The sequence below is a fragment of the Lepisosteus platostomus genome, chromosome 6, assembly GCF_059453375.1.
Source record: "Lepisosteus platostomus isolate fLepPlt1 chromosome 6, fLepPlt1.hap1, whole genome shotgun sequence".
Taxonomy (NCBI): domain Eukaryota; kingdom Metazoa; phylum Chordata; class Actinopteri; order Semionotiformes; family Lepisosteidae; genus Lepisosteus; species Lepisosteus platostomus.
In genome coordinates, this window is record NC_142616.1 from 6,036,247 (window position 1) to 6,105,172 (window position 68,926).

General features: G+C 44.9%; 5 protein-coding genes across 8 annotated transcripts in view; 4 read left to right on the forward strand and 1 right to left on the reverse strand.

Moving 5' to 3' along the window:
- Positions 1-5,080: 5,080 nt before the first annotated feature.
- Positions 5,081-11,409, forward strand: LOC148659764 (zona pellucida sperm-binding protein 4-like). 2 transcript variants are annotated; one of them, XM_088633922.1, is made up of 15 exons: positions 5,081-5,485; positions 5,903-6,022; positions 6,646-6,764; positions 6,880-7,081; positions 7,383-7,501; positions 9,217-9,316; positions 9,389-9,511; positions 9,594-9,766; positions 9,897-9,994; positions 10,075-10,202; positions 10,369-10,549; positions 10,635-10,776; positions 10,871-10,946; positions 11,057-11,145; positions 11,217-11,409. In XM_088633922.1, the coding sequence occupies exons 1-14, from the start codon at positions 5,122-5,124 to the stop codon at positions 11,140-11,142; spliced, it is 2,031 nt and encodes a 676-aa protein (XP_088490048.1). In that variant the 5' UTR covers positions 5,081-5,121; the 3' UTR covers positions 11,143-11,145; positions 11,217-11,409. The 2 variants fall into 2 exon arrangements, with proteins under 2 accessions (XP_088490048.1, XP_088490046.1); XM_088633920.1 differs by having other exon boundaries at positions 11,321-11,409.
- Positions 11,410-15,629: 4,220 nt separating this feature from the next.
- On the forward strand, positions 15,630-21,440 carry LOC148659765 (zona pellucida sperm-binding protein 4-like). The gene is made up of 15 exons (XM_088633923.1): positions 15,630-16,039; positions 16,425-16,544; positions 17,381-17,499; positions 17,615-17,816; positions 18,118-18,236; positions 19,239-19,338; positions 19,411-19,533; positions 19,615-19,787; positions 19,918-20,015; positions 20,111-20,238; positions 20,414-20,594; positions 20,676-20,817; positions 20,912-20,987; positions 21,098-21,186; positions 21,349-21,440. Exons 1-14 carry the CDS (start codon positions 15,676-15,678, stop codon positions 21,181-21,183), a joined length of 2,031 nt encoding a protein of 676 aa, XP_088490049.1. The 5' UTR covers positions 15,630-15,675; the 3' UTR covers positions 21,184-21,186; positions 21,349-21,440.
- Positions 21,441-25,729: 4,289 nt separating this feature from the next.
- LOC148659766 (zona pellucida sperm-binding protein 4-like) lies at positions 25,730-30,988 on the forward strand. Its single transcript, XM_088633924.1, has 15 exons — positions 25,730-26,105; positions 26,526-26,645; positions 27,384-27,502; positions 27,618-27,819; positions 28,121-28,239; positions 28,812-28,911; positions 28,984-29,106; positions 29,189-29,361; positions 29,492-29,589; positions 29,673-29,800; positions 29,970-30,150; positions 30,238-30,379; positions 30,459-30,534; positions 30,645-30,733; positions 30,898-30,988. Exons 1-14 carry the CDS (start codon positions 25,745-25,747, stop codon positions 30,728-30,730), a joined length of 2,028 nt encoding a protein of 675 aa, XP_088490050.1. The 5' UTR covers positions 25,730-25,744; the 3' UTR covers positions 30,731-30,733; positions 30,898-30,988.
- Positions 30,989-53,957: 22,969 nt separating this feature from the next.
- Positions 53,958-59,015, forward strand: LOC148659767 (zona pellucida sperm-binding protein 4-like). Of its 3 annotated transcripts, none has more exons than XM_088633926.1 (15): positions 53,958-54,367; positions 54,830-54,949; positions 55,468-55,586; positions 55,806-56,007; positions 56,144-56,262; positions 56,508-56,607; positions 56,681-56,803; positions 56,880-57,052; positions 57,228-57,325; positions 57,504-57,631; positions 57,791-57,971; positions 58,059-58,200; positions 58,330-58,383; positions 58,531-58,621; positions 58,899-59,015. In XM_088633926.1, exons 1-15 carry the CDS (start codon positions 53,998-54,000, stop codon positions 58,994-58,996), a joined length of 2,118 nt encoding a protein of 705 aa, XP_088490052.1. In that variant the 5' UTR covers positions 53,958-53,997; the 3' UTR covers positions 58,997-59,015. The 3 variants fall into 3 exon arrangements, with proteins under 3 accessions (XP_088490052.1, XP_088490054.1, XP_088490053.1); XM_088633928.1 differs by having other exon boundaries at positions 58,308-58,383; positions 58,899-58,980; XM_088633927.1 differs by lacking the exon at positions 58,330-58,383.
- A 5,720-nt stretch (positions 59,016-64,735) lies between these two features.
- Positions 64,736-68,926, reverse strand: part of LOC148659768 (zona pellucida sperm-binding protein 4-like) — a 4,657-nt gene continuing 466 nt past the window's right edge. Inside the window, exons 2-14 of the mRNA XM_088633936.1 lie at positions 68,682-68,784; positions 68,406-68,524; positions 67,994-68,195; positions 67,680-67,798; positions 66,893-66,992; positions 66,697-66,819; positions 66,452-66,624; positions 66,247-66,344; positions 65,984-66,111; positions 65,669-65,849; positions 65,442-65,583; positions 65,278-65,353; positions 64,736-65,093 (exon numbers count right to left, since the gene is read on the reverse strand). Coding sequence (XP_088490062.1) covers positions 65,008-65,093; positions 65,278-65,353; positions 65,442-65,583; positions 65,669-65,849; positions 65,984-66,111; positions 66,247-66,344; positions 66,452-66,624; positions 66,697-66,819; positions 66,893-66,992; positions 67,680-67,798; positions 67,994-68,195; positions 68,406-68,524; positions 68,682-68,784 — 1,650 coding nt within the window. The 3' untranslated portion in view covers positions 64,736-65,007. The remainder of the gene's footprint in view (positions 65,094-65,277; positions 65,354-65,441; positions 65,584-65,668; positions 65,850-65,983; positions 66,112-66,246; positions 66,345-66,451; positions 66,625-66,696; positions 66,820-66,892; positions 66,993-67,679; positions 67,799-67,993; positions 68,196-68,405; positions 68,525-68,681; positions 68,785-68,926) is intronic.

Below are 68,926 nucleotides of genomic sequence, written 5' to 3' on the forward strand. Positions count from 1 at the left end.
ACCAAGGTCAGCTCTCGGTATCCACGCTAGATGAACAGGCACTCTGTTCATATAGAGGACATCCTATGTACAGTAGCTGTAATGTAGGAGAGCATTTTATTATACTGAGAATGCATAATGAAACATACGAGACTATTAAGACTTTTTAGGTTCTATTTCATTACAAATAACACTGGGGCACCTTTTACGACATTTATATATTGTGGTCTGGAAATCTTGGCAGTTGATCTGTCCTCAACCTCAATCACAATGCAAGCTCTCGCGTGTTTAGGTCTTGTGGTCTCGAGTCCCTAGGGCAAGAAAAGTTGCCCTTGTCTTACATTATCCATTTCATTCTTGTGTGTCTTCCCCTTGTGATGGAGATAATTGCAGTGTTTTCACTGACGGTTAATACACTGCGGCGTTTCCCTGCAGATCTGCACTGTGTCCAGTTAACTCAGTCGGCATCGGAAATCGGAAAGCCAGGACAGTCCCTACGGTTGTCCTGCCAGGTGTCTGGATACTCCCTGATTTATAAAACATACACAAGTATGTATCTGGCCAGTGTACGAAGTAAATTACGGCACTCTGCACAGTGTACGAAGTAAATTATTTTCGCAGTAATTAATTTACACGTGTATAATAATTATAGTAAATATAATAAATTAATTACTGCGAAAATAATTTACTTCGTACACTGTGCAGAGTGCCGTATACTCCTAGTTGCAGCTCACACGATACATACAGTAAAAAGCCTCAGGCACTGTGTTAGATGTGTTTTCGACGTTATATATGCGTTTATTAATGTCGTCGATTTTACGGTTGCAATTCGACGTTGATTATACGTATATTCGACGAATCAATGCCCACAGCTTGGCATACAAGGGTTTTGCGGAGGGGGTCTTGCCACCTGCCTGAAAAAAAACAGTAAAATGTTTGAGTGCCTATAGAGTTTCTATTTTTATTTTCTTGAGAAAAGTTGATACCATTTCCTGGACACCCCGCCCCCCATCAGTGCGCGGTGCCCGGGGAAAAATCTGTAGGGGGGCGTCTGAAAAAATTCTGAGGGGGGGGGGTGATATTTCGGTTGAAACGGAGCTGTACGGTGCAGCTACCCAAATGAAATCTCGCAGCTATGCCATTGATTAGTGCTTCATGATAGAAGATAACGACTAGCAATCTGGTATTTGCGATGAAGTTCAGTTTCACATTTTTCGTCACTCTCACAGTTTGTATTGCCTGGAGTGAAAAGTACCATAAGCGTTAATTTTTGCAGCTACAGTACATGGAGGTTCTGAATCGTTAAGAAAAAAATGTTGTAAAACCAACAGAAAGCACAGACTGCTATACCTAGTCCTAGTTATATAACGATTTTAAGTATAATGATAAACTACTGCAAGGAATCGGTCCACCTGAGCAAACAGGATCGTAATGTTGACACTCAATAACGACACTGATATGTGCAGTTCCTGGGCGGATAGCCCTCCTGCCCATCAAACAGTCTGAGTGACTGTTAGTGTCATTTAGTGTTGTCTGACCATAAACAAAGTACAACTATTTTTTAGGGCGCAAATTAAGTTAGGTACATTTTTTTTGCCCAAAACTGAAGGGGCGGCAATCCCTCCCACCGTGATGCCAGGCCTGTCCCCATCCTATCCCATAATGTCATTATATATAATACCATACAACAGTGGCCGATCCTTACTAACTGCATGCGTTAAAATTGCACATCAGCACATAGCAGGGGGGCACATAGCCGCGATGTATTATCAATGTTAAATTTCAACCATAATACTGACAACATTAATAAACCCATACGTTGAGAAAATATCGAACCAAGCATATTTTCTGGTTATATACCACAATGCATTGCTAGTATTCGTTGGTCACCATTTTGGACACGTTTTTCAAACGTAGAAGTATTTATCCGCAAATATCTCAGCAATCCTCTTTTGACGAGTATGAATAATAATAATACTATCTGAATACATACAGATCTTTCTTAATATTATTTTTATTAAAATAGTACGCGAATAAGCAAAACACATAAAAATAGTGTGAATGGGGAAGGTGACACAAAATCGTTTTGCCGTTTCTCTATTCTTATTCTATGTTGTACTTTCAAACTTTGGGTACTCTTTATGACAGACTTTATTGCTCAACTGCTATGATGCAAGCCAAATTTTATACATTTATTTCAGCTTTGAGCTTAGTAAACCGTTCATTTTTTAGATTATACTAAAGAAGATATTAATCATAATTTATTTGGGAAGTAATATTATATAATTTTCTCCTAGCTGCGGTGCTGAAGTCCCACCCTACATCAACAGAAAAATAAATAAAGGAGCACGCAATGTGTTACTTGAAGAATGCATATGCAAGGCAGGGGGCCAGCAGATCTGGACACTGAAAATAATAGGTTTTTGGTTCTAACTGTTAGGACAATTAGACAGGGTTTGCAAATAGTGGACAAAAATCGTCTTAACTTCCATTGTAATATTTTTTTTCTTGGAAATATAGAAGTTGTACATTTTAAAATGTATATTTGAATCAAAATGTGGTTTTGAGTTAGTGTGTTAATGTAATTAGTTTGTGTTTGTCATTACTATACTGTATATTGCCATGTTACCAGAATTTGTAGCTGAAGTTTAAAACTAGTTGTGTTTTTTATGATTATTGCCCATATGTTGATTGTTGATTGATTGTATACAAGGTATAATTTGAAATACATATTTTTCAGGTGTGAATGTGTATTTTGAGAATACATTTCTAAACCAAATCATTGGGTTGATTTACTAGTTTCTTTGATCTATCTTTGATGTATAATAGACCTCTAATGTTATCCGTATAATAGACCTCTAACCATATACGTATAATAGACGTCTAAAGTTATACGTATAATAGACCTCTAAAGTTATCCGTATAATAGACCTCTACCCATATACGTATAATAATCCTCTAAAGTTATCCGGAACTCCTACCATATATGTATAATAGTCTTCTAAATTTATCCGTATAAAAGAACTCCAACCATTTACGTATAATGAACATCTAATCATAGACGTATAATTGACGTATAACAATAGACGTGTATTAGAATTTCGTTCTAGACGAATTGCGGACCACATTTAGACGTCTAAGGTATGCGTTTAATAGACGTATATAATACGGCTTTTGCCCACTGGGATAGCAAGCGACTGCATGTTCTTACAAATTGGCTTTAACTAGCCCGTCTTCGTAGCTGTGTCCTTTTTTTAAAAAAATGAAGAAGTGATCGGTTTCTCATTGTGTCCTTTTTAAATGAGTATGCAAATCAAGGGCCGTTTAAAGATTCGTCTTTCAGCTACGTGTTTTTAAAAAAGTTAGGATTAGTAACTTCCTGTATCACAAGACCATTGTTTTCATACATTTCATAGAATCGGCATACTGCACTACTTGGACATAATGTATTGCATACACCCTGGACACATCGCAGCTCTATTTATATTGAGCTCTGTCTGAGTTTATTTTATTCCATTTCTATTGCACTATTATCTATTATTATATAACCTTATTTTGTCACTTTAATTTTGTGATTTCGAGCTCGCAGAAAAAAACAACATTTAATTGCCCGCAGCTACTGCTGCACGGTGTATTGTTGTGGATTTGATTAATAAACTCTGTTTGATTACGCAAATAGAAAAAATCTTAAATGTGAAAAAGAATCAGGACTTTTTAAAGGGGGCACTATGCACCAAGTTAAGCCAGGGAGTTCAGATTTTGACTGCAAAACAATCTGGAATCTGGAAAGTATTTTTATTTTCAGATAAAAATACCGAACACAGACTGTATCTAAATGATGTTTAAAGGTACCAACACACTAGGTACTTTTAATTACTCGATGTGATTAAATCAACGGGTTTGCTTTTCGTGCAATTTGAGTTCGGTGGGGTGGATGTTTTGCATTTGAAAAGAGCGCCTCCTTTTTCGAAGTATGACGCAAATACAGAAAGATCACGACCATCGGATCTTTTAATTGTGATCTTTGATAAGTTGAGCCCAGTGGCAGAGAGCTGAAATGATTTCTAATAGATTGTCTGCATCTCCACGAAGACCTGTCTGAAAGCTTCATTTGTCGAGAACGTTATAGTGATCGTTACACACGCTAGTGAAACTTGAACAATATGGTTACAGTTGTGACTATAGATTACAATTGCAATTCGCGAGAAGAAGCTTTCACCGAAACAGATTGCACCCGTTGGTTTCATCACATCAAGTAGTTAAAAGTAGCGAGTGTGTTGGTACCATTAAACTGGCTTGTACGCAGTCACGTGATTACCCGAAACCACTAGGCGCTACAGTGTATCTCGGAAACAACAGCAGAAAAACGCTACTTTCAACGACACAAACGTAGCACTAACGAATGAGATATATTTCATCGTTGGTGCTGTCTGTAGGGGGGGTCAATCTCAAGGAGATGCGTTTTTAAAATGTTATGCCGACTCACACTCTGTCCGTATTAGCAATACAACTGGACGGATATTTTCTGGTTAAATGTTCCCGTTATGAACACACTTCTCACCTTGAACAAGACTCTCCTGTAATAAACTTGTTGTCACCTGCCTTCGCTTTCAACCTTCATGTCTAATATCGGCTCGTGAGAATGTATTGTCATACGGAGGTGTTTGATGGCGTTTCAATTTGCTCAGGTCATCAACACAGCGGGATCTTCGAACACAGTGAAAGTTACCGCGATCTGCATCACAGCTATAATATTAATATTATGAAGAATCATTGTGAAATTCAAACACATCACATTGCCGTTGGATCAACGGCATTTCATCGCGATTTTATAAGTTTAATTACAAGACGTAGTAATGAAATTTACTGTTCCGCATTGCTCTAAAGCTTTATCTTTGTCAAGGTTATAATTTTATTGTTTAAGTTTAGACTGATGACGCCAGAAGACGGGCAGTCAAGCTGTGTCACGTGATTTCACTCTCAACACCGCGTCCGAAACCTTAGCGCGTGAGAATGTTCTGGACTTCCTTACCTGCTCCTGATTGGCCCACAGCACAGCGCGCGCCTCACCGTGCGTGTGTATAAACCCCAGCGGCAGGAGAGGTAGTTATTCCTGCTCTTGAATTGTTTTTGTATGAAAAAATGTGGAGAGGAGTGGGTGTGATGGATTTGCTTTTGCCTGGGTTGTTAGCATGGCTCTGTGTTACAGTGGCCCAAGCCCAGCTTGAGGATCATGATGCTGTTTTTGATGAAGAGGAAGGTTATGATGGTTTTGAGCCAAATGTGGGTAGTCCTGTATTCCGGGAGACCCCACCAGATGGATATGATGGTTATTCTGCTGGAGAGGTGAGAGGGGTACTAAATGGGGAAGAGCAGGACTTGATGGAAATGGGCTCTGATGCTGAGGGGGAAGAGCTGGATAAGGACTCGAGTGCTGATGTGCAGAGAGATGTGGCAGCAGTGACAACTGGTCCCTCTGAAGCAGATCCTCCTTCATCTGACCCTGGTAGGGAGTTTCTTCAAATCTGTGGACTGAATACAACTGCGTGGTAGTCAACTAGTTCTGCTGTATTTTCTCTCAAAGGAAGGCTGGATGCATCGTTATGACCAGTGGAATATCTACATGACTGCTTTGCTCCTATTTCCTTTTGAGTAGGTTACAGCAGAAATTCCTTGTGAAGGGATTTTAGTAATCTAGAGTGACATGTGTTCTTGTAGCTCTTCACAGAATCAAGTAAAGGCTTATTCCATGCTGAGAATAGAGAACACTGTTTTGGCTGTGGAGCCTTCACCTGAAGAAGGCTCCAAAGCTGGAACTGTTTTTCTTCTCTTTTCAGCATGGAATAAACCTTTGCTGATGCAGCTACCAACTTGAAGGTCTTGTACCCAGTAACACTTCTTGCTGTCCTCTCTTCCCTCCCAGAGTCTCAGGGTGACCCCGAGCAGCAGCAATCCCACAGCCGCCCCCTGCTGTCCTGTGGCAAGAGCAGCATGATGCTCAAGTTCTCTGTGAGGAGGTTCAGCCGAGTCTACCTGCTGAAGGGTGAGGTTCTACCCTGCCTGTACTTGCAATACGCCTCCAGAACATTCTGCTGGTCTTTGAACATCACCAGCAGAGGACTTAATACTTCTGTGACTATCCCTCCTAATTCTATGAGGTCTACAGTGCCTCCAAATGTGCTTTTTGCTCTATGGGTTGTATGTCATGCAGTGGGTTACTTGCTCCATAGGGGGAGGGTGTGAAATACAAATGGAGAATAACCTCAACTTCATGATGGTTTGAGCTGTACCCTCACTAAATGGGTACATCTGTGCATGAGGTGCTTGAAACCAGACCACGTACCAGGGAGATGAGCTCTGCTAGGTTAGACCAATACTAATGCTTATGTTTCTTTTTTTTTGTGAGGACATGAGGAGTATACCTTTGACAATTCTCCAGTTTATGATCTTTGAAATGTAACCATGCGAAAACCTGTGTGCATTCCAGATCAGTTAGATTAAGAGAAGAGCAGGCAAGTGTGGAGGACCAGAATTGGGGGCATGATGCAGTAGATGTCCCTTGCAAAAGGAAGATCTGTGCTTTCTTGATTTCTGGTGCTGTACAGCGCTGCTGTGAAAGAGCACTTGCCTGTAAGCCTCTAACACCTCACCCTTGCCTTCCTCCAGGCAAAATGGCTCCTCTCTCGGTCAACAGCCTCCCAAAGCACTGTGGGCACAAGGTGTGGACCACCAGGAGCTGGCTGGTGCTGGTGGCTTCCTACAAAGGGTGTTACATCAGGACCTGGGTAAGGGCAGGCTTTGGGCTTGGACTGGCTGGGAACTTGTGAGCAGTAGTGCCTTCATCAGTCCAAACAGCTCTACATCAGTGCTCTTAACCTGCAACCCTGTTCCCCACCACAGAGGAAGAACCAGCAGCAACACTACTCCCTGACCGTGAGATACTATGACAAACAGCAGAGGAAATGGGTGACTGGCACTGTGTCCTGCCATGTTCCAGTTGTCCCTCCACCCCCACCTCCCAGAGGCCTGACCATCTCCTGCAGTGAGGTGTGCATGACTGTGACCCTGCCTGCTGGTCCCCTGGAGGAGATCAAGGTTCAGAGTGAGTGACTGGGGAAGGGCTTTTACTGCTGGTCCCTGGTAATGCAGGAGGCTTTTACCTAGCCACTAATGGAACAGGGAGCTTGATGTGGTGTTTTGAGCAGTTCCAGGGTTCTCTAAATGTGCCTTGACACTGTGGATTATAGCATTACCCTGTCCTGATAGCTATTTGGAGATGCACCTTGAAATGATATGGCTGCCTCTATCCAGTGTGCTGTAATCTATTGCTGATTTTGCTTTTTGCACCTGCAATATATAAAATCCTGCCAAAGGAAAATTGGACTCCTGTGTACCCTGTGCAGGTTCTTCTGGCGGCTTGGTGTCTGTGCTGGACACTCCATCCTGTGGATACTCTGTGACTGCAGGGCGGCACCTGAACACCCTGACCATCCTGTACACTGGCTGCCATGTTCGGCTTGTGGTGAGGCTGAGCTTGGGCTTTGTTTCTTGAGTATTAGACATGCCTTCCATTTCCAATTCTAAAACATTCCTGAAAGTAAAACCTTGTCTAAACAAATGAGTATTGGTAGGATTGTAAGCCTGTGGTCTACAAGAAGTTGGTTCAGATCAGTGTTAATCTGGCCTGTCAAGTCCCCAAGAGTCAGACTAAATTAGAGGGCAACTAGAAAGTGACTGTTAAGCTAAATATGCACTGATCTTCTTACATGACTAAACAGTAAGGCAAGTTTTAGTCATACTAGTGAAGTAGCTGAGCTTTTATAGCTGTTAAGCACAAACCTCTGTGTAATCCCCAGCAAGGGCAAATCAATTGCAAGATGAACCCTTTGCTGCATGGATCTTCCTACTCTCTTTTGGTACACATGTATGGAATTTTGTCAAGTTACCTTATTATAAATTTGAGGCTCCTATCAATACAGAGTTTGCTAATAACTGTAGAATGACTGCTTGAGTTGCTTAAACCTATTAAAACTGGGCAGGTAACATCTGCATTCTTCACCTCAGTGGTCCAATAGTTTTTCTGACCAATAACGATCCCTTTTGACACTCCCATAGCTGAAGTGTTAATGACTTTGTGCTCTTAACAGTGACAGGCCTGAGCTTCAGGCGTCACAGCTCTTTAAGCTCATGTTATTAAGAAATGGGGGGAATGCCAGCATGTGCTGAAAAATGTTGGTGCCATGATCCTATTTCTCGCATAGCTTCACACCCAGCCACAAGTATGTTGCCCTCTTTTCTAATGGTTATTTCATGCTGTGTGCACTCTACTTCTCCGAGCACTTTGTCCTGGTTCTTCATTTTGAGAAGATGAACAAAAACTGCGTCTTGATGGTGCCGTTGGAAAGCTGAAATGTTTAACATGCCACATGTTCTGCCAGTATTCTTTAAGCATAGCTTCTTGACTGCAGATCAGTGCAAGACGCTTGTTTATTCTTGCTTAGTCTTCTGGTTAACTTGAACACAAGCAACAGTGCATGAAATGAATGTTTTAATACAAGTCTCTGCATGCCGTGACTCAACAAGCACTTCAGTATCTTACAGGAGCCTTTCCTGCTTGGCTTGTCCTATATAAAGTACTGCCAGACTCCAGATTGCTTTCTTCCTGCTGAAAGCATGGAGCACCACGAGCATGGCTTCCTTCCGTGCTTCTTAATTTTGGGGAAAATACGAAGGTGTTCTAGTTCTTAATTACTAGTGTAGATGCCGAGCTAGGTACCCATCAATTAAGCAACCATAAGAACTCATGGCGTGAGGTGTGGAACAGACTGGCTGGAATTGTTTCTTGCAGCCAGCCTGCTATCTGTCAGACAAGAAGTAAATGTATTGTCGCACGAAGTTCACCATTCACACATTTCAGTAGGAGTTCTAGATGGAATGACCTGTTAGATGAGTCTGGGATCACTCCGAGATGCAATTTATTCTTGTTCATGCCCATTGAGGACTATTTTTGGGAGTATTTAGTCTTTAAAATAGGATGGGTGGAGGGTGAATCAAGACTGCAGATCATTCACCTTCAGGATGTTGGTTGAAATCTTGGCTGTAAACATGCCTTCTACTGTTCTACAGAACAGCTCTCCTGAAGGTTCCTGGATACATTCAGATCTGCCGCTTGCCAACCCCACTTCCAGAGATTGCCATCGCAACTTCATCTGTCTGATCCTTTTATTTTTTTTGCAGGACCAGCACTACACTGTGAAGGTGGTGTACCATCCCAATGATAGCCCAAGAGGGGAGACTGTGGTGTCCTGTCCCTATCGCCCCTACAAACCAAGGGAGGGTGAGTGCATAGGTTTGAGAGCTGGTAACTGGCTCCACAACTGTGCTGATGGATCCAATTTGGTCTCCCCAGGATGTCAACTACCCAGGAGCCATCGGGTGGCCTGCGGTCCAGGGAGGATTTCTCCAGCCCACTGCGTGGCCAAGGGATGCTGTGTGGACCCAAAAACATCCTCTTGCTACTATCCACTGGAGGGTAGGGCTCTCCTTACTGATCCAGTCCCAGGCACCTTCCTGACTAGAATAATGAAGATCCTGACATGTTCCTCTCTCCCCAGAGTGCACTGCTGACAAGCACTTTGTCTTTGCTGTCCCTCGGACCATCTCTGTACCCCCTGTGGATCCTGCCAGCCTGGTGATTGCTGGCAACGCATCCTGCACCCCTGTCATCTGTACCCCAGAATTTGCCATCTTCAAATTCCCTGTCACTGGCTGTGGGACCCATGCTTTTGTGAGTACACTGATCCCTTTAAAATCAGTTCTCCTAATCCTCTATAGAGGAGTGTCTAATTCCTTTATTAGAAGTAGGAGCAACCTGCTCAAGAGGCAGTTGATGGTTACTGACCTTGCTCTCTGCTCAGGTGGTAGGAGAGACAACCATCTACTTGGCTGAGGTGGAGACACGGGCGAGACGCAATATGCAGAACTATGGAGTCATTACCAGGGATAGCCCCTTCAGGTGAGCAGGGTTTTGATCATGGAGATATGTGCTGGCCAGCTTACCACATGGAGGAATATGGCTTGCCTCCTGCTCTCCAGGCTGCTGGTGGAGTGCCGCTATGCTGAAGGGAACCTGGCCAGCACAGGCTACCTGGTGAAGAGCCCTTACCTGCCTTCTGCTGTCCTGTCCCAGGGAGTGTTTGGGGTGCAGCTCCGGATTGCTACAGGTGAGAGCAGTTCATAATCAAATGGCTCCTCTCAAGAGGAGTGTGCAATGCAACATGGCTTGAGGGGTAAGAGAAATGACTGGCTATGCTAGCCTCCACAATGCCATGGCTTTATGATCTGGCCACAGCATACAGCTCCACCCATCCCTTCTCCATCTTCCTCTAGACGAGAGCTACTCCAGGTTCTTCCCTCAGTACCACCGGCCCCTCCGGCTCCTGCTGGGGAACCCAGTCTACCTGGAGGTGCGACTGCTGAATGCTCCAGACCCCAACCTGGTGCTGCTGGTACACTACTGCGTTGCCTACCCCCGCTCTGGCCAGGCTGTCTGGGTGCTGCTCTATGATGGGTGAGGGGCTCCTGCTTGTGCAGCTCTAACCCTGGGCTGGTCAGTGGGTGGCAGGCAGGGTTCTGATCTTGGTGCCTCTCTCCAGCTGCCCCAACCCTCTGGACTACGGCCACACGTCCACCCTGCACATCCACTCCAAGCTGCCTCTGCCCAAGCACCACCGCCGCTTCCACATCCAGACCTTCCAGTTCCTGGACAGCACCTCCTACTCCTACATCAATGAGGAGGTGAGGCTTTTTGTGGTTGCAGACTCTGTAGTTCCATGTGAAATATCTATGGCAACTTGATCTGCAAGCCCTAATTTTAAAATCCCTCTTCCAGATCTACTTCATGTGCTCCACAGAGCTGTGCCTACCGTCTGAGCGGCAGTGTGTGGAGGGCTGCTTTGATGGCCGCAGTGAGTCTCTATTTAAGCTCTACTCCGTGTGTTCCTTCTGTCCATGCGCATCTGATGCTTTGCGATAGTTTTTGTACCTCAGGAGCCCACTATCTGATCTTCTCTTGCAGAAATCCCAGTGCTGGAGAACCCTGATGCTGACAGGCGCTGTGTCAGGACCCCCTGCCCAGGAAAGGATGAGGGCCCTAAGGACTGAGGGGTAGGTGTGGGGTACCAGTGTTGCTAAATTCCTATGGGACCCCTTTGCATGGAGGCTTTTTTTTTTTTCAGGACATCCAAGGCCTGATTCCTTTCTGTCATTTTTCTCCCATTGTATGTATCTCCAGAAAATCCTGTTTTTCCTGCCCATAATGGGGTTTCAACCACTTTTTCAGGTTCTTGCCTGCTGCTTCAGGGACCAGCAACCTGTGTCTGAAGAGATGGTTCTGTTGGAAGTTGGTCCTAATAAAGGTGTTGAAAGTGATTCTGTGTCCTGTGTGCTTTAACTGGAGTGTGGGGTGGTGGGGCTCTTGGGCAAGTAACATGGTTGCAGTTATCCATGGTCATGTTACCAACCTGTAAGGGTCTAATGGTGTCCTTTGCCACTGAATTGTAGTTCCTGCTGGACTGGGTCTCGCTGTTGGGCAACAGATTACTGCCACCTCTGGCAGTCTGCTTCCATCATGAATTGTCAACCTGACTTGGATGTTGTGGAGGAGGTTATAATTCACTTGAGTAATAGGTTTTGCTTTTTTTTTTTGTATTTACTGTATGCAGTGTTACTTTCTCAAGCTTCACATCAGCTGAGGTTTGAGACCAATTGCATTAGAGAATGTTTGTGAAGCTCTACTCCATTGAGTGGGTTGCAGGCAGTGCAACCATTTCAAACAGTGATGCCTCTCTCCATCCAGATCTCATACCTGCACCTAAATGTGATGGTTTGGCCAGAAGTATTCAAGGGTCCTGGAGCTGTTCTTGTACCTAGGGCATTTAAAATATGCTGCTGTAGAGATGGGTGCAGTTGTGCTATTAGTAGGCATGAAAAGCTTCCATGTTCAGAAGTTTCATTGCCATTTGGAATTGGTCTAGTTAAAGACACTCTTGGGTGAGTGAGATATTCAAAGCCCTACTGTCTAAGAATGTTAATGGGCTTTGCTACCACAGAATAGTGACAGCAGCAGTCTTGTCATTGGCATTTGTGGAAACCCTCTAGTGGGTGGGTTGTAGGACTTTCTGGAAGTTAGATTAGCACAAATGGTACTCCTCTTGATGGCAGTTTCAAATAAGTGCAGGACAATATGTTCCAATGAACTTCAGATGGATCCTTTTTAAAAGTGGCTTCTCTTGTCACTTCACTATAGTAAAAACCAAGCAAAGGAGGCAACAGAATGCCAGAAATGGTGGGGGAAGAAAAGGGGTTTGCAATAGAGTAGGAGAATAAAATGGCAGACGCAGAACCAGGTTCATAAAAACCCCTCTAAAGAATGTTTGGATCACTTCCACAAGCATTCTGCACATACAGTTTTGTTCCCTGTGAATGTAGGCACCCTGGTGAGCCAAGAGTTGTAGTAATCAATTTCAAAGAGGATGAAAATGGTGACTAACCTGTAGCTACTGTTAGGGGTAAACATAGGGGATAGTCTGATATTTGAGGAGGAAGGAGGATGATTTTACAATATTTGCACATCTAGGTGCCTGGATCTAATATGAGTGGCAGGTGCAGTGTCCTCCACAGACAGGGATACTGCACTGGCTTCACAGAGTTAATGGGAGGAGCCCAGAAGCAAGACTTCAGCCCTGTTGCGGTTAAAAGGACATTTTTGTCCTTAACACTTGCTTTCATATAGAAAAGTGTCTATGTATTGTCAGCTCTCTGGTGCTATTATTCTACAAATGTCTAGATTATTCTATCATACAATGCTAAAATACCCACAGACACCAGTGAAACAGTCAATAAATCAATATTTACACATGGACATGTGCCATTTTCTAATCTCAATCCTTGCTCAGCTATGTTTATTTTCCCACACCTGCTGTATGCAATACCAATGAACCCGATCTCCACTGAAAACACCAAAGTCATCGGTTTCTCCTTGGGTTCTTTTTAAATTAGTATGCAAATCAAGGGCCATTTAAAGATTCGTGTTTCAAGCAACGTATTTTTAAAAAGTTAGGATTAGTAACTTCCTGTATCACAAGACCATTGTTTTCATACATTTAATTGTATTCGGCATATGTATTTAGCCATACCAAGGGGTGAACTGATAAGGTCCCATGACACCTAGCTCGGCACTCACACACCCCTCAAACAGCACAAGCTTCCTCCTGGAAAGATACTGGGCAAACCCGATTCTGACAGGGACAGTAGAAACCCCCCTGAAAGGGATAGGCTAAGGAGGGGGATAAAAAGACCTGAGACAGAACAGAGGGGGCTCCCGATTCCTACTGGACCCTGGAGACGACACAGGCAGCACAAGGGAAGCTGCAGAGTGCGAGACCACGGAGGTGCTGTGCAGAGACGTCTAATACCTGGAGGCAAGGAACTACTGGTTCAGTAACTGGCAACCACGGGAGACATTGGCATTGGAGCAGAGGTACTGGACAGAGACTTAACACCTGAAGACAAGGAACAAGGAAACTAGCACAGCTAGCCGATTCAAACTGAGGGGAATGTAATACAGCCCGCAGAGGATTTCTACTGTTACCTGAACGGAGACGGGGCAATACCCCTCTCCTTCAAGTGGGCCATCAGAGACTACAGATACTAAGTAGAAACGTTTGAGTAGCTCTCTTCAGTATATTACAGGGAAGACTGCTGCCCCTCTGTATTCGTTATGACCCTGGGAAGGAATTGTTGCTTCTGCGAATGCTGTTTTCATTGTGTTTTTGGGTGATAGTGAATGTGAATGTATTGTAGTTAGACAATAAAAAGGGCACTTATACAATACTAATGCTTGTCGCTGGTCTGTGTGTGCATTGGTGATTCTGGGAGATAAACAGAACCTGTGGTAATGTAGAGGGGCCCTAGCACCCCGTTTGTATTGCTAGGTGGCGTAGTCGTACACGAGGCAGGAATATTCCTCGCCCAAAGGGTTCACCTTACTTATCTATTATTATGTAACCTTATTTTGTCACTTGAATCTTGTGATTTTCAGCCCCGGTGAGCTGGCAGAAAAGACATTTCATTGCCAGCAACTAATGGTGCACGGTGTATTGTGGATTTGATAAATAAACTTTCATTGATTGATTAAACAAAAAGAAAAAATCGTACATGTGAAAAAGAATCAGGATTTTTTAAAGGGGGCACTGTGCACCAAGTTAACCCAGGTAGTTCGTAATTTGACTGCAAAACAACATTGGAAACTCTACCGTCTCACATGCAGACCAGGGGAATCTTGGACAGTCTTTTTATTTTCAGATAAAGCAACCGAACATAGACTGTATCTACATGGAAGTTTAAAGGTACCAACACACTCGGTACCTTTAATTACTCGATGTGTTGAAATCAATTGCATTTTGTGCAACTTGAGTTCGGTGGGTGGACGTTTTGCATTTGAAAATAGCGCCTCCCTTTTCGAAGTATGATGCAAATACAGAAAGATCACGACCATCAGATCTTTCAATTGTGATCTTTGATAAGTTGACCCCAGTGGCAGGGAGTTGAAATGATTCCTGACATTTTCTGCATCTCCACGAAGACCTCTTTGAAAGCTTAATTTGTCGAGAACGTTATAATGATCGTTACACACGCTAGTGAAACTTGAACAATATGGTTACAGTTGTGACTATAGATTACAATTGCAATTCGCGAGAAGAATCTTTCACCGAAACAGATTGCATCCGTTGGTTTCATCACATCAAGTAGTTAAAAGTACCGAGTGTGTTGGTACCTTTAAACTGGCTTGTACTCAGTCACGTGATTGCACGACCAAACAAGGCGCTACAGTGTATCTCGGAATCGACAGCAGCAAAACGCTACTTTCAACAGCACCAACCGGCACAAACGTAGCACTAACGAATGAGATGGGTTTCTTCGTTTGTGCTGTCTGTAGTGGGAGTCAACCTCAAGGAGATGCGTTTTTAAAAAGTTATGCCGACTCTGTCCGTATTAGCAATACAACTGGACGGAAATGAACTGGTTAAATGTTCCCGTTATGAACACACTTCTCACCTTGAACAAGACTCTCGTAGTAAACTTGTTGTCACCTGCCTTCGCTTTCAACCTTCATGTCTAATATCGGCTCGTGAGAATGTATTGTCATACGGAGGTGTTTGCTGGCGTTTCAATTTGCTCAGGTCATCAACACAGCGGGATCTTCGAACACAGTGAAAGTTACCGCGATCTGCATCACAGCTATAATATTAATATTGTGAAGAATCATTGTGAAATTCAAACACATCACAGTGCCATTGGATCAACGGCATTTCATCGCGATTTTATAAGTTTGTTTACAAGATGTATTAATGAGATTTACTGTTCCTCATTGCTGTAAATCTTTAAATTTCTCAAGGTTATATTTTTATTGTTTAAGTTTAGACTGATGACGCCAGAAGACGGGCAGTCAAGCTGTGTCACGTGATTTCACTCTCAACACCGCGTCCGAAACCTCAGCGCGTGAGAATGTTCTGGACTTCCTTACCTGCTCCTGATTGGCCCACAGGACAGCGCGCGCCTCACCGTGCGTGTGTATAAACCCCAGCGGCAGGAGAGGTAGTTATTCCTGCTCTTGAAGTGTTTTTGTATGAAAAAATGTGGAGAGGAGTGGGTGTGATGGATTTCCTTTTGCCTGGGTTGTTAGCATGGCTCTGTGTTACAGTGGCCCAAGCCCAGCTTGAGGGTCATGATGCTGTTTTTGATGAAGAGGAAGGTTATGATGGTTTTGAGCCAAATGTGGGTAGTCCTGTATTCCGGGAGACCCCACCAGATGGATATGATGGTTCCTCTGCTGGAGAGGTGAGAGGGGTACTAAATGGGGATGAGCAGGACTTGATGGAAATGGGCTCTGATGCTGAGGGGGAAGAGCTGGATAAGGACTCGAGTGCTGATGTGCAGAGAGATGTGGCAGCAGTGACAACTGGTCCCTCTGAAGCAGATCCTCCTTCATCTGACCCTGGTAGGGAGTTTCTTCAAATCTGTGGGCTGAATACAAGTGCATGGTAGTAAAGTAGCTCTGCTGTATTTCCTCTAAAGAAGTCTGGAATGCATAGGAATGGTCATGACCAGTGGAATATCTCCATGAGTGCTTTGCATATGGCTGCTCCCACTTTCCTTTAAGTGGGTTACAGTAGGAATTCCTTCAGAGTGAAGTGTGTTCTTGTAGCTCTTCACAGGAACAAGTAACTGCTTATTCAAGGCTGAAAAGAGCCTTCACCCGAAGATAGTTCCAGCTGTGGAACTGTTTTTCTTCTCTTCAGCATGGAATAAACCTTTGCTGCTGCAGCTACCAACTTGAAGGTCTTGTACCCAGTAACACTTCTTGCTGTCCTCTTCCCTCCCAGAGTCTCAGGGTGACCCCGAGCAGCAGCAATCCCACAGCCGCCCCCTGCTGTCCTGTGGCAAGAGCAGCATGATGCTCAAGTTCTCTGTGAGGAGGTTCAGCCAAGTCTACCTGCTGAAGGGTGAGGTTCTGCCCTGCCTGTACTTGCACTAGCCCTATACATGGACAGGTTGTGCCATCCTCTGTTCAGGAGGTCAAAACCTGTTCATGCGCCATTTGAGCTGTAAAACAAAGGATTTTGCTGCAGTGGTATCCCCAAAAGTAGCAGGACAGCCTCTCTAAACAATTGTCCCTGTACCTCAGTGGGTAGATACACCTCCAGAATATTTTGCTGATCTTTGAAGATCACCCTCCCATTGGGATGGGTAGGGAAATACAAGCTGGGGGCTAAATACTTCTGTGACTATCCCTCCTAATTCTGAGGTCTACAGTGCCTCCAAATGTGCTTTTTGCTCCATGGATTATGTCATGCAGTGGGTTACTTGCTCCTTGCTCCATAGTTCTAATTATGCATGTTAGATCTTAAACATGGGGTTGGGTGTAGAATACAAGTTGGGAGAATAACCTCAACCTCATGGTAGTTTGAGCTGTAGCCTCACTAAATGGGTACACCTGTGCTTGAAACCAGACCCTTTACCAGGGAGATGTTCTGCTAGGTTAGAACAATACGAATGCTTGTGTATCAGATTTTTTTTTTTTAATGAAGATATGAGGAGTGTACCTTTGTGACAATTCTCCAGTTTATAATGTTTCAAATGTAACCAAAGAGAACCTGCATGCATTCCAGATCAGTACCTTTTTGATCAATTCCATTGAGAGAAGACCAGGTAAATGTGGAGGAATTAGGGGCATGATGCTGTGGATGTCCCTTGCAAAGGGAAGATCTTTGTGGTGCTCTACAGAGCTGCTGTGAAAGAGCACTTACCTGTAAGCCTCTAACACTCCACCTTCTCCCAGGCAAAATGGCTCCTCTCTCGGTCACCCGTCTCCCAAAGCACTGTGGGCACAAGGTGTGGACCACCAGGAGCTGGCTGGTGCTGGTGGCTTCCTACAAAGGGTGTTACATCAGGACCTGGGTAAGGGCAGGCTTTGGGCTTGGACTGGCTGGGAAATTGTGAGCAGTAGTGCCTTAGTCAGTCCAAACAGCTCTACATCAGTGCTTTTAACCTGCAACCCTGTTCCCCACCACAGAGGAAGAACCAGCGGCAACACTACTCCCTGACCGTGAGATACTATGACAAACAGCAGAGGAAATGGGTGACTGGCACGGTGTCCTGCCATGTTCCAGTTGTCCCTCCACCCCCACCTCCCAGAGGCCTGACCATCTCCTGCAGTGAGGTGTGCATGACTGTGACCCTGCCTGCTGGCCCCCTGGAGGAGATCAAGGTTCAGAGTGAGTGACTGGGGAAGGGCTTTTACTGCTGGTCCCTGGTAATGCAGGAGGCTTTTACCTAGCCACTAATGGAACAGGGAGCTTGATGTGGCGTTATGAGCAGTTCCAGGGTTCTCTAACTGTGCCTTGACATTGTGGATTATAGCATTACCCTGTCCTGATAGCTATTTGGAGATGCACCTTGAAATGATATGGCTGCCTCTATCCAGTGTGCTGTAATCTATTGCTGGTTTTGCTTTTTGCACCTGCAATATATAAAATCCTGCCAAAGGGAAATTGGACTCCTGTGTACCCTGTGCAGGTTCATCTGGCAGCCTGGTGTCTGTGCTGGACACTCCATCCTGTGGATACTCTGTGACTGCAGGGCGGCACCTGAACACCCTGACCATCCTGTACACTGGCTGCCATGTCCGGCTTGTGGTGAGGCTGAGCTTGGGCTTTGTTTCCTGAGTATTAGACATGCCTTCCATTTCCAATTCTACAACATGGCTGAAAGGAAGACCTTGTCTAAACAAATGAGTATTGGTAGGATTGTAAGCCAGTGGTCTACAAGAAGTTGGTTCAGATCAGTGTTAATCTGGCCTGTCAAGTCCCCAAGAGTCAGACTAAATTAGAGGGCAACTAGAAAGTGACTGTTAAGATAAATATGCACTCATCTTCTTAGATGACGCTTGTTAATTCTTGCTTAGTCTTCTGGTTAACTTGAACACAAGCAACAGTGCATAAAATGGATGTTGTAATACAAGTCTCTGCATGCTGTGACTCAACAAGCACTTCAGTATCTTACAGGAGCCTTTCCTGCTTGGCTTGTCCTATATAAAGTACTGCCAGACTCCAGATTGCTTTCTTCCTGCTGAAAGCATGGAGCACCACGAGCATGGCTTCCTTCCGTGCCTCTTCATTTTGTAAATGCGAAGGTGTTCTAGTTCTTAACTACTAGTGTAGATGCCGAGCTAGGTACCCATCAATTAAGCAACCATAAGAACTCATGGCGTGAGGTGTGGAACAGACTGGCTGGAATTGTTTAGCTTGCAGCCAGCCTGCTATCTGTCAGACAAGAAGTAAATGTATTGTCGCATGAAGTTCACCATTCACACATTTCAGTAGGAGTTCTAGATGGAATGACCTGTTGGATGAGTCTGGGTTCACTCAAAGATGCAATTTACTCTTGGTCATGCCCATTGTGGGCTATTTTTGGGAGTATTTAGTCTTTAAAATAGGATGGGTGGAGGGTGAATCAAGACTGCAGATCATTCACCTTCAGGATGTTGGTTGAAATCTTGGCTGTAAACATGCCTTCTACTGTTCTACAGAACAGCTCTCCTGAAGGTTCCTGGATACATTCAGATCTGCCGCTTGCCAACCCCACTTCCAGAGATTGCCATCGCATCTTCATCTGTCTGATCCTTTATTTTTTTGCAGGACCAGCACTACACTGTGAAGGTGGTGTACCATCCCAGTGATGGCCCAAGAGGGGAGATTGTGGTGTCCTGTCCCTATCGCCCCTACAAACCAAGGGAGGGTGAGTGTATAGGTTGGAGAGCTGGTAACTGGCTCCACAACTGTGTTGATGGATCAAATCTGGTCTCCCCAGGATGTCAACTACCCAGGAGCCATCGGGTGGCCTGCGGTCCAGGGAGGATTTCTCCAGCCCACTGCGTGGCCAAGGGATGCTGTGTGGACCCAGAAACATCCTCTTGCTACTATCCACTGGAGGGTAAGGCTCTCCTTACTGATCAGTCCCAGGCACCTTCCTGACCAGAATAATGAAGATCCTGACATGCTCTTCTCTCCCCAGAGTGCACTGCTGACAAGCACTTTGTCTTTGCTGTCCCTCGGACCATCTCTGTACCCCCTGTGGATCCTGCCAGCCTGGTGATTGCTGGCAACGCATCCTGCACCCCTGTCATCTGTACCCCAGAATTTGCCATCTTCAAATTCCCTGTCACTGGCTGTGGGACCCATACTTTTGTGAGTACACTGATCCCTTTAAAATCAGTTCTCCTAATCCTCTATATAGGGGCATAGAACTCCTTTATTAGAAGTAGGAGCGACCCGCTCAAGAGGCAGTTGATGGTTACTGACCTTGCTCTCTGCTCAGGTGGTAGGAGAGACAACCATCTACTTGGCTGAGGTGGAGACACGGGCGAGACGCAATATGCAGAGCTATGGAGTCATTACCAGGGACAGCCCCTTCAGGTGAGCAGGATTTTGATCTAGATCTATTGTGCTGGCCAGCTTACCACATGGAGGAATATGGCTTTCCTACTGTTTCCCCTCCTCCTGCTCTCCAGGCTGCTGGTGGAGTGCCGCTATGCTGAAGGGAACCTGGCCAGCACAGGCTACCTGGTGAAGAGCCCCTACCTGCCCTCTGCTGTCCTGTCCCACGGAGTGTTTGGGGTGCAGCTCCGGATTGCTACAGGTGAGAGGTTGATTATTGAACGGCTCCTCACGAGAGGAGTATTCAATGCGACATGGCTTGAGGGGTAAGAAATGACTGTTCCAGAGTGGAACATTTCTGACGAGACTCCATTATGCAGTAGAGTTCTGGTCCGGCTGCAGTATACAGCTCTACCCATCCCTTCTCCATCTTCTAGACGAGAGCTACTCCAGGTTCTTCCCTCAGTACCACCGGCCCCTCCGGCTCCTGCTGGGGAACCCAGTCTACCTGGAGGTGCGACTGCTGAACGCTCCAGACCCCAACCTGGTGCTGCTGGTGCACTACTGCGTTGCCTACCCCCGCTCTGGCCAGGCTGTCTGGGTGCTGCTCTATGATGGGTGAGGGGCTTGTGCAGCTTTAACCCTGGGCTGGTCAGTGGGTGGCAGGCAGGGTCCTGATCTTGGTGCCTCTCTCTCCAGCTGCCCCAACCCTCTGGACTACGGCCACACATCCACCCTGCACATCCACTCCAAGCTGCCTCTGCCCAAGCACCACCGCCGCTTCCACATCCAGACCTTCCAGTTCCTGGACAGCACCTCCTACTCCTACATCAATGAGGAGGTGAGGCTTTTTGTGGTTGCAGACTCTGTAGTTCCATGTGAAATATCTATGGCAACTTGATATGCAAGCCCTAATTTTAAAATCCCTCTTCCAGATCTACTTCATGTGCTCCACAGAGCTGTGCCTACCATCTGAGCGGCAGTGTGTGGAGGGCTGCTTTGATGGCCGCAGTGAGTCTCCATTTAAGCTCTTCTCCGTGTGTTCCTTCTGTCCATGCACATCTGATGCTTTGCAATAGTATCTTTACCTTGGGAGCCCACTATCTGATCTTCTCTTGCAGAAATCCCAGTGCTGGAGAACCCAGATGCTGACAGGCGCTGTGTCGGGACCCCCTGCCCAGGAAAGAATGAGGGCCGCAGGGACTGAGGGGTAGGTTGGGAGCGGGAGGGTACTAGTTTTGTTAAATTCCTATGATGCCCCCTTCCCCCCCAGGCTTTGAAGTCCTGCTTCCTTTCTGTAACTTCTCTCCTGGTAGTGTCTCAAAGTCCTGTGCTTCTCCTGCACTTAAGGGGGCTTCAACCACTTTTTCAGGTTCCTGCCTGCTGCTTCAGGGACCAGCAACCTGTGTCTGAAGAGCTGGTTCTGTTGGAGGAAGTCAGTCCTAATAAAGATGTTGAAAGTGATTCTGTGTCCTGTATGCCTTAAATGGAGGGGGGGTAGTTGGGCTCTTGAGCAAGTAAAATGGGTGCAATTATCCATACTCATGTTGGGTTACCAACCTGTAAGGGTCTAATGGTGTCCTTTCCTGCTGCATTGTAGTTCCTGCAGGACAGACTCTCGCTATTGGTCATATACTTGTATGACAAGTATTGTCATACAAATGACAAAGGTCAGGTGTCTGTGAAGCAGGAGTCTTCAGAATTTCATATGCATATGGAAGTCTGGCTTGCACCCACCAGACAAGAGAGTCCTTTATACCTTAAAACAAACCAGTTACTATGATGCATTCCAAACAAATGATAACATGGCAACACAAGCCAATCATATTGAAGTTGCAGACTAGACAACAGTTCTTTTTCATGTTCTGGGCCTACAGCCAACTCACCCCATACATGTCCTTTATCTGACTGAGCACAATTGTGGTTTTGGGGCACAAAGCAAACTTCAAGCCACTAGACTTCATACAGTAGTTTGCAAAAAAAATGAAAAACTAAAATCTCACTTCCCAGGTGTCTCTTATCTCTTCAATATTGTTCCTTTTCTCCAGCTTCACATCAGCTGAGGTTTTAGACCAATTGCATTAGAGAATGTTTGTGGAGCTCTACTCCATTGAGTGGGTTGTAGGCAGTGCAACCATTTCACATGGTGATGCCTCTCTTCATCCAGACCTCATTCCTGCACCTAAATGTGATGATTCAGCCAGGAGTACTCAAGGGGACTGGAGCAGTTCTTAAATGCCAAAGGCATTAAAAAAACAAAGCTGCCATATACATTTTTCAGGCCTAGTACTACTCCATGTTCAATTCCCAATGGCAAATGAAATAGTGCCAGTCTAAAGCTCTTTGCTGGTGAGTGACAGATACTCAAAGCCCTACTCTCTAAGAAGATATTAATTGGCTTTTCTACCACAAAATACAGCAGTGATGGCAGCACTTCTGTGTAGTTGGCATTTTCAAATCCCTCCAGTGGGAGGGATGATAGTCCTTTTGGTGGCAGTTTCACTTAAGTGCAGGGCAAAATGCCTCTATTGAACTTGAGATGAAACCTTTAAAAGTAGCTTCTCAAACCACTTTACAGTAGTAAAAACCCAAACAAAGGAGGCAACTGAATCACAGAAATGAAAAAAGGGGATTGCAATAGAGTAGGACAATAAAACAGTGGACACAGAACCAGTCCCCTAAAAACCCTTCTAAAGAATGTTTTGATCACTTCCACAAGCCCTGGTCCTGATACTGGCTGCTGAGTTCTGCACGTACCCATTTTGTTCCCTGTGAATGTAGGCACCCTGGTGAGCCAGGAGTTGTAGTAATCAATTTCAAAGAGGATGAAAATGGTGACTAACTTGTAGCTACTGTTAGGGGTAAACATAGGGGATAGTCCTCTATTTGAGGAGGAAGAAGGATGATTTTACAGTATTTGCACATCTAGGTGCCTGGATCTAATATGAGTGGCAGGTGCAGTGTCCTCCACAGACAGGGATACTGCACTGGCTTCACAGAGTTAATGGGAGGAGCCCAGAAGCAAGACTTCAGTCCTGTTGCAGTTAAAAGGACATTTTTGTACTTAACACTTGCATTCATATAGAAAAGTGTCTAATTATGTATTGTCAGCTCTCTGGTGCTATTATTCTACAAATGTCTAGATTATTATTCTGTCATACAATGCTAAAATACCCACAGACACCAGTGAAACGGTCAATAAATCAATATTTACACATGGATATGTTGTGCCATTTTCTAATCTCAGTCCTTGCTCAGCTATTTGTATTTTCCTCCTTATTAGCCTCGTCACCTAGTGTATGAAATACTGATGAACCCGACCACTGAAAACGGTTCTTATAAGCTCCGTGAATTTGCCTCGCCCCCCCCCCCCACACACACACACATCCCACAGACAGTACAAACGATGTAACCCTCCTCATTCCTTTGTGCTACGTTTGTGCCGTTTAAAGTAGCGCTTGTGCTGATGTCGTTTCCGAGATATACAGTAGTAACCCCGTCTGCCGACTTCAAGCGCTCTGTTACTGGAGCGAGTATTGGAATTCTGGCATTTTGTTTGTTTGTCCTGGTAGGGGGCGGTGGTGTTTTTTGCACTTAATTCCAGTATCCTCTGTGCGTTTGAGTGAAGAGGAAAATTACATTTGTCACCAACATCATACCCTAAGTCAGAAGAGTTGCGGATGTGGCCTTAAAAGGCGAATATTAGCAAGCGACTGCATGTTCTTACAAATTGGCTTTAACTAGCACGTCTTCGTAGCTGTGTCCTTTTTTAAAAAAATTGAAGAAGTGATCGATTTCTCATTGTGTCCTTTTTAAATGAGTATGCAAATCAAGGGCCGTTTAAAGATTCGTCTTTCAGCTACGTGTTTTAAAATAAATTAGGATTAGTAACTTCCTGTATCACAAGACCATTACATTTCATAGAATCGGCATACTGCACTACTTGGACATAATGTATTGCATACACCCTGGACACATTGCAGCTCTATATTGAGCTCTGTCTGAGTTTATTTTATTCCATTTCTATTGCACTATAATCTATTATTATATAACCTTATTTTGTCACTTTAATTTTGTGATTTCCAGCTCGCAGGAAAAAAAAAACATTTCATTGTCCGCACCTACTGCTTCACGTTGTATTGTTGTGGATTTGATTAATAAACTCTGATTGATTGATTACGCAAAAAGAAAAAAATCTTAAATGTGAAAAAGAATCAGGACTTTTTAAAGGGGGCACTATGCACCAAGTTAAGCCAGGGAGTTCAGATTTTGACTGCAAAACAATCTGGAATCTGGAAAGTATTTTTATTTTCAGATAAAAATACCGAACACAGACTGTATCTAAATGATGTTTAAAGGTACCAACACACTCGGTACTTTTAATAACTTGATGTGATTAAATCAACGGGTTTGCTTTTCGTGCAATTTGAGTTCGGTGGGGTGGATGTTTTGCATTTGAAAAGAGCGCCTCCTTTTTCGAAGTTGCATACATTTCAGCTCTCTGCCACTGGGCTCAACTTATCAACGATCACAATTAAAAGATCCGATGGTCGTGATCTTTCTGTATTTGCGTCATACTTCAAAAAAGGAGGCGCTCTTTTCTGAAAATAAAAATAAAAATACTTTCCAGATTCCAGATTGTTTTGCAGAAAGACCACGAAATGATTTCTAATAGATTTCTAATAGATTGTCTGCATCTCCACGCATCTCCACGAAGACCTGTCTGAAAGCTTCATTTGTCGAGAACGTTATAGTGATCGTTACACATGCTAGTGAAACTATATGAAAAATATGGTTACAGTTGTGACTATAGATTACAATTGTAATTCGCGAGAAGAAGCTTTCACCGAAACAAATTGCACCCGTTGGTTTCATCACATCAAGTAGTTAAAAGTAGCGAGTGTGTTGGTACCTTTAAACTGGCTTGTACGCAGTCACGTGATTACCCGAAACCACTAGGCACTACAGTGTATCTCTGAAACAACAGCGGAAAAACGCTACTTTCAACGACACAAACGTAGCACTAACGAATGAGATATATTTCATCGTTGGTGCTGTCTGTAGGGGGGGTCAATCTCAAGGAGATGCGTTTTTAAAAAGTTATGCCGACTCACACTCTGTCCGTATTAGCAATACAACTGGACGGAAATAAACTGGTTAAATGTTCCCGTTATGAACACACTTCTCACCTTGAACAAGACTCCCGTAGTAAACTTGTTGTCACCTGCCTTCGCTTTCAACCTTCATGTCTAATATCGGCTCGTGAGAATGTATTGTCATACGGAGGTGTTTGCTGGCGTTTCAATTTGCTCAGGTCATCAACACAGCGGGATCTTCGAACACAGTGAAAGTTACCGCGATCTGCATCACAGCTATAATATTAATATTATGAAGAATCATTGTGAAATTCAAACACATCACAGTGCAATTGGATCAACGGCATTTCATCGCGATTTTATAAGTTTATTTACAAGATGTATTAATGAGATTTACTGTTCCTCATTGCTGTAAATCTTTAAATTTCTCAAGGTTATATTTTTATTGTTTAAGTTTAGACTGATGACGCCAGAAGACGGGCAGTCAAGCTGTGTCACGTGATTTCACTCTCAACACCGCGTCCGAAACCTCAGCGCGTGAGAATGTTCTGGACTTCCTTACCTGCTCCTGATTGGCCCACAGGACAGCGCGCGCCTCACTGTGCGTGTCTATAAACCCCAGCGGCAGGAGAGGTAGTTATTCCTGCTCTTGAAGTGTTTTTGTATGAAAAAATGTGGAGAGGAGTGGGTGTGATGGATTTGCTTTTGCCTGGGTTGTTAGCATGGCTCTGTGTTATAGTGGCCCAAGCCCAGCTTGAGGATCATGATGCTGTTTTTGATGAACAGGAAGGTTATGATGGCTTTGAGCCAAATGTGGGTAGTCCTGTATTCCGGGAGACCCCACCAGATGGATATGATGGTTATTCTGCTGGAGAGGTGAGAGGGGTAAATGGGGAAGAGCAGGATTTGATGGAGATGGGCTCTGATGCTGAGGGGGAAGAGCTGGATAAGGACTCGAGTGCTGATGTGCAGAGAGATGTGGCAGCAGTGACAACTGGTCCCTCTGAAGCAGATCCTCCTTCATCTGACCCTGGTAGGGAGTTTCTTCAAATCTATGGACTGAATAAAACTGCGTGGTAGTCAACTAGTTCTGCTGTATTTTCTCTCAAAGGAAGGCTGGATGCATCGTTATGACCAGTGGAATATCTACATGACTGCTTTGCTCCTATTTCCTTTTGAGTAGGTTACAGCAGAAATTCCTTGTGAAGGGATTTTAGTAATCTAGAGTGACATGTGTTCTTGTAGCTCTTCACAGAATCAAGTAAAGACTTATTCCATGCTGAGAATAGAGAACACTGTTTTGGCTGTGGAGCCTTCACCTGAAGGAAGCTCCACACTTGGAACTGTTTTCCTTTTTTAGGCATGGAAGAAACCTTTACTTGTTCCTTTGCTGATGCAGCTACCAATGTGAAGGTTTTTTGCCCAGTAACATCTCTCCTCTCCTCCCTCCCAGAGTCTCAGGGTGACCCCGAGCAGCAGCAATCCCACAGCCGCCCCCTGCTGTCCTGTGGCAAGAGCAGCATGATGCTCAAGTTCTCTGTGAGGAGGTTCAGCCGAGTCTACCTGCTGAAGGGTGAGGTTCTGCCCTGCCTGTACTTGCACTAGCCCTATACACAGACAGGTTCTCCATCCTCTGTTTTTGAGCTCAAAACCTGTTCATGTGCCATCTGAGCTGTAAACCAAAGGATTGTGCTGAAATTGTATCCCCAAAAGTAGCTGGACAGCTTCTCTAAGTAATTGTCCCTGTACCTCAATGGGTAGATAAACCCCCAGAACATTCTGCTTGTCTTTGAACATCATATCATTTCATGGGAATAGATAGGGGGATCTTGTTCCATACAATGTATGGGGTAAATACTTCTGTGACGACCTCTCTTAATTCTATGGAGTTGAAAGTGCCTCCAAATGAATGTGCTTTTTTTGCTCAATGGATTGTATCTCACTAAATGGGTATGTCTGTGCACAAGATGCTTGAAACCACATTTACCAGGGGGATGTACTCTGCTAGGTAAGAACAATACTAATGTTTGTATCTGATTCTTCTTTTTTTATGAAGACGCAGGGTGTGTACCATTGTGCTAAGCCTCCAGTTTCTATTGTAACCAAAGAGAACCTGCATGCATTCCAGTTCAGTACCCTTTGAATTAAATTGAGAGAAGAGCAGGCAAGTGTGGAGGACCAGAATTAGGGGCATGATGCAGTGGATGTCCCTAGAAAGGGGGGAGATCTGTGTTCTTGCTTTGTGGTGCTGTACAGAGCTGCTGTGAAAGGCCACTTATGTGTAAGCCTCTAACACTCCACCTTCTCCCAGGCAAAATGGCTCCTCTCTCGGTCACCAGTCTCCCAAAGCACTGTGGGCACAAGGTGTGGACCACCAGGAGCTGGCTGGTGCTGGTGGCTTCCTACAAAGGGTGTTACATCAGGACCTGGGTAAGGGCAGGCTTTGGGCTTGGACTGGCTGGGAACTTGTGAGCAGTAGTGCCTTCATCAGTCCAAACAGCTCTACATCAGTGCTTTTAACCTGCAACCCTGTTCCCCACCACAGAGGAAGAACCAGCGGCAACACTACTCCCTGACCGTGAGATACTATGACAAACAGCAGAGGAAATGGGTGACTGGCACTGTGTCCTGCCATGTTCCAGTTGTCCCTCCACCCCCACCTCCCAGAGGCCTGACCATCTCCTGCAGTGAGGTGTGCATGACTGTGACCCTGCCTGCTGGCCCCCTGGAGGAGATCAAGGTTCAGAGTGAGTGACTGGGGAAGGGCTTTTACTGCTGGTCTCTGGTAATGCAGGAGGCTTTTACCTAGCCACTAATGGAACAGGGAGCTTGATGTGGTGTTTTGAGCAGTTCCAGGGTTCTCTAAATGTGCCTTGACACTGTGGATTATAGCATTACCCTGTCCTGATAGCTATTTGGAAATGCACCTTGAAATGATATGGCTGCCTCTATCCAGTGTGCTGTAATCTATTGCTGATTTTGCTTTTTGCACCTGCAATATATAAAATCCTGCCAAAGGGAAATTGGACTCCTGTGTACCCTGTGCAGGTTCTTCTGGCGGCTTGGTGTCTGTGCTGGACACTCCATCCTGTGGATACTCTGTGACTGCAGGGCGGCACCTGAACACCCTGACCATCCTGTACACTGGCTGCCATGTTCGGCTTGTGGTGAGGCTGATCTTGGGCTTTGTATTTCCTGAGTATTATATAGGCTTCTCATCTTGTTAAAAACCAGCTGCTCTAATTACTAATTACTACAGTATATACACCCATCTACTTCAGGTACCAATCAATTAAGAATTTGTAACCTGAGGTGTGGAACAGACTGGCTGGAAGTGCGTACACGTACAGCGAGCTTGCATCTGTCAGACATGAAGTAAATGTGTGAACGTTGAACTTCATATGACTATTTATTTCAGTAGGAGTTTTAGATGGAATGACCTGTCTAAATGTGTGGATTCATTCCAAGATGCAACTTACTCTTGGTTATGCTTATTGTGGAATATTTGAGAGATCCTATAAAATAGGATGTGGGGTCGGGGGGGTAAATTAACACTGTGGATCACTCACCTTCAGGATGTGGGTTGAAAACCTGGCTGTAAACATGCCTTCCACTGTTCTACAGAATAGCCCTTCTGGTAGTTCCTGGGTACTTTCAGATCTGGAAATGGGGGTTAGCCATCTGCACACAACACCAGCACAACTGCATATGTCTTATTCTCTTTTCTTTTCCCTTGCAGGATCTTCACTACACTGTGAAGGTGGTGTACATTCCCAATGGTGGCCCAAGAAGGGAGGTGGTGGTGTCCTGCCCTTATCATCCCTACAAACCAAGGGAGGGTGAGTGTATAGGTTTGAGAGTTGGTAACTGGCTCCACAACTATGCTGATGGATCCAATTTGGTCTTCCCAGGATGTCAACTACCCAAGGGCCATCGGGTGCCCTGTGGTCCAGGGAGGATTTCTCCAGCCCACTGCCTGGCCAAGGGATGCTGTGTGGACCCAGAAACATCCTCTTGCTACTATCCACTGGAGGGTAGGGCTCTCCTTACTGACCCAGTCCCAGACACCTTCCTGACCAGGATAATGAAGATCCTGACATGCTCTTCTCTCCCCAGAGTGCACTGCCGACAAGCACTTTGTCTTTGCTGTCCCTCGGACCATCTCTGTACCCCCTGTGGATCCTGCCAGCCTGGTGATTGCTGGCAACACATCCTGCACCCCCGTCATCTGTACCCCAGAATTTGCCATCTTCAAATTCCCTGTCACTGGCTGTGGGACCCATGCTTTTGTGAGTACACTGATCCCATTAAAATCAGTTCTCCCAATTGTCTGTATAGGGGTATAGAATTCCTTTATTGGAAGTAAGAGGGACCTGCTCAAGAGGCAGTTTTTGGTTACTGACCTTGCTCTCGGCTCAGGTGGTAGGAGAGACCACCATCTACTTGGCTGAGGTGGAGACACGGGCAAGACGCAATATGCAGAGCTATGGAGTCATTACCAGGGACAGCCCCTTCAGGTGAGCAGGGTTTTTATCATCGAGATCTATTGTGCTGGCCAGCTTACCACATGGAGGAATATGGCTTGCCTCCTGCTCTGCAGGCTGTTGGTGGAGTGCCGCTATGCTGAGGGGAACCTGGCCAGCACAGGCTACCTGGTGAAGAGCCCCTACCTGCCCTCTGCTGTCCTGTCGCAGGGAGTATTTGGGGTGCAGCTCCGGATTGCTACAGGTGAGAGCAGTTCATAATCGAACAGCTCCTCTCAAGAGGGGAGTGTACAATGCAACATGGCTTGAGGGGTAAGAGGAAATGACTGGCTATGCTTGCCTCCACAATGTTATGGCTTTATGATCTGGCCACAGCATACAGCTCTACCCATCCCTTCTCCATCTTCCTCTAGACGAGAGCTACTCCAGGTTCTTCCCTCAGTACCACAGGCCCCTCCGGCTCCTGCTGGGGAACCCAGTCTACCTGGAGGTGCGACTGCTGAACGCTCCAGACCCCAACCTGGTGCTGCTGGTGCACTACTGCGTTGCCTACCCGCGCTCTGGCCAGGCTGTCTGGGTGCTGCTCTATGATGGGTGAGGGGCTCCTGCTTGTGCAGCTCTAACCCTGGGCTGGTCAGTGGGTGGCAGGCAGGGTCCTGATCTTGGTGCCTCTCTCTCCAGCTGCCCCAACCCTCTGGACTACGGCCACACATCCACCCTGCACATCCACTCCACGCTGCCTCTGCCCAAGCACCACCGCCGCTTCCACATCCAGACCTTCCAGTTCCTGGACAGCACCTCCTACTCCTACATCAATGAGGAGGTGAGGCTTTTTGCAGTTGTAGACTCTATAGATCCATGTAAAACAACCATGACAACTTCGCATGTAATCCCTCTTCCAGATCTACTTCATGTGCTCCACAGAGCTGTGCCTACCGTCTGAGCGGCAGTGTGTGGAGGGCTGCTTTGATGGCCGCAGTGAGTCTCCATTTAAGCTCTTCTCCGTGTGTTCCTTCTGTCCATGCACATCTGATGCTTTGCAATAGTATCTTTACCTCGGGAGCCCACTATCTGATCTTCTCTTGCAGAAATCCCAGTGCTGGAGAACCCAGATGCTGACAGGCGCTGTGTCAGGACCCCCTGCCCAGGAAAGGATGAGGGCCCTAAGGACTGAGGGGTAGGTTTTGTGAGTTACCAGGGTCGCTAAATTCCCCTTTACATGGAGTTTTTTTTTTTTTTTTTGGTGGGTCTTCCAACATCTGATTTGTCATTTCTCTGTATGCATCTCCAGAAAATCCCATGTTTTTCATGCCCATAATGGGGCTTCAACTACTTTTTCAGGTTCTTGCCTGCTGCTTCAGGGACCAGCAACCTGTGTCTGAAGAGATGGTTTTGTTGGAGGAAGTCAGTCCTAATAAAGATGTTGAAAGTGGTTCTGTGTCCTGTGTACCCTTACTGGAGTGTGGGGTGGTGGGGCTCTTGGGCAAGTTAAATGGGTGCAGTTATCCATGGTTATGTTACCAACCTGTAAGGGTCTAATGGTGTGCTTTGCCACTGAATTGTAGTTTCTGCAGGACTGGGTCTTGCTGTTGGTCAATGGAGGTTACTGCCATTGTCTCTGCCAGTCTGCTTCCATCATGGAGTGTCAACCTGACTTGGATGTTGTGGAGGGGGTTATAATTCACTTGAGTAATAGGCTTTGCTATTTTTTTGGTATTTACTGTATGCAGTGTTGCTTTCTCAAGCTTCACATCAGCTGAGGTTTTAGACCAATTGCATAAGTGAATGTTTGTGGAGTGGGTTTTAGGCAGTGTAACCATTTCAGATGGTGCTGCATCTCTCCATCCAGATCTCATTCCTGCACCTTACTCTGATGGTATGGCCAGAAGTACTCAAGGATCCTGGAGCAGCCCTTGTACCTAGGGCATTTAAAATGTTGCTGTATATGTGGGTGCCATTGGAAGCTTTTCATGCCTAATGTTACATGTTCAATTACAAATGGTACAGAACCAGTCCTCTAAAGAATGTTTGGATCACTTCCACAAGCCTTGGTCCTGATACTGGCTGCTGAGTTCTGCACCCTGGTGAGCCAGGAGTTGTAGTAATCAATTTTAAAGAGGATGAAAATGGTGACCAACATTTCATTGTATTTGGTGTACTGCATAGAGCAGCATGATGCTCAAGTTCCCTGTTAGGAGATTCAGCCAAGTCTACATGCTGGAGGGTGGGGTTCTGCACTGCTTATACCCCCACTACACTCTAGGTACCTGTTTATAATGCTGGACCTGTAGGACAGGTTTACCTATCCTTAGTCAAGGAGACAAAGTCCTGTTCCCTTGCCATCTGAGCTTTAAAGTAGATTACTGTATGACTATTCTGAAACCAATAACACTGTACATCTGGCAGAGGGATGTTTCTCCACCATGACCCAGTGTCCCATAGCCTGCACCCTTTCATTGGGGTGTTTGGTGGGGGTGGAACCTGGTTGAACAAGCTTCAAACAAGGCTTCCCTGTTTTAAATTAAAGGGACAATCATGTGACCATCCTTCACATTTCCTACTCTTAGAGTTAAGAGGAATCTACCATGCCCCTCTTCATGCATATCTGCTATTCTTCTACAGTTTTTCAGATTAGGGGGTATTTAAATCCCTGTTCCTGCCATGTAGCATATCGAGTTCTGTACGAATGTAACACTTCATATAGTGCACTTGTCATGATATGGAATGCACAAGTGTAAGATAAATGCTTTTATCTGGGTTGTTGTTCTCCTAATCTGGTTTGTGCAGGAGCTTTACTTGCAGTCAATTTGGATCACTCATACTTTGATGGTCTTTTAAGATAAGGTAAGAGTAATACAAAATTGTATTGTAGTTTCTTTAGTAATGTTCTGTATTGTAAACAAGCTCTCAGACCCTGTAACTATGGTTTTATATTGGAATTGATTTTCAGTTCCCACTCATGTTGGGTTGTGGGGGGCAATGTAATTCAACAGAAGAGAACCTTCAAGAAATTCATGTAGCTTTTAGCTGAACTAGACAAGGATCCGTATGAGCAAATGGAAGGCAAGTGTGGAGGACTAGAGGTGAGGAAACTCACCTGTATAACATTAAAGAACATGTATGTCTCTCTCTTTGACAAAAGGGGAGGTTTTCTAGTTGTTTCATCTACCTCATTCCCCCATTTCTCAGTAAGGGGTAAAGAGCTGCTGTGAAAGGCCACTTGCGTGTAGGTTTCTAACATGCCACCTTCTCCCGGGCAAAATGGCTCTTTGCTTGGTCCGCAGTCTTCCACAGAGATGTGGGCACGAGATGTGGTCCACCAGGAGCTGGCTGGTGCTGGTGGCTTCCTACGAAGGGTGTTACAACAGGACCTGGTAAGGAACCAGTCTGGTGCTCAAACGTGCCTGGTTGAGATTTGTCACTGGGGAATTGAACCTGGGAAGAACATCACCACTGCAGAGGAAGAAGCAGAGGCAGCACTGCTCCCTGACAGTGAGATACTTTGACAAACAGCAGAGGAAATGGGTGACTGGCACTGTGTCCTGCCATGTTCCAGTTGCCCCTCCACCCCCACCCCCCCCAGAGGCCTGACCATCTGCAGTGAGGTGTGCATGACTGTGACCCTGCCTGCTGGTCCCCTGGAGGAGATCAAGGTCCAGGGTAAAGGATGCTGCCCATGCAAGGGTGGAGTTCTGTTGTGATACTTTCTTGGGAATGTCTTTAAAGGCATAAGATCCTTTGGGTACAAGCATGCTACAGTTGCTTATGCAGCTGAATGCCTTAAGCTGTTTGTCCCTTTGTAGGAGCCTCGGACAGCCTAATGTCAGTGATAGAGGCTCCATCCTGTGGGTATTCTGTGACTGAGGGTTGGCACCAGAACACCCTGACCATTGCCTACACTGGCTGCCATGTCAGGCTTGTCGTGAGGAGCTTCTGTTTTTTTCGATTCTGGGTTTCTCCACACAGAGGTACAATATGTGGTGGGGAGTGCAATATGCATGTGTCAAGTACCGGTTTCGTGAAGAGAACAGTTGTGTATTTTAGCTAGACACTGACTAATTCCTGACCACCTTTCATTACAACTAAGGGTTCTTCATTCAATTCAGGCTTTTAAAGATTGGCACCATATTCTTTCAGTTCTGCTGTTTGAGACTTAGTAACAATATGACATTATACCCCTCTCTCAGGACCAACACTATACTCTCAAGGTGGTGTATGTGCCCAGTGATGGCCCAAGAGGGGAGATTGTGGTGTCCTGTCCCTATCACCCCTACAGACCAAGGGAGGGTGAGTGAATAGGTTTCTGTGGTTTATTAATTCCTTCCCTGGTGGTGCTGATGTTTCTAATCTGATCATTCCAGGCTGCAAGATACCCAGGAGCCTTCAGGTGGCCTGTGGTCCAGAGAGGATCTCGGCAGCCAACTGCCTGGCCAAGGGATGTTGTGTGAACCCCGAAACATCCTCTTGCTATTATCCACTGGAGGGTAGGCCTTTCCACACTGACCCAGTCCCAGGCACCTTCCTGCTCTGACCAGAATAATGCAAATCCTGACAAGCCCCTCTCTTCCCAGAGTGCACTGCTGACAAGCACTTTGTCTTTGCTGTCCCTCGGACCATTTCTGTACCCCCTGTGTATCCTGCCAGCCTGGTGATTGCTGACAACTGATCATGCACCCCTGTCTTCTGTACCCCAGGATTTGCCATCTTCAAATTCCATCACTGGCTGTGGGACCCATGCTTTTGTGAGTAGGGAAAGGGACTAGTTCAGAAGCTGTAAATTGAATCCCACGCAATTAAATCTGACAAGCAGGAGAACTATGTCACCGGGGGTCAGTCTGTGCTTAATGGCCTCCCTGCTTTTACCTTGTCTCTGCTCAGGTGGTGGGGGAGACCACAATCTACCTGGCTGAGGTGGAGACTCTGGCCAGACAGAACAGCCAGAGCTATTGGGTCAGTACCAGGGATAGCCCCTTCTGGTGAGCAGGGATACCATGAGCATTGTTGCACTCGTCACCATTCCATGTTCAGTTATGCTTAAGATTTTACAATAGTCCTCAACGGTGAAATCCTTTTCCGTTTGTGGAAATCCCATTTAATCTTATTTTCCAGACTGCTGGTGGAGTGTCGCTATGCTGAGGGGAACCTGGCGAGCTCAGGCTACCTGGTGAAAAGCCCCTACCTGTCCTCTGCTGTCCTGTTGCAGGGAGTGTTTGGGGTGGAACTCTGGATTGCTACAGGTGATGTTATACTTAACAGCCAGAAGAGGGACAATACCCGAAAAGCTATAGATTGAATTGTACAAGCTGGCTTCTCTATACTCTGTATAGAGGTACTCAAGGCAGCTATTGACTCCATTTACAGCCACTTCTGTATAAACACACTTGTAACAAGCACAATAGTCTGTAGACATGGGTCTGTGTTTCTGTGGTTAAGCTTCTGTGTTCACAGAAACAATCAGTTCCCAAGTTGCTCTTGACCAGTGCTGCATATGGTGTCTGGACCCAAAGCTGGAGATGGAAATTTCTTGAAGATCCTCAAGAGGAAATTCACCCAAATTGCTCCATGTGAACAGCCAGCTGTCTAATCAGTTACAAGAGTAACTGCATTAGCTGACCATTACTAGTCTAAATAGTGAACCCTCTCTTTCCACCCAGGAAGGGCCTTTAACATTGTATTCTGAAGGGGGTTGCAATTGTAAGCCAGGCTCTAGCTGTACAGTAGTTGACTTCTATTCTGGAGTCATTACATCTGGTCAGACTTGCTGCTGTCAAAGCTTCCACGACTGCGTATGTAGCGGAGCTAGTGTGGTGACGTCAGCGCCCTCACTGCGTGTAGCAGGGTCCTCAGCTGCCTGGGCTGGGGGAGGTCTCCTTTAGCTCACGCGGTTGGTGCCCTGTTGCGTTACGCCGGAGACCCGGGTTCGCGCCCCAGGTGGGGGGGGCCGGAACGGGTGGCGGGGGGGCACAACCCCGCGCGGAACCTTGACTGTCACATGTAGGTACCTGCATATGCTGGTAATACCTGATGACGGGGGCTCTTTGTGCCCCCACAAACATGCTGGTTTTTGTTCCAGCAGTTACACACTCATAATCCCCCTTCCATGACATAATGTTAATTTGAACTGTTTGTTCCCACCTTTGACATGTTGGGGCTTTAACTATTTTGGAAGTGAAAGAAAATCCCAAACATTTCTGGAAGAGGTTGGGGGGGGGGGATATCATGGTTATCCCCACTTTAAAATTCCTTTTACTATTCCTCTCTTCCAGATCTACTTCATGTGCTCCACAGAGCTGTCTACCATCTCGGCGGCAGTGTGTGGAGGGCTGCTTTGATGGCCGGAGTGAGTGTCTCTAGTTTTATGGTCTTCTATCTGTGAACATACAGCATGATGCCTTGGTTTGAGCTTCTAAACCATATTAACGCCCTGCTTCTTTCTTGCAGAAATCCCAGTGCTGGAGAACCCTGATGCTGACGGGCGCTGTGTCAGGACCCCCTGTCCAGGAAAGGGTGAGGACACAAGGAACTGAGAGGTAGGTTTTTGGTGGGGGGGGGCTACTACCAGTGTTGCTAATTGTAGCTACTCCTTGGTTACCAGTCTTAATGCTGGGTATGCTTTGATCTAGCTCCAATTTAGAGGGGAATCCTAGACCATAGGTGTATCTTTTGGACATTCTTAGGCCTAGCTTTTGTCTAATTTCTCTTCTGTTGCAAGATTCTGAAAGATCTCTTCCTGTACTCAGTGAGGTTTTTCCTCTTTTTCAGGTTCCTGCCTACTGCCTTGTGCTCCAGGGCCCAGCAGCCTCTGTGTAAAAAGATGGTCCTGTTGGAGGAAATCAGTCCTAATGAGGATGTTGAAAGCGATTCTCTGCTCAAGTTCACAACGTGTTTCAAGCTCTCCTCAACCAATGCCTTTTGTAAACAGTAAAGCACTTCCTAATGAGTTAGGAAGGACCTTGTTTTCCTTCTAATAAAATTTGCACTTTTGATGTGTGTGAAGCATTTCTCTTAAGCCGTATGAAAGCTTTTCTTGGCACTTGCTTGAGTGCAGGCGTTCAGGAAATAAATTGTTTGCTGGCTTTGCTCAGAGCTCAGGTGATAAACCGAGTGTCATCTTTGAGCACAGTGAATTCATATCTGCTCTGCAAGAGTTATTTTGAGTAATGCAGTATACAGCCAATGCCTCAATAAGACCGCAAAAAGGCAAATGGTGATTTAAAACGGGTACAAATTGTTTAACAATTGGTTTAATGAGTTTTACGATACTTCACTGCAGTCAGTACTGTCACCATTTGTCAAAGTTAGGCTTTCATCGAATTTAGGAAGAAGTACTGTAGATCACACGCTGCTGACCCACGCTTGACTGTGCCGTCACCTTGTCACGTGATTTCACTCTCAACCCAACCAAAGCGCGTGGGAATGGTTCCGTCCTTCATCGAGGCTGATTGGTCCTCCACACAATGCGCCTCAGTGTGTGTACAAATACATTTTTGGAGTGCAAGAATGGGAAGAGGAGTGGATGTAGTGTTATTTTCTCCTTGATTATTAGCATGCTTTTGTGTTAGAGTGGCAGAAGCCCAACGTAAGAGTGGGCCTTTTTGATGAAGAGGAGGGTTATGCTAAATCATGTTTGGGTAGTGTTCTGTTCCAGCAGACCCCAGGAGATGAATATGAAGGTTATTCTGCTGGAGGAGGTGCTGTTGCAGGGCTGGGGGTGTGAGAGGAGATTCAGTGGCACTGAGTAGGAAGGAGCAGGTCTTGAGGGCAGTGGGCTCTGACTCTGAGGTCTCAAAATTAATCTGAATAAATCAGTATAATTTTGGGATTTTTATTCTCCACAGAAGTAAATCTCACACTTGGGGCTCAGTTAAATAAATGGCCGATTCCACATTATATTAGAGAAATGTAAAAACAGGTAAGTGTCATATGATGGGACTTTTTGTATCCATACCTGAAATTGTGTATGTCTTTTCTTCTTCACAGAGACAAGGAAGAATACCTACAGCAGGTAATAAACACATTCATTTTCAATATACAAATAGTGGCTTCTCTTGCAACAAACTCTTTACATTTTTTTCCAGCACAAATTTAAACAAGGAATTGCAAATAAGAATTCTGTATTTTCATTGTCTCTAGGAAGAGTATTTGTCTTAGTTCTTGCTGTGGCTTACCACCAGAAAAATAGGGATTCATTTAACCTTTTTTATCACACTGCACTGGACTCTGCTCTTTCACCACCATTGCAGTAATATTACTAAGAACTGCATCGCTGTTGCCACTTTGTGGTCTGATCTTGACACCACTGGAATGATAGGCCTCTAAGGAAAGATAGGTCAGTGATACAGGTGACCAGTAAGAGACAGTTACTGTGCTCTTGAATGTACTGCCCTTTCAATGAAACATTTCACCTGGTTACTTTCTCACTCTGTGTTGTTCATACAAATAGAGGTCTTTTAAAGAGTCCTCCAGAGTCCTCTAAAGCTCCACTCCAGACTCCAGACTGTACCTCTGTGTACTGTCTGACCTAAAGTTCCCTCTGCATTTAACTAGTGAAGCAGTTTCTCCCTCCTCCCCCTGATCTGCTGATGCAGAACAGCCACTGTGTCTCATCTAGGTGGGAGGTGAAGTTCCTAAAATAATTCTCTGCATTTAATGTCTGTGTTTTAGTAAACACTGATATCTATGTAACATAAAAATAAATTTACAATGTTTCTTTTATTTACTCCTAGTGTGGGAATGGATTCAGAATACAACAGGTACTCACAGGATAAAATAAATCATTTGCAACAATACTAACGTGATTGAAGAAAGATGTGAAGACGGGGGTTTGTATTTAATCTTTTCTGTAGGGGGTTTAGACTTCCAAGTCACAAGCAGGGGTTTATGGCAGGAAAGGGGGTTAACTGATAAGGAGTGCAGATGCCAGCTAGGAACCCCCCTGGGTGTAATGTTAAACTGACCATTTGCCCAGAACATCATAAACTGGCCAAATACCATGAACCCCCCTCTTTACCATCAGACCGAGTGACGTCAGAAACGGAGAAGAAAACTGTATATAACCCAAAAGTTTGTAACAATACGGGGAACAATACTTCGGTTTTGTTGTTTCTTGCGAGAAACAAGACTTCGGCTTTATTGTTCCTTGCATGCAATAAACTCATCTGTTTCACTTCATCTCGGGATCAAGAACCTTGTTTCTTCTGTTACAACAAATTTGGCGTAGTCGGCAGGATGCTCCAGAAGGCGCAGAACTTCCCATCGGCAGGAGAGACGGTCAGCGCGCACATAACTAAGAGGTAAGGACTCCTCTTTTATTTAAAAGTCCCGACTCTCTCTGACCGATTGGGAAATCTCTGCTCCCTGCGAGAATCGCCCGAGATGACGGAGTAAACGTGAGTTTCTGAATTCCTCTGGCCCGGGGAAGGCACCGGTGTATGTAATGGGTTGTTTGCTGTAAGCCCAGAATTTGGTCTGGCAGGGGTTCCGCGGTATTGTGTACAGGCGTTCGAAGCTGGTGTATGCCTTAATTGCGCGTGGAGTTTTGAACGGGTTTTGGACCCTTACCGTGAAGTCAGGACTGGTGTGGGTCTTAATTGCACCCGGAGTTCTGAGGGTCAGAACTGGTTTGGGTCTTAGTTGCACCCGGAGTTCTGATGCTCTGAATCGGTGTGGGCCTTAATTGCGCCCGGGGTTCTAGAGCAAGTGGTGCATTAAATGCACGTAGTTCAGGACTGGTGTGGGTCTTAGTTGCACCCGGAGTTCTGAAGGTCAGGACTGGTGTGGGTCTTAATTGCACCCGGAGTTCTGTGGCTCGGGATCGGTGTGGGCCTTAATTGCGCCCGGGGTTCTGGAGCTGAGTGGTGCATTAAATGCACGTATAATCCAGGATTGGTGTGGGCTTTAATTACGCCCGGGGTCCTGAGATTAGCTACGCCTTGATCGTGCACAGATTGGCGTGGCGTGGTTTTTTTTTGTTTTAAAGGAAACAGGAGTAGAAGAGATATATGTATGTATGTTTTTGGTGTTTTCCTTGTTTGTGAAATACATATACACACGCACGACACTAACATAAACACACCTCATAATAAAAGAGCAAAGCATTGAGTAGCAGGATTTAAAGGACGTTGAGACCCGAGAATCGCCCTGATTGAGCTCAGTGCGTAAGTCCACCCCGGGGCAAAAGCAGCGATGCTGGCGTTCTGGGGATGGTGAATTACTGATCAAGAAAGGGGGTTTTCGAGGTCTCGTTTCTTACCTGTGAACAGTGCGGTGTAAGTCCTCTCCAAAGTCTCGGAGAGGCATTTAGATCTGGAGGTAACAGACGCCCTTAGCTGAATGAGTGCAGTAATGCACAGGTTTTTCCAAGTGAAAACATCCCCCTACTGAATGAACTGTTACCTCACACACGACAAAAGTAAATCTTAAAGAAACCAAACATGTGTGCTAATTGGGTGTTTGAGAAAGTGGTGGAAGTATCTGATTACATATCAGAAAAGTGTAAATTGACTGAAAGGGAAGAGAAATATAGGAAGAAGCTGAGTCTGTCAGAAGGAGTTTGGGGCGAAGATGCCTGTAAAAAAGCGTACGAACATTGGAACAAAAACAAAGATTTAGCTGCAGCCCTGGTGATCGGCCGACACCTGAGGTGGCAGATTAGCATGAAGGAGAAATCAGAATGGGATAGAAAAGAGAAGGAGTTCACAGAAAAAATAAAAGCGTTAAATGAGAGGAAAGATAATTTATTCGCGGCAAAAGAGGTACTAGAAAAAAAACTAAAAGAGGCAGTACAGGAGAATGAGAAATTAAAGAAGGAATTAACTCCTGATCACGCTGCACTGGTTAATGTGTTACAGCCGGCGACTAAGTTATATCCTGCTCTCCCACAGGGGAACAAACAGGCAGGAAACGAAAATAATTGGGATCAATTCCCTCAGTGGCCATATGGAGAAGGGGGGTCTGATTGGGATAACACTTGGTATGAGTGTGATAAAGACGGATCAGGGTCTCCCCTGTTAGAGGGAGGGCGCCCGCAGGTCTGTACTCTCACTCGAAGTGGGAAAGGACTTGATGTAGCAGGGGCTGGTGCCGTTGATGACAGCGCCACTCTAACTCCGTCTCGCACCCCTCCGAGGGGGTCAGTTCTCGCACCTACCTTCCCTGAACCCCCAATACGATCAAATCCAAAACCGGAGGATATTGACCGGTGGGCTAGAGAAGTACCGCACCCAAAATTAGGGATGCAGCGAACCTGGAGTGCGCTTCAGGAATTAAAAGATACTTATGGTATCTCCCCCCTGACTGCCGCTATGATCCTCAGAAGGACAGGGGAAAAGCGTGTCGGAGAACTTAAACAATTGTGTGAGGATAACGGCAGGGGAGGGCGATGGGAATGGGTTTGGCGATGGCTTAAACAAAATTATCCACCAAAGACAGATTGGAAAAAGATATCTGCGTGTCAGCAAAAAGAAAGCGAGGATGTGGCTGACTTCACTGACCGCTTCGTCACACTCTGGCTGGAATGCTCAGGACTGAGTGACGAAGATGATGTGAATAGCGACGCCTCTGCTGTAATTAAACAAATTTATTTGGGCGGTCTTAAGCCTGATATAGCCAAAGCCCTTCAGTTAAAAGAGCCCGAAATAGGGCAAGTTACGACTAAACAATTTGAGGAAATAGTTAAAATGGCACGGCAAATCGAGAGAAATATGTATGCTAAGGTGCGGGCAATACAAACAGGGTGGACACCCCCCATACTGAAGGGTGGAGCTGGCCCTGACACCCGACTAAATCCAAAAAGCGAAATTACAACTCGGTGCCATTATTGTAAAAATTTCGGACATTGGCAAAAGAATTGCAAAAAGCGATTAGCCAGTGAGGGCAGGTTTGGAAGATACCGAGATCCCCCTTTCAATCCCTCGAATCGAGAGGGGCAAAAAAACCTGTTGTCACAATTACAGGATCTGAGCGAAGCAGACAAACGCGCTATCAGGGAGCTTTTAAACTAGGACTCCCCCTAGTGGCCTCCCTACGCCTATCTCAGGAACTGAGTGAAAAAGAGCTCAAATTACAATGCACGATTAATGGGATTCAAATGTCACTTTTATGGGACACTGGGGCTCAATTATCGTGTTTATCTGAACAGTCAGCCAAACGGTGTGGTGTCATGTTCACAGGGAAGGAGCTGGAGGCCACTGGTGTAGGGGGTAATAGAATAACACTCAGAGAAACTCAAGAACTCAAGATTAGACTAGGAGATGGGGAGGTAACATTTAATGCTGTCATGTGGGTAGGATCTACCCCAGATCTGTTGGGATGGGATGCTCTGAAATACCTACAAGGGGTTACATTAACCGTACATGAAGAGAGGGTGGAGGTAAACATCTGGTCCCTCCAAAAAGACGAACTAAAAGGGCATCCAATTTGGACTATGGATAAGGACGAATGCGGGCTTCTGGATATGGAACCCGCCACATTTACTGGGAAATCCCCGCCATACACAAAGCCATATAAAATCAACAAAGAGGCGGAGGAAGGGGTTCGACCAGTAATACAAAAACTATTGACTCAAGGCATTGTACGAAAAACACATAGTACAAGCAACAGTCCAATATGGCCCGTAAAGAAAGCCAGCGGAGCATGGCGATTCACAGTTGATTACTCAAAAGCTAATCAACACATCAACCGTCTCACCCCCTTAGTAGCAGACCCCTCTGCTATTTTTCAACTACTGATCCCTGAGCACCAGGTGTTTTCAGTAATTGACATGGCTAATGGGTTCTGGTCTGTTCCTCTACACCCAGAGGTACAAGATTGGTTCGCCTTTGTTGTAGATGGAGAACAATATACTTGGACCAGGTTACCACAGGGGTTTCATAACAGCCCCACCGTGTATCACATGGCACTTCGGAGGCATCTCCGGGAGCTGCCTCAAGTGTCCTCCGTCGTTATCCAATATGTGGATGATATTTTAATCGCGTCTCCTGACGAGGAAACCCACAAGAAGGACCTCCAAATTATTCTCGACCATTTGGTTAAAAAAGGACACAAGGCTAGTTATAGCAAAGCACAGTTATGCCTAGACACCGTAATTTACTTGGGACAAAAGATTAGTCAGGGAAAAAGGGAATTGACAGAAGATCGGGCCCAGGCAATCCGAACACACCCTAGTCCCAATACGGTGAGAGAGCTCCGATCATTTCTGGGTCTGTGCAATTTCAATAGAAATTGGGTTGATGCTTTTTCTGAAAGGGCCAAACCACTTACAGACCTATTAAAGGGGGGAGGGAGGTCCCTTGATCCTATTGCTTGGAGTCCTGAAGCTGAACATGCTTTTAATGATTTAAAACAAGCTCTGTTACAGGCTCCTGCATTGGGGTTTCCTCAGACAGATCAACCATTCTACCTCTACGTAAGTGAAAAGAATGGATTTTGGACAGCTGTACTAACACAGGAACATGGGGGTAGGTACCGCCCGGTAGGGTATTACTCTGGATCCTTGGACGAGGTAGCCAGGGGCTGGGGACCATGTCTACGAGCCGTTCAGGCCGTCTGTCTAGCAGTACAGGCAGTCAATAACATAGTGCTAGATCAACAACTGATTGTTCGATGCCCACATGCGGTACACACCCTCATGTCCCTGAATCGGGTCAGTCAGGTTAATGCGATACGATGGAGCAAGTGGCAGGTCTTGTTAGAGGCTCCAAATATTACCATTGAACGTGAAGGAGCTCTAAATCCAGCCACATTGTTACCTGACCCATCAGAAGCCTACATGTTAGAACACAGCTGTGATGTTTGGGCAATGGGAGAAGATGAGGGCATCAAAATAGCCGAGCAACCACTAAGGAATGAAGACCTCATCCTTTTCACTGATGGAACTTCATTCATAAATTCTAGTGGGGAGAGGAAAGCGGGTTGGGCTGTGACTACAGAACATGATATCCAATGTGGGGGAAGATTTGAGGTACCCACGTCAGCACAGCGAGCTGAACTGAAAGCTTTGGTGGAAGCCTGTAAATTAGCAAAAGGCAAGACCACCACAATATACACAGACTCACGATACGCATTTGGAGTATGCCATGATTTTGGAAGGTTATGGAGTAATAGGGATTTTTTAACCTCTGCTGGCACTCCGGTAAAGAATGCAGATCTGGTGTCTGAGCTGCTTGCGGCTCTCCAACTCCCAAAGCAGGTAGCTGTAGTCAAATGTAAGGGCCACAGCAGAGAGGACACTCCCGAGGCCAGGGGCAATAAGCTAGCAGACTGGACAGCACGTCAAGCTGCCCTGGGGCAATGGGAGGAGTGGGCTATAGAAAAACCTCTTCAGATTATTTCAGTTTGCACAGTGAACATACAGGCACTCCGGACGGAACAGCTCAGCGAGCTCCAGGCCCAGGCTCCAAGGATTGAGAAATGGACCTGGATGGAACGCAATGTGGGGCTGCAGAAGGATGGGACCTGGAGGTGCCAGCGTACGGGCAGACCCGCCTGTCCCAAGCAACTAATGCCCTACCTGGCACAACAAATACACTCCACAGGGCACCCAGGCGTTAGCCAAATGACTCGACGCTTTGCTCAGAGCTGGGTGGGCACAGGCTTCACACCCTTCGCAGCTGATGTGGTACAACGCTGTGGAGAGTGCCAAAAAGCCTCTGGAGCACCGCCGGTTCGGGCTCCTAATCTTCGACGTCCTGCACCCGAGGGGCCCTTTAGACACTGGCAAATAGACTATTGTTCACTGCCACCCTGTAAAGGGAAAACAGGCCTCCTAGTGATGGTGGACCAGTTTTCTAGATGGGTGGAGGCTGTCCCTGTCAAACGAGAGACTGCGCAGACAACTGCCAAATATCTCGTGACAGAAGTAATTCCCCGATGGGGACTCCCGTGTCGCATAGACTCAGACCAGGGCACACATTTTACTGGAAAAGTGTGTCAGGTGGTGGCAGACCTACTAGGGATCAAATGGGACTTGCATTGCCCTCATCACCTGCAGTCCTCCGGCATGGTGGAACGGGTGAACCGGACTTTGAAAGCTAAATTGACAAAGTACCACTTGGGAGGGATCCCCTGGGTGGATGCATTGCCCGCCGTACTGTGCAGCATCCGGGCTGGGACAAATCGAATAGTGGGGCTGAGCCCGTTTGAGGTGATCACGGGGCGTCCCATGAGACTGAGTGACTCTCCAGGACATGACAGAGTAGGCTTGAGTATACTAACTGATTCTCTGTTACAGTATTGCAAGTTGCTGACAGAGGCCACCCAAGGAGCCCGTGAGCAGGTCCTGGAGGCGTGGGGACCACCACCTGAAGGAGGGCACGACCTCATCCCAGGAGAGTGGGTGTGGATCAGGAAATTTCCTTCACAGGTTCTCCAGCCCAGGTGGGACGGACCCTACCAGATCCTGTTGACAACCGAGTCTGCGGTTCGAGTGGAAGGAAAAGATCGCTGGATCCATGCGTCACACTGCCGACGAGCCTCATCCCCGGACCCAGAATGAAAACATTTCTGTCAATAATGATAATTGTTGCTGTAGAACTATGTTCCGCAGGGATTAATGATCATCTCTCCCACAAAGGAGAACATGGAATTAATTCCTTTTTAGGCCTCTCCTATCTGACAGCTAAGAAAACCAACCAAAGTGCCTGCTGGGTGTGTGCCGCATTACCCAAATATGTACAGGGAGGACTTCCTATGGGGGCCATTCCTTGGCGTCTCGAGGAAGTCATAGGCATGATCATTTGGAGGGATAATTTAGGAGATTTTAATATGACAAACTATGGGGGTTGCCATAACACGACTTTAACCTGCACAACATTACAGTATCTACAGGAGCGAGGCTTAGAGCCCACGAGTTTCACAGGCTCTTACGCTCCTAAATATAACAGAAGCCATACACCACCATACCTGACTCTAAATAAGGAACGTGAGGGAAACATATGCTTTCAGCACACTAATGGTCTGCACTTGGTTGGATGGAGTCGTTGCAACCTTACCATCGCTGCAAATATATCCACCTCTACCTTCCAAATTCCAGGATGGGATCGGCACACCCCACAATTCGGTATAAGTTTCTTATTTTCAGAGGCATGGGGAGCGCCAAACGGAACATATTTCATTTGTGGAAAACGAGCCTACCCATGGTTGCCAGCCCAGTGGTCTGGCTCATGTTATTTAGGATATGTGGTTCCTCATATCCGTGTTCAAACCCACACCCCCTTCGGACCTAACCACAGACCACAAAGAAAATTGGCTGATTGGGAATATTATTTAGGTATAATATTTCCACAAGCCGGCATGAACTTTCTGAGTCGAGAGTTAATTCAAATGGCTTCGACTTTAGAAGAATTAGCAAATTCTACCTCATCTAGTCTGAAGGCTGTTAATGATGAGATGGTAGCCCTCAGAACAGTGGCCATGCAGAACCGACTAGCTTTAGATTATGTACTGGCGGCCCAAGGAGGAACTTGTGCAGTAATTGGCACTGAATGCTGCACATATATCCCTGATAATTCTGAGCACATCTCAGATCTGGCCCAACACATTTACAATGAGGGACAGAAATATCAGGACTATTATACTGAAAATTGGGGAATTGGATCTTGGGTAAAGTCTGTGTTTGGGGCCTGGGGCGGAACTTTTTTACAGTGTTTATTTGTAGGAATAGTATTGTTTATATGTGTAATTGTAATCATCACGTGCACAAAAACATGTATCACATCTTGCCATAACCGTGGAACGAACAATGTCATGGCAATACATACCTGTTCGCCAAGAAAGGAAAGATCTGCCCTGACATTGTATGTATAAAAATAGGCTACACTGACGTATGCCATATTTTATAAGGGGGGAATGAAGAAAGATGTGAAGACGGGGGTTTGTATTTAATCTTTTCTGTAGGGGGTTTAGACTTCCAAGTCACAAGCAGGGGTTTATGGCAGGAAAGGGGGTTAACTGATAAGGAGTGCAGATGCCAGCTAGGAACCCCCCTGGGTGTAATGTTAAACTGACCATTTGCCCAGAACATCATAAACTGGCCAAATACCATGAACCCCCCTCTTTACCATCAGACCGAGTGACGTCAGAAACGGAGAAGAAAACTGTATATAACCCAAAAGTTTGTAACAATACGGGGAACAATACTTCGGTTTTGTTGTTTCTTGCGAGAAACAAGACTTCGGCTTTATTGTTCCTTGCATGCAATAAACTCATCTGTTTCACTTCATCTCGGGATCAAGAACCTTGTTTCTTCTGTTACAACATGATGCTGCAAACAGGATTTTTATGTGTAAAACGTAACAGGTTTCAGTAACAGGAGCTGGACAAAAGAACAGATAAGTGAATCTCATCTATTATTATAATCTAATACTGTAGATTACTGAACCTCGAACACCATTATCTCAGGGTCTGCTTCCCCAAAGAGTGGGTGTCTATATAAACTGTGAAGAAGGGCAGCTGTCATTTTACAATGTGGAGACTCTCAATCTCACAGAAAAATTATATCCATTGTTCTACACAGAAAGCAAAAAGGGCATTTCCATTGTGCTTCCTCTTGAGTTTGAGCATTAAATTGTACCAAGATTTTCTGTTTTATATGTTTCTGCAAATGTTACTGTGAATAATATGCCAGATTTCAATATTGAAATTAAGGGCTACAGATCCTTGTCCTGGAGATTCGGTGCTGTTGAATGTGTTGCTCTGTCTGTTTAGAGTTGAAAGAAGTTGACAAGCGGTCAGAACAAGCCAGTAATAGTATTAATAATTAAATTTAATAGTTAATGCTCACAGATAAGAGTCTACATGGGTTTGCAGGTCAGTGTCTTTCTATTATCTGTCTACTCCCCACCTTGTGACCTTCATTCATTCAACTCCAACTTGGCTTCTAGACATCCCTCAATCTCATTTACACTCTGTGGGTGACAGGGTCTACTCTTGCTCCCGTCACATGTTAAAAGACTGACATTAAAGAGCGGACTAGCACAAGATCGACCAGGCTTCTGTCTCCCGTTTCATGAAGTCAAATGTGCACTCAGACAGCTTGATTTAGGGTAGGTTGAGCTACATCAGTATGGGTCCTGCAACCATTAAATTCCCAGGATTTATGTGCAGTTCCCTCACAGTACTAGGGGGATCGGTCACACTGGCGGCACGAAGCCAGCAACATTTAAAACTTTCTATAGATCCAGCCATTCAGAATGTGTGCTGGGTGCTCTTGCACCTTGTTGTGCTCCTGCTGTAACGTACCCTATTTTTCAAATCTGTTTTTCTACCGCACTTCTTTGTAAAGCTGCCAGTTGGAGCAGTGAAAGGTTAACTTGATGTGTGGAAGCATTTAGACGATCACCAGAAAACTTACAAATCCCAGTCAATGCTAAGGGACAATCTTTTTCCAATTCTAGAATTTCTGTTGGATACTGTTTAGACTTTTATTAATTTTAAACTGTGTATTACAGTATGTAAAATATTAAATTAATATTGCTTTTATTTACAAAAAACAAAAATACTCAGTTTGATATATTAAAAAGTTTATTATTATACTGTGGGTTGTTGTTAATGTGATGGCCTCCTTTCAGGTTTATTTCTGCATTAAGACAATTTATATTTTGCCATACTGCTAATTTCAGCGATGAGTAAATTTTGATTATAAAAAATATGCTTCACATATTGTTTTGTAGTGGCTTTAAAACCATAAAGTATCATGCTGTATCCACAGTATATTTATATAGCATACGATTGCACCAGAGCTCATTGACCTGTCTCTGCTACTGTTTCAGTATAGTGTATCTGTGGATATGACCTCATGTGATTTGCGTGTGTGGCTCATTGGGAGACGAGAAAGCACTGCTTACAAATTCCTGTGTGTGATTTAGCAAAATGTAATACAAACTATTCCAGAATTAAATACAAATGCATGTTTAATTGATTGTAACCCCCAAAACCACATCACACAACACACATGTATAATAATCACAATATTAGATCACAATATGACAGAGCCGCAAAGTAGTACATTATGGGTTGTTGTTTTTTTTTTGCAGTTTTATCTAGAACAAGCGATGCTTAAACCTTTGTCTGATTCTTGTGAAACTATCCACACGACAGTTACAGTACCTAGGAGTTGACTTCAGTGATGTCACTGATGGGATGTTTCTAAAAATCCATCCTCTGTAAAACGTCTTCTCTAGTTGTCCTGCATACAGTATGTATTCGCTAATGAAGCTGTGTGTTCTGAGCCTGGATCTCTACATTTCTGTATGAACCAGCTTAGAGGGCTAAAGACAGCTTGTGTTTAAATTGAGTGTAAGGTAATTTATGCTTCTAAAGTCATGGTCAGCATTTATTATTGTACTGTGCTGTAAACTTGTTCTGTGCCTAGTCACATTATTTTATAGCGTTTTTATAGCGTTATCAAATCTGGTGGCGCTGTGTGTTAGTTTCCTGACTCCCATGTCACATGGTCTGTGATTGAATCCCATGGAACTATGACTTTATTTTTTAACAAACATTTCTTTGAAAAAATGAAACGTTTCCCTTGGTCAGAGATTAAATAAAACCTCACTCGCACCAAACAAATTTATATTTCTAAATATCACAACATGATCGAATTTAAGTCTTTTTAATAACAATGAATAGTCACCTATGCGTTACAAAATAAACATTTATTTTGATTTGAATCGCGTTTTGTTTAAATCGTAAACGCGTGTTTGAATATATGTGTTTAAAGGCGATATACTGTATAAAAGCGCTGATTCTTATGGAGTGTGTTCCACCGGGGATCCAAAAAATTTATTTTTTTTAATCGCGTATCTAAGGAAAATTGCAGTATAACTTTGTTCATGCACAAACAGTGGCATGTTACATTATAATTTGGGTGTCTCCTCTTGCCAGAAAGCTCTAAATTGCATTTTGAGTGCGGTTTTTGACTTTTTCTAAATTGCAACCCATAAATAAAGCTGGTAAAGCTTAGACTAACTGTATTCTAAACTGTATTACAACAGCACATTGGACAATACAACGTAAATTGCAAAAATGCACTTGGAATCTGTCCAAGCCCTCCTATGAAAATTATTTAAACTGCGACACTGATCATTCATCTCTAAATAAACTTTATTTTATATAGCGTTTTAAGCGAATAGGTAATTTAATTGCTCATAAACCTAATCGCTTTTTCTACATAAACACAGCGTGATTGCTCTCTGAAAATGCTTTTCCTTTATATTTAGGCTCAGATTTCAACTATAGATCATATTATTATAAACTTTCTTGGAAAAATGTATTTTATGTAAACCATGTTTGCTATTAATTCATTTAGGGCTAAAATACGTTCATTGTCTTTCAATCGAGTCGAGTTGACATTGGAAGCTTGCCACTCCTGGACTGTTACACCAACGTATTAGCATGTTAAAGCGATTTCATTGAGGAGCCCAGCTACCAGTTAACACTGATCTTCCTACTTTGAAAATACCTGTGAAACCGGTTTAATTCGTCACAGCCAGCACTCCGGCAGAGAGGGGGTTGTACTCGTAAAGTAGAAGCAGGCGAGATTTCCAGCGAAAGACACCTCCCCCCCCCTCAAAAACCCAGTAAGCAGTAATGCTTTATGTTGAAAATTGAGGTGGATTTTGTTTATGATAAAGAGGATAAACTGGGATGGGAGGAGGGTTTGGTTTTGCATAAGGGGCGGGATTATGATAATTGAAGGAATTTGCGAGAGTATAATGGTTTGATATATTTGATTTTGTATTGTGGTCGTTATCTATGTTTTTGGTTGGTATTATGTTTATATGGTTGTTTTTGTTGGTTGGTTGTTATTATGGTTATTAATAATACGATCTATAGTTGAAATCTGAGCCTAAATAAAAAGAAAAAGCAAGTGATTAGGTTTATGAGCAATCTAATTACTTATTCGTTTAAAACGCTATATAAAATAAAGTTTATTATTAATTTGCTGGACAGAGCGGTGAACATTATTATGCATAAGACAAAGATAACGATCCTGATCAGTTTAGAAATCTGTGTACGCTGTAAGGTTTTTACTTCTTAAACTTTTAAAATACACGTTTCGAATCGAAAGAAATCCTCTTCCTGGTACAGTCGCATGAAGAGAGAGGCAAAACAGCCCTACACAGCCCTGTCGCAGTACACAAATATAATCATATCGTTATTAAATTCTTTAGATACGCGATTCCATATTATATTAGCAGAAAAGCTTAAAACTACCACTTTTTCACACCCTATTTCACATGTTAGTTAAATTTAATTTATTTATATATTATATATTTATATCTCTGACCAAGGGAAACGTCTCATTTTTTCAAAGAAATGTTTTTTTGTTGTTTGTTATCAAAAATGACTTAGAATCGATCATGTTGTGATATTTTGAAATATAAAAGTCAATTGATTGTCCATAATATCGCTATTCTATTTTTTCGAAGAAATGTTTGTTAAAAGAAAAGTCCAGCACCAGCTGGATTTGAACACACAACCCGTGAGTTGGTAGTGAGGCACGTAGACCAGTAGGCTACAAGGGAAGTCGCATGAAGAGGGAGGCGAAACAGCCCTACACAGCCCTGTCGCAGTATCGTTATTAAATTCTTTAGATACGCAATTCCATATTATAGTCCCTATTAATCAAATTCTTAAAGTATACTTGTTGACTCTGGTATCTCTTTAGTTAAAGACTTCGATGCTTAAAATGTTTAGGGAGAAATGGAATACTGGTGTGTATTTTTTACTTTAAAGTACCAAGACCAGCCATATACTGTATGTTTAAGTTCCAAAATTAATATCGTTTATGGCCTTCACACGCGTTGCAGTATGCTCCTATTCTTTTTATGCTCAGGCACTAAGATTTCCTTTCAGTGGTAAAATACCATATAAATATTAAATACAAAAACGGGCACAGTAAAGACGTTTACTGTAAATCTTTCTACGATTGACCTACGGACCACGAGTGCCCCTGTCGGTCAACCAATCACGTACCGCGGTACCCCGCGTCATCTTGCGTCACGATGCGCGACGCCGTAGCCAATTACCTCCGGTACGTGTCTGTACCGCTCACTTTGAATGGCTGCATCTGTACCACTGCCTTTTTAACATATTGCTGCATGTGTCTTTATAACCCTCCTTCCTGCAATTAAAACTTCAGGGGTGAAGGTGAAGTCAGTGGTGCACATGCGCTGTTGTAATTTGCTTATGTGTGATATTACCATGCTCTAGAGCAGTGGTTTGATTTTATTGATCCAAGCTCTGCTCCGACAGTTCTCAACCAAGATCCTTCACCTAAGTCAGTTTTAAAACTCCAGCTGCACAAATGGTGCAGTTCAAAGTTCATTTGGCTAAAAAGCTAAATAAACAACTTATGTCTATTTGCAAATGAATATCTATAGCAGACTTTAGTTTTAGCTGTGGCTGTTTCTCTGGCAGCTCATTAGATCTTTCAATTTTTTATAAAGTGAGATGTTAACTAGCTTTTACTGGCTCCTTGCTGTCACTGGTGTACCTATCGCAATGTTAAAATACTGAAATGTTGCCTGTTTGTACATTTTTTCAATGTCAAATTGTCCAGCGAGGGTTGGACAGTTTGACATTGCCAACCCCCTTGTACATCATGTTTTTTTTAATCACCACCATCATGTGAGCAAAACATTCACTATAGCATATTTGTGTTGCTGCTGTGGATTATCCTAAGGAAATCCCAATAAAAAAACTGACCATTCAGAATTGAGAATGTAATGTTTTTTGAGAGCAGAAAAAAGTAGGGAGAAGCAATCTCAAAACAGAGGTATGCCAAATCAAGTCAAATAATGAAATTAAATTCACATTTATTCTAACATTTGGTTGTGAGTATGTCTGATCCATGTGACTAGTGGATGGTAGAATGGCCACATTTTCAAACTAGACGTGGCGTGTTTTAGTAGAAATGAACAGTTTCACAATTTCTACAATTGTACACGTTGTGTGGGTCACTTGGCTGAAAATCAGTGCTGCCCGGCCAAACAAAAGCATGAAATTGTCCAATACAAAAGGCTTTTCAACAATTAGATGTAATCAGTATTTAAATGCATTGTTCTCCTTGCAGTTTCTCCTGTTTTTCATTCAAGGCGGGTATTGTAAACACAACCTATAGCCCTCTGGGTTGCAGTCACTCCCAGTTGCATCTGCAGGAGCGAGAGGAGTTTTTCCAGACACAAGGTGCTTAAAACATACCTGGGGTCAACCTTGGCACAGAACTGGAGCATCAGTCATGCAGTGGGTTTACTGCTTGTATGAAGATGAAATGGATGATTTTGCCTCCAGAAATCTAGGCAATTTCATTTCTTAAATGTTTTTTTTAATAAAATATTCCCATCTGCTCTGACTTACTAATCTCGCCACCCTTGTTAGTGCATTTATTTCTTCAATTCCTTTCTACAGTTTCAACAAAGTTATATGTGACTTTTCTTCTGTTGAAGACGTCTGCTGGAGCCAAACTTTATTTTTCGCTGCTCAGAAATGTAGGCGATGCCGAAGGCTTCGATTTTTTTTAAAAATAAAATTTAATTACATATTACATACAGAGGACTCTGGTTCGGGGTGTTTAGAAAGGACACTGCTGTGATTTTGACACGTTTTAAAATGGTGTAGCGGTGCTCCCCAGCTGCTGTGTTCGTCTTAAACTATATTCAGATTTACAAAGCGTTCCAAGCTCTTCTCGCCCACTGCCTTCATTAAACAGTAACATATTTCTTATTGAAGATATCATAGTGTTACGAAGGAGCTTAGTTTCGTTATAACTAATAAAGTCACTTACAGCGCCTTCATAGCCCAGTGAAAGAAAATCGCCGTGACTACACAGAACCGGAATTCGCTGTAATTTTGCCGGTAAGAATTTTGTGCTTGAAAGCATTCCTGTTCTCAAACTTTCTTAGGTTTTGGTCGGGTGCAGGCGATCAATAAATAATACGAAGTTGTTTGCTGGCTTTGCAAAGAGCTCGGGCGGTATCCCGAGCGTGATCTTCGAGCATAGTGAGATCATACTGTACCTGCGTCGCAAGAGTCATTTTGAGTAATGCACTATGCAACTCCAACGCTTCGATGAGACGGTAAAAAGGTAAACGGACTTTTAGCAAGCTTTAATAATGGTATTGACAATAGTATTAACGAGGCTGACGGCTCATCTTCAATACACTCTGTATTGTAATTTGCTATCTTTGTCAAAGCTGATTCAGGAACAAGCGAATCATGCAGCGCTGTCCGGTGCTTAAGTGCGCCGTCAGCTCGTGTCACGTGACGTTTTCTTCCCGGTTTAGCGTGCCAACCCTCAGCGCGTGAGAATGTTCCGTCCTCCTTACGCGACGCTGATTGGGCCACAAGATAGCTCGCGACGCTGGGCGGGTATATAAATCCCGGCAGCAGCTCTTATAGGTATTCTTTGTGTTTTGTGTGTGTGTTTTGGAGTCTCTGAGAATGTTTACAGGTGTGAGTGTAGTAGGGTTGTTCTTACCTGGTTTATTAGGATGGCTATGTAGTGGGGTGACTGAAGCCCAGCTCAATGATGAAGATGCTGTTGGGGACAAAGGTTTTCAGTCAGGTTTTGGTGGTCCTCTGTTCTGGGAGACCCCAGGAGATGGCTATGATAGTTATTTTACTGAAGGGGGTACTGCTGCAGAGGTGAAAGGTGTCAGTGGGGGTTCAGTGGCACAAAACCAGCAGGGATTGATGGTAGTAGATTCTGATGCTGAGGAAGATGAAATGGATGATGATGATTCCAACACTGATGTGCAGAGAGATATGACAACTGGCCCATCTAGAGTTGAGGACCGATCATCTGGAGTAGGTAGGGGAGTGCTGAATAAAAGCACCCAATTAGTATTGTGGTGTAGCCTTCTGTGCAATGTGGGTTAATAATAACTAGGGGAGGATCTATACACCTTGAGCTACTGCTTTGCCTATAGAAGTCATTTTTATCCTAGTTTAAGGAGCAGTAATGAAAATGCTCACTGAAATAGAGGGTAATCTCTAAGAGCATGTTGTAGACTAGCCTTGATATCTAGGTAGCTGGAGCATGTAGCTGTTGGCATGTGTAGGCTGAAAAGGAGCAAGTAAAGCTTTATTCCATACTGGGGAAAAATCCACATTTCAGGTGTGGAGCCTTCTTCAGGTGTCTTGAAAGGTTTATACCATGCTGAAAAGAAACCTTTGTTCCTTTTGATATCTTGATACTGTAATTGTAGGCTTCCTTCTATACTAGGCTTCTAGACCCCCCCACAGCTCTTTCCCTTTCCTCTTGCCTTCCCAGAGTCTCAGGGTGACCCAGAGCAGCAGCAATCCCACAGCCGCCCCCTGCTGTCCTGTGGCAAGAGCAGCATGATGCTCAAGTTCTCTGTGAGGAGGTTCAGCCGAGTCTACCTGCTGAAGGGTGAGATCTGCACTGCCTATACTCCCACTACTCTGTAGGTAGCTGTGCATATACTCTTGGCTTAAGACCAAAAATCATTTGCTTTCATTCCAGCAGAGCTGGGAACTTGGGCTTATTCTCTTTAGTGTGCCATCATTCAGTTGACTTGACTGAGGCTATGAACTGTTCACTAGATTAAGAGTTTATGTATATTATTGGAGGAAATAAGTGTGCAGAACTAGATCTACTGTTCCTGACCTGGAATTGGAAGCTAATGGCCTTCAGTTCCAATCCCGCTGGGTGGATCATCTTGAGTGACTTTCCAAAAGTACCCAATCCTGTTGGTATGGATTTTGCAAATGATGCACAGACACTTAATCCCTTAAATACCATTAAGTGAAAGGAAACTGTTCTCATCCCACATTACATTGGGGTGAGTGGAGGAATGTAATGTGCTGAAGGAATTTTTCTTGCCTGTGTTTAGAATTGTAAAGGACTGCCTTGCTGGGCAACTCTGATCAGCCACTTATGTTCCTTAGACAAAATGGCTCCTCTCTCGGTCCACAGTCTCCCGAAGAGATGTGGCCACAAGGTGTGGTCCACCAGGAGCTGGCTGGTGCTGGTGGTTTCCTATAAAGGGTGTTACATCAGGACCTGGGTAAGAGGCCAAACTGGGACTAGACTGTTCTGTGGGGGAAGGGGATAGTGTGGCAATCGGTTACCCCAACTGAGCAGCTGCCATGCTTAACTTGCCATGTCACCTGGTAACCATAGCAATGCTAGCAATTATTTCTGAAGCCCAATTTTGGGGGATGCAATCTGTGGGATGACAGCTGAGATTGGGTTTTGTAATTTATCTTCCTGTTTCCTGTCACAGAGGAAGAAGCAGAGGCAACACTACTCCATGACAGTGAGATACTATGACAAGGAGCGGAAGAGATGGGTGATTGGCACTGTGTCCTGCCATGTTCCAGTTGTCCCTCCACCCCCACCTCCCAGAGGCCTGACCATCTCCTGCAGTGAGGTGTGCATGACTGTGACCCTGCCTGCTGGCCCACTGGAGGAGATCAAGGTGGAGGGTAAGGAATGCTGCCTTAGCAAGATAATGTGTCCTTGGCATTGCAACACTGGAATGTATAAGGCTTTTGTCCCAGAAGAAGGATGTCCTTCATACTTTACAGCAGTATCAAATGCTTACTGCTATTCCTTCTTCAGGAGCCTCGGGCAGCCTGGTGTCTGTGCTGGAGGCTACATCTTGTGGATACTCTGTGGTTGAAGGGCAGAACCTGAACACCCTGACCATTTCCAACTCTGCCTGCCATGTCAGGCTTTTGGTAAGCTCCAGTGTTCAGATTTTTCAGAGAATAATGAAAGAAGGCTGTTACTCTGGTGCTCAAGGTGAGTGTGTAAATGTCTAGATGCATTTGCAATGTATACAATTGCACTGCTATGTTAAGGTGTCAAGATGCTGGTCTAGCTTCTGCAGCTTTGGCACCAGTGGCTGTTTTTGCATGAAGATTCCCCTTCCAATTATGTTTTGTTGGATGCTAACATGGACTTAAATATTCTCTTTATACAGGACCAGCACTACACTGTCAAGGTGGTGTATGTCCCCTTTCATGGCCTAAGAGGAGAGATAGTGGTGTCCTGTCCCTATCGCCCCTACAGACCAAAGGAGGGTGAGTGGAAATGTCTTTCTGTTCTGCTGAAACATTTATGGTCAAGTTGATTTATCTAACTTGATCTCACTAGGCTGCAAGATTCCCAGAAGTCAGCATGTCTCCTGTGGTCCAGAGAGGATCTACCCATCCCAGTGCCTAGCAAAGGGATGCTGTGTGGATCCTGAAACTTCTTCCTGCTACTATCCACTGGAGGGTAGGTCTACTTACTATGCCAGTCCAGCACATCTAGGGAACTTCCGGCTTGTACTGAAGTGCCATTCCCTCCCCAGAGTGTACTGCCGATGGGCACTTTGTCTTTGCTGTCCCTCGGACCATCTCTGTACCCCCTGTGGATCCTGCCAGCCTGGTGATTGCTGGCAATGCATCCTGCACCCCTGTCATTTGTACCTCAGAATTTGCCATCTTCAAATTCCCCATCACTGGCTGTAGGACCCATGCTTTTGTGAGTACTGGTGTGGGGGGACCATTTTTAGGTTCTTTTAATGGCATGCAAGACTTGATCACCCCCTCCCTTTCTGTTGGAAGCAATGAATCGTGTGGTATGACAAATCCTGCCTATTTGCTTCATAACCACTGAAGCCATAGAAACAACCTAGCTTCCTCACTCCTTTACCCAGGTGGTAGGAGAGACCACCATTTACCTAGCAGAGGTGGAGAGTCTGGCCAGACGCAGCATACTGAGCTATGGGGCTGTTACCAGGGACAGCCCATTCAGGTGAGTAGAATTATTTGGAGTTCAGAATGATATTGCAGTTGTACCAGTGCTATTGAGTGCAGACTGCAGATATAAACTGCTTAGGATTTTCTACCCCATTGCTTCAAACAATGGTCATAATTGCTGAAATGACCATTTTACACTGATCCCCCCCCTCCTCTACACATTTACTCTGCAGACTGCTGGTGGAGTGTCGCTATGCTGAGGGGAAACTAGCCAGCTCAGGCTACCTGGTAAAGAGCCCCTATCTACCCTCTGCTGTTCTGTCACAGGGAGTGTTTGGGGTGCAGCTCCGGATTGCTACAGGTGATACTTCCAGCTTGTCCTTCTGCTGGCTTCTAAGAATGGTAACCAACACACTCTGGTTTGAGATCCAGAGATGTACTGAATCATGGTGATAGGGAATGTACACAATTTATGCTGCATGTCCAGTATACGATGCTACCCACCTTCTCCATCTTCTAGACGAGAGCTACTCCAGGTTCTACCCTCAGTACCACCGGCCCCTCTGGCTCCTGCTGGGGAACCCAGTCTACCTGGAGGTGCGACTGCTGAACGCTCCAGACCCCAACCTGGTGCTGCTGGTGCACTACTGCGTTGCCTACCCCCGCTCTGGCCAGGCTGTCTGGGTGCTGCTCTATGATGGGTGAGGGGCTCCTGCTTGTGCAGCTCTAACCCTGGACTGGTCAGTGGGTTGCATGTAGGGTCCTGATCTTGGTTCCTCTCTCTGCAGCTGCCCCAATCCACTGGACTATGGCCACATGTCCACCCTGCACATCCACTCCAAGCTGCCTCTGCCCAAGCACCACCGCCGCTTCAACATCCAGACCTTCCAGTTCCTGGACAGCACCTCCTACTCCTACATCAATGAGGAGGTGAGGCTTTTTGGAAATGCAATCTCAATAGAGGATCCATGTGGAGCCACATGCTGAGTTTTAATGGTTATTTCCCCCTCCCCCACTTTAAAATCCCTCTTCTCCAGATCTACTTCATGTGCTCCACAGAGGTGTGTCTACCATCTGAGCGCCGGTGTGTGGAGGGCTGCTTTGATGGCCGCAGTGAGTCTAACTTCCAGCACTCGTGTGAAAGTCAGACGGTGGCCTAGATAGTGGATATGAGTGGCATCTTTAGGAGAATTGCTTATTTAAGAGAAGGTAGGGTTCAATTCTTTTCACTGGTATTCAGTAATGGCTCTTCTCTTACAGAAATCCCAGTGCTGGAGAGCCCTGATGCTGACAGGCGCTGTGTCAGGACTCCCTGCCCAGGAAAGGATGAGGGCCCCAGGGACTGAGACAGGTGCACTAGCTGGTTGACTTAACACTTTGGGTCATCTGAGCAAAAACAAGAAGTTGTCCTTCTGTTAGCTTAGAAGGAAATATTCCATTATAAACCAGGATGGAATGTGGAACACCTACACTCATTTGATGACCCTTATCTAGAAAGGGTTAGTTGGTTTTTTTTTAACTCTAGGGTGTTTCAAACTAGCTAACTCAGTCTGCAGGCACTGGGTTTGGACCACTGGTCAGGTTGCAGGAGCATGACTTCCTGTTCTTGTCCTTTTTTTTTTTTTTAGGTTCTCCTGGGATGTGGCAGCTATGCCTGAAGAAAGGGCTGTTCATTAAATTGAATCCTAATAAAGATGGTGTTGAACTTGACTTTGTGTACTGGTGAATTGAAAGGATGTGGGGGATGGGTATGGCTTCCCAAACATTAAGATTCTAAAGGGTAGGGTTTTCTCTTCACCCTTTGTTTATTCTGATGTGGAAGAGTTAACCCCCTTTCTGCATCTCATGGTTGTTATTTCTTCAACTGAAATATCAAGTGAAGGCACTGGTTCATGAAGCTTGGCTCTGGACTCCTCAATCTGATCAACATCTCTTGTTCCTCAGTGCAGCTATGTCACTTGCAATATCTACATGCAGGGGTGACTAATTATAGCACCCACCCTGCTCATGGAGAGAGCAGGATCTGCTGGATGGTCTGAGGAATCCAAGAGAAGGTTTGGAGAAATAGGAGAGCTGCCAGAGAGCCTAACAATTGCTGCAAAGGTGAGCAGAGATTGCCAAGTAGCATGCACTAGAGTTGGCTTGCTCAAATACTGAAGGTAAGACATTGCTGATGGGACAGGACAGGGAAGATGGGCTGCTAAGGAAGACTGAAATACAGGGGTTTAGCACAATACGGCTGGTCAGAAGCAAAGCTGAGGAGCTGGCTGGCAGCATGGTTCAGGAAATAGGTGGGTGGAGTTCAAGCATATTGTGCTGCAAGCAGTTCTTCAGCAGAAGAAAGCTCAGTGATGGCATACTGGCCAAGAGGCAGATTATTTAAATATTTTGAACTAAATGAGATTAATTTAACCACATGCCCCCAGTCAATGGTTAATATATCTGACTGAATCCTCACGACTCCAGGAGATGCTTGACTTCATGTGCAAATGCAACCTGTTTCCATGGACAGTGAGGGCTGTTCGCTTTGGCTAGCAGAGGTGTAGAAATAGTGTAATCTGAATTTCTTAAGTTATGGTGGAAGTCTTGTGTACAAGTGCTTCAGCAGGAATCGAAGTACAGTGTTTGTAATGGGTTTTAAATGGCACAGGTTATTCTCTAACCATAGTAAGTCATACTATTTGATAGTGGGGTGTTTGTATTCTCTTCTTGGTAAGAATTTGGTATGCCTACAGTACATCTCTGCATGTTTATTCCTTGTGCTGAGACCTGTGAACCACACTCTCAAGGAAAGATGAGTGTTGCATAGATGGCTATAAAACCACTTGGCTATAAGTAGTCTTCTCGAAGATTCCCCAACACCAGAGAAGGCCATTCATTTGGGACCACTGTTTAACAAGGAATGCAGGAAAAGACTTAAGATTTGGTTTCAAGAACTATGCAATCATACATCAATATCCTCCATATACTGTATCTTATGTACAGTTAACACCATGATTTACCATTCTATTGATAGTAAATGAAGAAATCACTTGGTTATACTCAAATCATTACCGACTGCAATAAACCTTGTTTGAACAAATACCTGTAGATATTGCTTGCTCTGACATTGTGTGCTTTTTCAGAAAGTGCTACACTCTCTCCTCCAAGGAACACCTCAGCTTGAGAGCCTGAAAACTCAGAATTCTGAAAATGGTAACCTGAGACCTACAGTATAACCAGAAAGCCTGAAACCACATTTCCTGATCCACTATTTCTAGTGGGCTCTGAGTTCCTGTACCTTAGCTTTCGCCACCAACAGCCAAGGATCACCCAGCCCCTGCCCTTCAATCTCTTTGCACTGCAGCTGTCAGCCTCATCAGGCTGTGGTGTAATAGGATTTTCTGAGTGCAAAAACAGCTTTTTAAGTACTTGCATTCCTTACTGCTATTATGCACTCTGATCCCAGAGGTGTTACTTTTAATTAACCAGACATAAACCTCTCTGAGCAATTTCATCATGTGCCTTTAGTGTTTCACAACAAAAAGCAGTTGTGTGGTTAAGTGAGATAGTCAGTATTGCATTGTTCAAGGTTTTCTTTAATTTTATTGTCTCACATTTATGCTGATCATTTATGTAATAGTTCAAGGGGATAGCTGCGTCAGCATGCATAGGCTGCAAAGGAACACGTAAAGGTTTATTCTATGCTGAAAAGAGAAGAAAAACATTTTGGCTGTGGAGACTTCTCCTTTCAGCATGGAATAAACTTATTTATACAATGTTTTGGGAGTCTTGGTCATGGCTACTATATAAATATTGCTGGGCCTGCTAGCTATATTCTGTGTAGTAAATGCACAGGATTCAAATACTGAGATGTCTTCACTCTGCATCTGCTATTGTAGTAAAATGCACTTCGCTTCTGTTTCAGATAGCCTGTTGCAACCCATAAGTGTCATGGCCAATTTGTATTCATCTTGTCCTCCAATGCACCTACACATCTGGAATAGTGAAATTATGCATGCTGACAAATAGGAGAGATTTTGGCTGTTGAACCTTTTCTATGGTTGAGGGGAAAAAGAGGAAGGTAGCAGGGATATTAAGTACACGAGTACAAAGGACAGAACAGGTGAGAATAGGCACACAGGTAAGAGTGTATGTACTGTAAAGAGGGAGATGGTGGAATGTGAAAATGAAGAAATTTGTAGGTTATGAAGAAGAAATTCTGGTCTTGGTTTAAGGATAATCTTTGTTACTGCTGTTTTTCTTGACTAAGAGTCCTAAAGATGGATCACTGAAAGCGTGTGTGGGAGAGGTGAAATCGGGACCCACCAGCTTAAAGAGATCTTTCATCTTGCTGGGGGTGGCACCACGGCACACTGGTCAGGACAGCAGTGCACTCAGATTATTTTGCATGTTGGTGTGTTTTCTCCAGGTGCTTCAGTTTCCTCCTGCAGTCCAAAGATGTGCTCATCGGTTAACTGGTTTCTAGGAAAATTAGCCTTAGAGTGTGTGTATCTTTGTGTCTCTCTTATCCATGTGCAGTATCCCACCTTGAGGCCATTGCTTGCTGAGATAGGATCCAGCTCCACTTGGACCAAATCGTTAAAAGAAAAGTGGTAAGGAAATGGATGGATGCTGACATGTTCTCTGAAATGGTCAGCCAGTCCTTCCCTTGTCACGTGGATGTAAATGCCAGGACATCTGCTGTGTGAGAAGCAGTTAATAATACACAAGATGTTCTTTTCCTATAAAGCATGTTGAGAACATGCTTTTAAAGGCACTATATCAAATAAAGTTGGTGTTTTCTGGGTGATTTTGAAATGCCCCAAATTGCCAAGTATATGCTGATACTGTAATACTAGAATCATATACAGTATAGAATTTCGTATCTGTCAAGGGCGTTACAAAAGCTTGCTAACGGTAGACAATGTACATGAATCAGAGCACATTTAATCAGGTCTCGTTATATGCAAATGCTTTAAACCACTGAATCCCACCCATTTCTAACAACGCCCTTTCCCTGTCTCCACCTTTTCCAAATATATCCACTGTCCTTTACAGGTCCTGAAAAAAAGGGGAGTGCTTGTATAATAATCATCAATGTGCAGGTGATGCCCTTTGCTGAGGTTTGACCCCTCGGTCTGGGACCGAGTCATACAGTTACTTAGCCCTTTCCCAGTATCTGACGGTTTTCCCAGTGTAAATGTTGAAGCTGTAAATAATAATTAAAATTGTTTACACTTACCATATATAGTGTCTTTCTAGACTACCACTCAAAGCACGTTACAGGTGATGGGGGACTTCCCACCACCAGTGTGCAGCCCCCACCTGGATGATGTGACAGCGGCCATAGTATGCCAGTACACTTGCCACTGAGCAGCTCGTGGTGGGGAAGAGAGCAGAGTGATGGTAACACTTATACTAGGAACTGGCTCCGTTTGTGGCATCAGCAAGGACAAAACTCCATTTTGTTGGTTGACTTCACAGACGGCTTGAAACCAAACCTGCCCTTTGAGGCCACCCTCACTGACTGAAATGTGTTGTCGGGGGTGGCAGCACGACTGTCAGGCCAGGATCAGGGAATCAAGAAGGGGTCTGACGCAGCTGAGCTTCCTTTCTTTATCATTTTCCTCATCTTCATCGGGGGCATTAAGGTGAACCTGGACCTTATCTTTTTGCAAAAAAAGCCACGCCACTTTTTTTTTTCCTACCATATTTATTTGTGATCGTGCACAGGCTTTGCAAGACACTTGTGCTAAAAGTCGGTAAAGTTGAAGTGCAGTGTGCGTCTTAGATGAGTCCACTTGAGCCCTGAAGTTGCTTGCAGGATAGAACCTGAATTAAAGATCCCCCTCTTGTTCTCCTGTGCTTCTCCACCTGTCCTTGGGTTAGGTGCCTGTGGGGGAGGGGGTGCACAACTCTCCTGTGCACAACAGGCCCTGCAGGCATGTGTGGGGCTACATGGTGAAGAGGTGGGAATTGGTCTCCTTTTTTCCCTGACTGATTTCAGGAATCCAGCTGGTCAAGGGGGTGGGGGAATTTTTCAGTGTCCTCACTGAAAATAAAAACATAACAAAAAATATTGCAGCACCCTCATCAGGCAGTGATGTTGCACTGAGCAGACAAGCAATGGGGTTGGTGATGTCAGCTTCAGGCGAGCATGCTGGGATAGATAAAACCTTGGGATAGTTTGGAAGTATCAGGGATATTGTTTACTCCTGGGACTCAGGGTGAGGGGATGAGGACACGGGTTTGTGGCTTGTTTCCCTATGCTGGTCAGTGGTCTCATGTCCCCACCCTGACCTGTTAGTTGGGACCCCCCACCTTTTTTTTCTTGCAGTCTTTAAGAATAGTGAAATTATGCTTTTTTGACTATCAAAAGAGCAATTCTATTACCACACTGCTGTATGGTTATTGATCCCATTATAAAATGAAAGTAAGAATAACATTTTGATTACAGAGGATTAGGACAATCTGCCTGGCACAATGGGAAAAAATGACACACACCTGAAGAAGGCTCCACGGCCAAAATGTGTTTTCTTTCTTCTCAGCATTGAATAAACCTATTACTTGTTCATTTCCATTTGTGTATTCACAGAGCTATGGATTCAAACGCTCTGTAGACAAAGGGTTGCTCTGATACTGCCCGAGACTAGAAAATCCAAGTCTCTTATTTTTGTCAGGTAAGCAAAGAAACGTTCTGGTCTGTGAAGAGCTCCACAAAGGTTGAAAAAAAAATACCTAAAAATGTAACAATATAAATGTGATGTTTTTCAACATCACAGACTATTTAACTATCACTATTTTCATCAATACTCTTAACATACCTAAGACATCACAATGGTTTCAATGTTGCTTTACCTTTCTACAAGATATACCTTTACCTGTTACGTTTCTAAAAATAATAGAAAAATTGTGACAGTGGAGCACACCTCCCCCTGCACTCCTTACTCCACAGAGTGAAGCTCATCAGGTTTACTATTTAAGCTTCTGAAGCTATTGAACACCATAGAGGCAGGTGTTGGGATACATGGTGGGAATTAGCCTCCAGACCCAGGGATTGAGAATGGGTTTAAAACCGTGATGCAGAAAACCACCTTAAAAGCTGGGTGGAGAAAAAAAAAAAAAAAAACAAAGGACAGAGAAGCTTCAGCCACAACCCCCCCCTTAGAACTTCTCACACTAGTGAAAGTCCTTCCATTTCTTACAACAACCTTATTTTAATGGAAGATTAATAACCACCATTGGACCATGTCAAAGGCACAACACCAGCCCCCTATAGTACAGAGAAATGTAAAGGCTGAGATATTTCAGCAGATAAGTAATGGTAGAAGACAATACCCTTTTTTTTTGGACAGGTGTTCCCCATGCAGTAGTAATGGTACAGTTTGCATATAAAAGACTTAATTCCCCAATTGAACAGGAGAGACTTCCATATGAGCTCCTCAATGCTGCCACCCCACTTCAAATCACACAGCAGCCAAAAGCAAGTGGAGCACCATCTTTATTAGGATTGACTTTCTCCCAGAGACACTGCCAGGCCCTGGCTCAGCCTGTAGAGAGAAGGGTCTCGAGAAAGAGCTTCAGAAAGCTAATAGGCTCAGTCTCATCCATTATAGATGAATTTTCATAAGAAACCTGTGACCTACAGTGTACTCTAGAAAAACTGTACAATCAAGGAAGACAACAGCCATATTGCAGGGCTATAAAGTTTGTTTTGATAGGGTAGCTTTTTACAACAGCACCCCCAACTGTCCCTCAGTCTCTAGGGCTCACATCTTTTGCTTGACAGGGCATCTTGACACAGTGCTGGTCAGGATCTGGGTTCTCCAGCATTGGGATCTCTGAATAATAAAATGAGAGAGGGTTAGGCTAGATGATGAAAAAAGGTAATTATAAAAACAAGTGAAAAATATGGATGCCCCCCCCCCAAAACAAATCTATCACAAAAAAAGGGACTGTGGATCAATGCCTTATATTCAACTGTAGAGATCGGAACAAGAGAAACAGCATAACATGTTGACTCACTGCGGCCATCAAAGCAGCCCTCCATACACTGCCGCTCAGAGGGTAGGCACAGCTCTGTGGAGCACATGAAGTAGATCTGGAGGACAGAAAGAGGGATTTTAAAGAAGGGATAAACATAACTCGGCATGTAGTTTTACTGTACATGCATCCTCAAAATACCTCACCTCCTCATTGATGTAGGAGTAGGAGGTGCTGTTCAGGAACTGGAAGGTCTGGATGTGGAAGTGGCGGTGGTGCTTGGGCAGAGGCAGCTTGGAGTGGATGTGCAGGGTGGAAGTGTGGCCGTAGTCCAGAGGATTGGGGCAGCTGGAGAGAAGCCCCAAGATCAGGACCCTGCCTGTAACCCACTGACCAGCACAGGGTTAGAGCTGCACACACAGGAGCCCCTCACCCATCATAGAGCAGCACCCAGACAGCCTGGCCAGAGCGGGGGTAGGCAACACAGTAGTGCACCAGCAGCACCAGGTTGGGGTCTGGAGCGTTCAGCAGTCGCACCTCCAGGTAGACTGGGTTCCCCAGCAGGAGCCGGAGAGGCCGGTGGTACTGAGGGTAGAACCTGGAGTAGCTCTCATCTAGATGGATAAGTTTGTGTAGTGCTTTATACTGTAGGTACAGTATGAATCATGTTGACTCTATACAATCCAAACCATAACTTCCTGGCTACTTTCTCTCTTCTGGCTGTTAAGCATAAGACAACACGCATCACCTGTTGCAATCCGGAGCTGCACCCCAAATACTCCCCGGGAGAGGACAGTAGAGGGCGGGTTGGAAATCTTCACCAGGTAGCCCGAGCTGGCCAGGTTTCCCTCAGCATAGCGACACTCCACCAGCAGTCTGGAGAGCAACAGAAAGAATTGATGCTTCTGTGCTTGTTCCATCCAATCAATGGATCAGCAATCAAGGTAGTTATGAGTTAAATATGACCTGGACAAGCTATTAAGGACCATTCACCTTAAAAGCCCTGCTCACCTTAAGGGGCTGTTCCTAGTAATTACTCCATAGCTCTGGAAATTGCGTCTAGCCAGGGACTCCACTTCAGCTAGGTAGATGGTAGTCTCCCCCACCACCTTAAAGAAAAGAAAGGCGCACTCAACACGGGGTAATTATCCGTTGGACTCGCTGGTCTTTCCAAGATATTTAACCTACTTGCCCTCATCATTATCCATCTACTCACAAAGGCATGAGTCCCACAGCCAGTGACAGGGAATTTGAAGATGGCAATATCTGGCGTACAGATGACAGGGGTGCATGATGTGTTGCCAGCAATCACCAAGGTGGCAGGATCCACAGGGGGTACCGAGATGGCCCGACGCACAGCAAAGACAAAGTGCCTGTCGGCAGTGCACTCTGGGAAGAGAAGGGCACGTCAGGATCTGCACGTTTCTGGTCAGGAAGGTGGATCAGTAAGGAGAGGCCTACCCTCCAGTGGATAGTAGCAAGAGGATGTTTCAGGGTCCACACAGCATCCCTTGGCCAGGCAGTGGGCCGGAGAAATCCTCTCTGGACCACAGGCCACCTGATAGCTCCTGGGAAGCTTGCAGCCTGGGGTAATCATATTTGACATCTCAGCACTGCCATCTGCTATGGATGTGTTTTAGACAAACTGTTCACTCACCCTCCTTGGGTTTGTAGGGACGATAAGGACAGGACACCACAATTTCCCCTCTTGGGCCATCATTGGGAATGTACACCACCTTCACAGTGTACATCAGGTCCTGCATGAAATAACAGTGAACCTGAAAGTCATCCAATGGGTCAAGATGAGCAGTTGTCTTAGAAGTCCACAGCCAGCTATCAGAACACCTGGATAATCACCTTATTCCATTACAGAATGAAACCCTGAACAATTGCAGTCTTGCACTACTGTGATGCAAAGGAAAGCTGGACTTGTATGGCCTGTTCTTCCACATACTACTACCCCGTCTCAGGTTTAGATCATTTTCAGAGGTCATACATAGGTGATAGTACATTGGGCTGCACAGTGATAAGTCATGCTGGGTACAGGAAGAACTGTACATAGTCAAACCACTGGATGGAAGGGAGTATTATATAAGCTTCTAAGCCCAAGGGAGAATTTATACTCCTCTTAATAGAGCCATAAATGTATATACAACCTCAGACACTCAGGTGAAGTCTTCACTCCCTCCCCATCAGGCTCTCAAAATACAAGCTCAACCACTACAGTCAACTGAAGCAGAATTTCCATGCAAAATTCCTGCTGCATGGTACTGTATCTGTGGTCACCAAAGATGTTGAGAGCCAGTAGTCTTGCATCAGAACACCCACTATCACTACCCAAATAGTGAACTAGACAGGTGTTTGGAAGAACGAGTTGTCCAGGGGTCATACTTCAGGTATGACCAATACCATGTAACACTCCAATAGGAGTGGAAGATCCTTACCACAAGGAGGACATGGCAGCCAGTGTACAGGATGGTCAGGGTGTTCAGGTGCTGCCCTGCGGTCACAGAGGTTCCACAGGATGCACCCTCCAGCACAGATACCAGGCTGCCAGAGGTATCTGCACAAAGAACATGAATAGTATATCGCATCTCACAGGCAATACTAACCTATGCAGCACATTCATAGCACACTGAATGGAGGCACAAGCAAGAGCTTATTGGTTACTAGCAGGAATCTTGTGTAGTTATGGGTTCCAGGGGACATCAAGTATGCCGTATTGAAGCGCTTCCCCAGAGAAAAACAGTCAGCTTACTCTGAACCTTGATCTCCTCCAGGGGGCCAGCAGGCAGGGTCACCGTCATGCACGCCTCACCGCAGGAGATGGTCAGGCCTCCAGGGGCTGCCGGTGTAGGAGCAAGTGCCACAAAGCAGGACACAGTACCAGTCACCCATCTCCCCTGTTCTTGGTCATAGTACCTCACTGTCAGAGAGTAGTGCTGCCCCCCATTCTTACTCTGCAGTGGGACAAGTAAGAGGGTTACAGAATAGGCAAATTAAAGTGCCTTTACATCATACATTACCACCAATGAAATTACACACACCCATTTAAAAACCAAGGTGTTAAAGTGTGAAGATCAAGGTTTCTTTGCAAGCCATGCATCCAGAAATTAGCTTTACCAAGCAACACAAGTAAAGGTACATCAAGCCCCAGACTGGGCCCTTACCAAGGACTGGATGTAGCACCCTCCATAGGAAGCCTCCAGAACCAGCCAGCCCCTGGCCGTCCACACCTTATGCCCACAGTGTTCTGGGAGGCTGTGGACAGAGAGAGGCACCATCCTGCCTGTGAAAGAGGAATTAGATCAAAACAGCTAAGAAGCCCTTTATTAGTAGTACTGCACTGTTCAGGATTCTCCCATAGAACTGGTACTGCTAGGAGCTGGAGGCAGAGTATGCCGCACACACACAACTATAATTCAGCTGCCAGCATAGAACCTCACCCTCCAGCAGGGAGATCTGGCTGTACTTCCTCTCTAAGAACTTGAGCCTCATGCTGCTCTTGTGGCAGTAGACCAGGGGCCTGTTGTGGGATTGCTGCTGCTCCTGCTCCTCAGAGTCTCCTTGAGAGTCAGAGTAGGAAGAGTAAAAACAGGCTCATCACAAGGCACAAGTGAGAAGGGAAATGTTAAAATTACTACAATTAAGAGCTCACTGAAGACAAGTGAATCTCATATTGCCCTAGAAA

What these genes read in the sequence shown, in the direction of transcription:
- LOC148659767 (XM_088633926.1), top strand. Translation starts at nt 53,998, where the DNA reads ATGTTTACAGGTGTGAGTGTAGTAGGGTTGTTCTTACCTGGTTTATTA. An exon ending in CTGCTACTATCCACTGGAGG is followed by an intron (nt 56,804 to 56,879) that starts GTAGGTCTACTT and finishes TTCCCTCCCCAG; the next exon opens with AGTGTACTGCCGATGGGCAC. An exon ending in GCAGCTCCGGATTGCTACAG is followed by an intron (nt 57,632 to 57,790) that starts GTGATACTTCCA and finishes TCCATCTTCTAG; the next exon opens with ACGAGAGCTACTCCAGGTTC.
- LOC148659765 (XM_088633923.1), top strand. Translation starts at nt 15,676, where the DNA reads ATGTGGAGAGGAGTGGGTGTGATGGATTTCCTTTTGCCTGGGTTGTTA. An exon ending in GCTGTGGGACCCATACTTTT is followed by an intron (nt 19,788 to 19,917) that starts GTGAGTACACTG and finishes CTCTCTGCTCAG; the next exon opens with GTGGTAGGAGAGACAACCAT. An exon ending in GGGCTGCTTTGATGGCCGCA is followed by an intron (nt 20,988 to 21,097) that starts GTGAGTCTCCAT and finishes CTTCTCTTGCAG; the next exon opens with AAATCCCAGTGCTGGAGAAC.
- LOC148659766 (XM_088633924.1), top strand. Translation starts at nt 25,745, where the DNA reads ATGTGGAGAGGAGTGGGTGTGATGGATTTGCTTTTGCCTGGGTTGTTA. An exon ending in GGAGGAGATCAAGGTTCAGA is followed by an intron (nt 27,820 to 28,120) that starts GTGAGTGACTGG and finishes TACCCTGTGCAG; the next exon opens with GTTCTTCTGGCGGCTTGGTG. An exon ending in TTGCTACTATCCACTGGAGG is followed by an intron (nt 29,107 to 29,188) that starts GTAGGGCTCTCC and finishes TTCTCTCCCCAG; the next exon opens with AGTGCACTGCCGACAAGCAC.
- LOC148659764 (XM_088633922.1), top strand. Translation starts at nt 5,122, where the DNA reads ATGTGGAGAGGAGTGGGTGTGATGGATTTGCTTTTGCCTGGGTTGTTA. An exon ending in GCTGTGGGACCCATGCTTTT is followed by an intron (nt 9,767 to 9,896) that starts GTGAGTACACTG and finishes CTCTCTGCTCAG; the next exon opens with GTGGTAGGAGAGACAACCAT. An exon ending in GCAGCTCCGGATTGCTACAG is followed by an intron (nt 10,203 to 10,368) that starts GTGAGAGCAGTT and finishes ATCTTCCTCTAG; the next exon opens with ACGAGAGCTACTCCAGGTTC.